The sequence below is a fragment of the Cupressus sempervirens genome, chromosome 11 (assembly GCF_028749045.1).
Source record: "Cupressus sempervirens isolate cs-2001-9-10 chromosome 11, ASM2874904v1, whole genome shotgun sequence".
Lineage (NCBI taxonomy): Eukaryota > Viridiplantae > Streptophyta > Pinopsida > Cupressales > Cupressaceae > Cupressus > Cupressus sempervirens.
This window is the reverse complement of record NC_143128.1, coordinates 623964765-624036853: the sequence shown is the minus strand read 5'-3', so window position 1 is coordinate 624036853 and position 72089 is coordinate 623964765. Positions and strand designations below refer to the sequence as shown.

At 33.5% G+C, this 72089-nt stretch overlaps 1 protein-coding gene across 2 annotated transcripts; it reads left to right on the top strand.

Moving 5' to 3' along the window:
- The first annotated feature begins 46892 nt into the window (after positions 1-46892).
- Positions 46893-55704, top strand: LOC149531246 (transcription factor bHLH118-like). 2 transcript variants are annotated; one of them, XM_089811038.1, is made up of 4 exons: positions 46893-47540; positions 47630-47980; positions 48066-48127; positions 55612-55704. In XM_089811038.1, the coding sequence occupies exons 1-4, from the start codon at positions 47244-47246 to the stop codon at positions 55619-55621; spliced, it is 720 nt and encodes a 239-aa protein (XP_089667164.1). In that variant the 5' UTR covers positions 46893-47243; the 3' UTR covers positions 55622-55704. The 2 variants fall into 2 exon arrangements, with proteins under 2 accessions (XP_089667164.1, XP_089667165.1); XM_089811039.1 differs by lacking the exon at positions 55612-55704 and adding an exon at positions 55054-55410.
- Positions 55705-72089: the final 16385 nt, after the last annotated feature.

Here is a 72089-nt window from a genome sequence, read left to right as displayed (position 1 = left end):
GTAATGCTAGAGGGAAGGAGAAGTAGGATAGCTTGGCAAAGGATAAACTAAGTAGAGAAGGTGAATCAAAACCTATTGATCAGAAGAGGAGGACAAGTGGAGATGAGTTCAAAGGTAATTATTTCAGATGTGGTGAAGAAGAGAATAGATCTTTTGAATGTTCTAATGGTAAGAAAGCTTCTATTGTGAAATAGGTTTTAGTCAAAGATAGTCAACCTGAGCAAGGAGAGAGTTTGTTGGCTTGATAAGTATTGATTGGTCAGAGGACACTAGACTATTAATAGAGGACTAGTTTGTTTAGGACTTATTCTAAGTTTGGTGGTTAAGTATGCAATGTGATTGTGGATGGTGGTAGTACTGATAACCTTGTTATTGATTAGATGGTTCATAAAATTTGTTTGAAGAGAGTGAGACATCCTTATACTTCTAGGGTTTGATAGTTTCAAGATGTGCATGCTTCAGAAGTGAGGGAGTAGTGCCTTGTTGATTTCCAAATTGGGTAGTATAAGGATCAAATGTTGTGTGATATTATGGACATGAACAGTTGTCACTTGTTTCCTAGAAGACCTTAGTAGTATGATTGCAGGGATGTGCATGATTATGTCAAGAATGTGTTTATTGTTGAGAAAGGTGGCGAGAATCATTCCATGATTCCTTTGCAATATAAAGAGCTTGGTAGGAAGAATCTATGTATTGGTAGTCAAGTTGAGTTGAGGGATTTTGAGAAGGTTGGAGATCAGCATGGAAAGAAGACTTGTAGCACACTCAAGATGGATGTGAAGAAGAAGAAGAAGATCTAGGGAAAAAGTGTCCAAGTTCAGGATTTGGAGGACATGTATAGAAAGAAGTAGTTTGGGATTTATGTGTTGAATCCTAGAAGATGTTCTTCTAGCTATTGAGAACATCTTTTTGAACCTAAAGTTGCAGACTTTGTCACCAAATAGTGGTGCTCGATTACTAAAGGGTGTATTTGTGGTTGAGGAGCTCAATCATTGAAGGGACATGGTCATTATTAGACCTCAATAGATACAGATTTTTAGCATTCACTATAGTGCTTAGCATGTATTGGTTTCTCAACACTCTCTATGTTCTTAGCGTACACTGCGATCTTAGATATGCCTGTCATTTGGTTGATGCTCAGCTTGTTTTTGTAGAAGTTGATGAAATCCAACTTAATAGTGCACCAAGATCACCTACATGCAAATAGCTTGTTGAAGAGAAACTGAAGGAGCAAGAGCTTGAAGCAAATCAACAAAGAAAAAGAAAATATTTCACAATAAGAAAATAAAATTGCTATGTGAATGATGTAAATTTACAATGAGAGAGACTGAATATAAAGGCCTCAAAGAAGCTTATAGAACAAGCTAGAAAGTGTGATATTGCTATCAGGATTTAACTATGTGATTTTGAGTCAAACTCATTAACCCATGTTTCATGAGTAGTGATTCAACATGGGGTCAATGAGTTTGACTCATAATCACACATTAAATCCTGATAGCAATATCATAATTTGACTTGCTATGGAAATTATCTCCTACTTATCAAGCTAGAAAGTGCTAGAAGATAAGGTTGACAACTAAGCATATGTCCACAAAAGGTGGAATATCCTCAATCAAGGTGAGGAGATAAGTATGACTTAGATACGAACAAACTCCCATGTTTTCAATAGCTCATCAACTAAAACTTATAAATAAATGCAGACCAAGTTCACTCAATTACCAAAGAAAAGTTAGTTTAGAATTAGTATTAACCAAGTTAGGTCAATTAACAAAGAGCTTCTTTGAGTTAATTGAGTACTCAATTCTATATTAGTAGACTGACAACATATTGAGTCTGATAGATTTATTGGCTAATGCTAGCCAAGTTAAGTGATGAAAATTGTTTGATTAAAAGTATATTCAAGCTGAAATTACAAGATTATTTACATAAGTCCAAGTTGAGAATTGAATAAAGGAAACATGGAATTGAAGAAGATGAATTAAGGAAGGGAATTGGAAGGACATCGACAAGAGGAAAAAGTATCTAAGTTGACTGAGCTACAAAGAATATTCTAATCAAAGAGGATCAAGTAATAAAGCAAGAATAGAGATCTAAAATTAGGTCAAGTCATTGTTACTCTCTAATAATTATAGTAGTGAATCAAATCTACTAATAGAGTATGCATAACATTTATTTTTCAAATCCTCTAATAAAGATGGCATTTCTAGATTGAAGTGTTTGAAGACCTCTAACAAGGACCCTCCTAATAGGGTGAATTAAATTTTGTAATAGGGTCACACCTAATAGTTTGTTTTGTAACCTTTAACACGGTTGGCTCCTAATAGGGCTCACTTTAGAAGAGTAAAAAATAGTAACTAGTTGCAAGTGGTGATTTTTCCAAATTAGGCTTCTAGGTTTAAATCTTGGTGTCTCTTGTGTTCATGTTATTTGCTTTAAGTTTCTACAACTATATTAATTAACTTTAATCACATTTAAATATATTAATATCTACATATTCAATGTTAACCGAGTGACAATAATATATTCATTGTTAACTAAGTTACATTAGAATATTTGGTGTTAACCGAGTTATAGCAAGTTATTGGTTTTATATTGTGTTGACATCTTAAAGAAACTTTGGATTTGTTTTAGTGGTAACTAATTTACCCCTCCCATCTTAGTCAATTGTTTCCATTTCCAATAGCTGACCCATAATCAATTTGATATTCTTAATTAGTTGCTTAGTGAAAATTATGAGATTTGAAGTAAAGAGTTTGATATTAAAAATCTAAAATGTAAGAATGAAAAATTGGTGAATGAGTTTAAAGATGAATAGGAATTTTTTGAGAGGTTGAATAAACCTAAACAAGCTATGAGACTTGTTAATGAATATTTGAATGCACCAAGGAGACCTAATGAGACCTATGGACTAGGCTATGTCAAGTTCCTATTAGGTGCCAAGTAAGGAGAACCATCAAAGCAATGTGAACAAAGGAATGTCATAGAAAACCAAAGAAAAAGAGGCCTACATGCTATCACTATGGAAAACTAGACTATATGGAAAATGTTTTTAGGAGAAAGGTTAGTAAGGAAAACCCTAAAACCAAATTTAATTCTTATTATTTCACTTGCAACATGCAAGTTCATGAAGCACATGTATGAGTGTAGATCAAAAGGCAATAAGACACCAATGACTTCTAGATTTAAAGGTTACTCTTATACATGTCAAAAGTATGGTCACAAGGTACAAGATTGTAGATCTAAAGATAAGAGCAATTGGACATTGAAGAGTGAAGGAAAATTACCCAAGAAATGATATACCATACATTGGGATTATAGTACTTAGGTTAATTATCAATATTGTAGAAAGTATGAAGATATTGTAGAAAATTATGTTAGGATACATCTCAAAGGAAGATCTAAAAAATGAAGAAGTTTTGGACCAGAATGTTTCAATTGTCAAAAGGTTGATCATCTAAGAAAGGAATATATGAAGCAAGCACGAGCACCAAGTGTTGAGGAAAAAAATAGAAAGTAAAAGGTCAATACTAAAGAAGTGAGGAAAAAAATGAATCAAACATGGAGAAAGAAATCACATGGAGGCAGTAGTGCAAATGGAGAAATTGTGATCACTGAATCTAATGGATTAGGTGATTCCTCCACCACAAACTAAACAATAATGTATTTATGGAACTATATTTCAAATTAATATATCATACAGTAGTTCCTATTACCCTATGCATGTAAGTCAAAATCAATATAAAGAATATGCTTAAGGATATAAGCTAATGTCTGAGCTACGATGATTTTAGGTACTAATTTGAAATTTTGATACAAACTGATTGTTATTTTTGAATGTCACTATGAACCAAGCCATGATACTAATTGAGTAAAGTTGAAGGAGGTGTGTGAGTTGAGACAACTCTTATACACTTAGTGCACACCTAATAATCATACAGACCATTTAATGGAGACTCAATTCAATTATCTAAACCTATATAGTCGATTTTGAAACTCATTTTAACTCACCAAGTTTTTGAATTTATAGAGAAAATAATTTAGGCAATTTGTGCAAAGTTGCAAAGAGATTCAAGTGTGTGTTGCCATCTTAACATGTATTTTGTGCAAGATTTTGTTTGAGTGGAGTTGTTAAGTTATTTTATTTTTGAACCATAGAATGTGAAAATGGCATCATTCACCTCTTCTAGTGAGGAGGCATTGAGGGATAGCAATGCATATATTGCTCAAATTAATGGATTCCCTCCACAAAAATTTAAAGTATATATAGATATTACATTAATGAGAGATTATTCAAGGGCATTGTCTATAATTCCACCCATAGTGATTATCATACATGATGGTTGATCATGTTCTATCTGGAGGCTGATTAGAGAGATAGGAAATGTTGAGATGAGAAATGCTTATGATAAGTTGTACGACAATGGAATATTGAAAGATGAAAACAAGGTCATGGCTAAGAAAGGACTAACTCTTGCCCTAGAATTTCCAAAATTATTCAAAGTTGAATGGATAAAGATTGTACTGAGCCAAATGCATCAAATGAAATTATGGTTGGAGAATGGACTAGTCATAATCATAAAGTCTATTATTTCATCGCATGACTAGATATCTTGTTTTGGATAGAGTGAAGACCACTCAATTTCAAGGCAGGGTTGTAATTGAAAACCTCATGAAGGTAAAATGGAATGATAGAACCTTGTTAATTAACACTACAAAAGACTCTATTATTGAGTTCACAGTTTGGGTTATTGCTCACAAGTTTTATCAATTGAGATGACTAAATAATGTACAATGGGCAGTTGTTGATATGGCGTATTGTTGTGGTATCACAATGCACACCCCATTTCTCAAAATAAATGGGGACCCCTAGTAAATATTTTTTTACCCAAGCCCCTAGTCCATGGTTTGTGTCTTTTTTAGGGTTCTACCTAGAGTCTAGGTCTTGCTTGACCCTCTACCTAAAAAACCCAAATCCTAGAAGATGAGAATTTTAGTGAGAAAGAGTGATTATGTATACCAAGGAGTACACTAGTGCACCTAGCACACATGTGCACACTTCAAAGTGTGCTAGTGTGCTAAATATGCTAGTGTAGAGGCACTTCTCTTTGGAAGTGCACACCTACATAAAGGGTGTGCTTCATCCCAAGCCTATAAAATCTTGGGACACCTCCCTCGTATACATTCATTTTCACTCGCCATCTATCATTAAGTGCACCTTTCCACCCTAAAAGGTGTGGTTCATCTTCATGTATCTACATACATAAGAAATAAAACACTAAGGTTAGAAGGTGCACACTTGCACACTTGTCCAAGGTGCGCAAGTTCACACCTTTTACTCACAAATTTAATAACCTAAAAACTTCATTTAAGTGTAAGATGTGCATATGCACACCTTACAAAACATCAATGAAGAACAATAAAGGTGCACAAATGTACACCTCACAAGGTGTGTAGGTGTGCACTCTTAGTTTCTTAGTAGTATCCTTTAGTGCATAAGTGTACCTAGCACACCCTAAAGGTATGCAAGGTGTGCTAAACTATATATAAGGGCATAAAATAGGGTTTTAAAGTGTTTTTACTAGTTTTTAGTGTTCTTGGTCTAGCTTTTTAGTAAATAGGGTTTGCTTAGGGTTTAAATTTCAGCCTTCCATACTAATGTGTTTATGTTTTGAGCAGATCAAATGGCTTCCTTCTCATCCTCACTCATAGCCAAGATTGTTCCAAAACTAGTTTTTTAAAGTTTCAAGGTGTATAGACAAAATCACACTTCCAAGATGCACATTTAGAGATTCAAGATACTGAATTAGGTCATAGTGATTGGAATGCATTCATGGTACTCTCCAACAAGCCGAATGAGAGGTCCCTATTGATCTTAACACTTATCAAATTAGGGTTAGTTAATATTGCCTCACTTCCTACATCAATACAATCTTCAAAGCTTGTCATGGCCTTAGCAAAGAATTATGTGTCAAAAGAGAGAATTGTGAAGAGCATAATAGGGGAGATAGTCTTAGACTTAAGACTAAGGAACATTGTAAAATTTTTCCATCTTGCAAGGGTAGACCAATATGTAAGGTTAACCTGTCATCAAGCAGAAAGATGGTATTGGGATAATGAGCAAAAGGCTATAGAGATCATTCAATCATCATATATGATTGATAGTACACCTGTGGGATGAAGAGCTAGAAAAAATGACATGGCTAGAGGATACATGAAAGATGATATTGGATACTCAAGTGTGCTTTTGAGTAGGATTATGGGTCTACTGGTAGTAGGGAACTTGAACATATGGATGTTACATTTCATCGAGACTAGGGTATGTGTAGGATCATGGTGTGCCAAAAAGTGGCAATCTAAAAAATATATAAATCTAAAATGCCTCAAAGCATTTCAAAATCTATTCTAACTTTTTTCTCACCCATCTTGACACTAAAAAAAAGCAATTAATATCTTTATAAGGCCTACTATATCTTTTGATACTAACCCTATATAGTCAACTTTTAAAATGTCTTGAAAATGTGTTTTTTACTTCAAACATGTAACTGATGACTTTTTTTCACTAAAATTTGATCAAATGAAAAGGGTTTCTTAAGAATGTTATTAGATTTCCATAAATGTAAGGTTTGTCAAATTATGAGTTTAGAAAGTCGAGTTGTGTATAAAGTGTTGATTGACACACTCCTTGAAAAACAACTATAACTTTCAAATGGTACAAAAATTTTGAAATCCGAAAGATGCATCACATTCTATGCTTCTTATACTATAAGGGAAAATATATATTCCAAAAATACCAAAGTAGAAAATTAATAATTATTTATTTATTTAGAATAAAAATACCCAAAAATATATGTCGCATCCAAGCATGGGTCTACTTCTTCTATCTAGAATATTATTTAAAAATATTATGATTTGATTTTGATTAAGGTGGTCAAAAATATGTATACCTCTTATTTTTGTCTTGAAATTTTTGTACTATTCCATTAAAATTCAAAATCTTGACCAATCAATTTTTTATTTTTAGATAAGGCCTAGTATTTTAGAAACTAAATTAAATTTCCTAGAGATTCTTTTTCCTCAAATTTTTGATATAAATTTCATAACAAGTATGAAATTGCACATCATGTTGACATAACCTTGATTCAATGATTCTTTATTGCCACTTAAGAGCATAGCTTGGTTGAGCATGATCCTGCACATACCCACCATCAAAAAAGCTAAAATGCCAATTGATTGGGCCACAATTCTCAGTGAGAATTTATATGAATAGCTAGTGGTAGTCAAAGTCTATCTAAGGTTTTATATGACATCTTATTTGGTGTATCTATTAGTATCAAGGACCATGGATTATCTAGGATTCTTTAAGAGGTAAAGCATGCAAGATGCTAATGCATGGCCTTATGTGGTATATCCCCAGCTAGTAAAGAAGGCATTCTTGGATCAAAGCAAAGAATATAGAATAGTGACTAATGCTTTAATTTTTGTAGTCATATGATTCATTGAGGGGATTATGCAAAAAGGATGTTAGTAGAAGCAATAGAAAAGATTGTCTAAATAGGCATCTACTACATCCAATCCAAGACATTCACCTACTTAAGGGTAGTAGGCACAACTATGAATCCAAAGAAACTCTCGAGATATCCATTGGATATGCTCATTTTACTAGAGATTGTGAGACAACTCTCATCTTCATATGACAGAGTGAGGAAATAGCATAAGAAGACTTGAGTATGGTCCATAAACATAGGTCTATTTGGAGTTAAGAAGAAGTAGGATATCATGACTTTTGATTTAGAATGGGATCAATATCCCTTGGAGGACTATAACTCCCCTCGTCCATGTTTTAACAATATTGGAAAAGTTAAACATTTTGTATGAAAATAATTAGAACATGAAGATTCCATAGAGGATGATTAGATGAATGCAGTACATGACTATGATACCTAGATAAGGGATTATTGTAGGATGACTCTTTATTTGGTACACAATTTTTTGAAAATAAAGGTATCATTGAAGGTAGTTCAACAAGATACTTCAAATGTCTTGTATCCCCTATATAATTGGGATAAGATATATGATCAACTAATGATGAACACATAAATTGATAGATTAGAAAATGTAGATATCAATTACAAGGCGATGAATATTATCTAGTTCACAAAGGAATGGATTAAGAAGCCATTCAAGTTGGGCCCAACTCCTCAAGTAGTAGACTTCTAAGCTATAGCTCACCCCATAAAGGGAAGAGTGCTAAAAGTTACATTACCAACATTCACAACCCAATCTCCAATTAGGTCAAAAATAGTGTATCGGTGTGATAGGTAAGTTGGATACTTTAAGGTGAAAAAGGGAAAGAATAAAAGAGAAAGAGATTATCCTTAGCAAGCTAAGCCCAAAGTTGGAGGGACTCAAACCTAGGAGGCAACTCAAGAACCTAAGAACCAAAAGCCCAAAAATGTAGAAGTCACTCAAACTAAAGATAATCCACAAGTACCACCATCGAAATAGGGACAAGGTATTGAAGAGGAAGAACAAGAGCTATTCCCACATGTTCAAGATGAAGAAGCCTATCTATTAGCTCCTAAGATAGCTAAAACTAAAACCCCAATCAAAAGGACTAGAAGAAAAAAGTGCAAAGAAAAGTTATTCGTATTCCTATAGTCCTAGAAAAAATTCCTAAAGAGGATGAAGAAGATTAAGAAGATAAACTTCCCTTGAGCTAGAGGAATCATCTAGCTATGGCAACTAAGGTAGAATAGAAAAGGAATTCCACTATAATGATACAATGTATTCACACACAATCAATCTATTTAGGTTACAACTTGAGAGGATGAGTAGTAATAGTGGGTTGATGAACAAGAGGGTCAAGGGACTAATGTCTTTAGCATGTCAAAGTTTGACTTCATGTCTATAGGTACTAAACTCGTAAGTGAAAAGATAAAGGATACACCAATGAATCAACCATTGGAAGAAGATTGGAGTCAATTTCCACCTTTTCCACAAGGGTCACTGGGTGCCCCACCATCACCAAGTCAAGATTTATCTTTCTTAAATAAAGGAGTTGCTCCTATCCCTCTTGCTAATGAATAGAAAGTACAAGATGTGGAAGAAGAAGAGCCACAAAAAAGGACCCACTGATGAAGGATCAGAAGAGGGAAAAATATATGAACAACCTTAGTGAACTTCTCAAGATATAGAGGTGAGGAATATGGACTCAATAAACATAGGGATGCCTAATGTATATCTCTCATAGAAAGAGAAGACTTTAGAGTGGAACGATAATGGAAAAGGTCTAGTGGTAAAAACCCCCTCTTCAACTAAGTATATCTCTCTAATGGGAACTGCTCCAAGCTAGTTGAAGAGGGAGGTGATGGTTAGGCAAAAAAGGCAACTCTATTGTAGTGTGGATGAGGGAACAAAAGAATTAGTTGAAGCCCTCAAGAAACTTGACCCACCTACAAGTGATGCAAAAATATTGGCCTTTACTATGAAGAACCAAAATTAGGACTTATTGGTTCATGTTGTCATCCCTCCTCTACATGCAAATATTGAAGATCTAACCCTAAAAGATTATCAAATTAGAGAGGTTTTTCTAGGAAAGCCCATTGTGGACACTGCTAAAGTGTTGATCACCATAGGAGTTAAGGAAGTTTTTAAAAAATTGGAACAAGATGAGTCTAAATTTGTGAGGCTCCATAAATAGAATGATCTTCTAAGAGGCTATGTGCATGGAGTGGTTGGTCCTTTGGACCTTGATCATCCTAATGTAACTTTAGGTGTGGCACTTGATAGGAAGGAGAAGGCAAGTGAATAAGTGGATCTATTTTTGATGGCATGTCAATAATGGTGGTAAATTTTTTAGGAAAATAGTGTGAAGATAATATAGGGAAACCTTAAACTATTGTATTATATGGAAATTAATCTAGAAAAGCTGGTTGCTATGCTAAAAAAGGATTTTGAATTGATGTAGGAGGTACATACCTCGGATAGAGACCTTCAAGCATTATAGTCAATAAAGGGTCAGAGGTATCGTATGCTTATGGATGTATATATAGGGGAAGAATTGGATAAGATAGATGATTGGATCAAGAATATTTCTACTGGAAATAAAGTAATGGAGACATAACACACAGATATTCATAAGCTCAAGGATCAAAGCCAAGAGCAGATTTTGGAAGCTGAGAAATATTACAATGATGCTTGCCTTGAAATTTTTGAAGATGAGTCAAGGAATAAATTCATTTCTATGTAGGTACTTGTAAAATAGTTATAGAAGATCTTTCAAGAAGCTTCAACTAATGAAGACATTAGACAAGTATTTAAGATAGAGGAGGCATTGCTAGAATTGGGTATAAAATTAGAAAACTTTTCAGAGACTTGCATAGAAGTTAGCAAATACTAGAAAATAGTAAAGAATAACTATGATGCTTTGGATTTTCCAAATTTGGCCCAAGTGATGGAGATCATAGAGAAATTCAAGAGAAAACATCTAGACATACCTCTAGTAAAAAGGGGAAGAAAACGTAGGAGCCAAAATTTCAGTTTTGACCCTTGGGAAAATTTAGGATTTTTATACCCATCAGTAAGGTGCACTTTTGCAAAGGTGCACATGGTGTGCAAGGTGCACAAGGTGTGATTCTCCAAAGGTGTTCGAAATTCTTTTGAATAAATTAGAGGTGTGTCAATAATTAACTGTCAATTCCAAATTTAGAGCTTTCCATACACCGAAAATGCATTTTGATAGTAGTTTAACTCCTAGAAATGCCTAGAGAAGGTCTAGCTTCCATTTTTAGAGCTTCTAGTGACTCTCAAATCCTCTTATAGCTTCCTTATTCTTATCTACTTCTTTTTTATTTATTTTAAGTCATGTAAAGGCTCACCGATCCATTAAATAATATAAACAAGGGTGCAATCCTACTTAGTAACATTTAGAGAGTCTAGATTTATTTTATTAGTTTAAAGTATATATTTGCATGAAGGAATATCTCACTCTCAAAAAAAATTGAGGAGATGATTTCCTATAAATTTAGGAATTAAATATGTATTCTAGGCTATTATTTTGATGCAATAATATCTAATATTGGTGCTGTCATTCTAAGCATAGTTATTCTTGTTGGAATGTGCTATATTTTTTGGATGTATGTTCATAGAGTGTAATGGAGCCAATACATTTTTTTTGTGTTATTTTGATTGAGTGATCTTTTAATTATGTTGTTTGCCATGTGTTTACAAATTCTAATAATGTACTTAGTTGGAGAAGAGATCACTTATTGTTCATACATAGCTTTTTGTCTCACATGAGGGCACTTTTCATGGCCTTGCGATCTGATGAGAAGTGAAACATCTTATGGTTACTCAATTCCCATTGACAATTGCATTAGTAGAATTAAGGAAGTGTTGCTCCTATTTTTATTGCTTATCTACTGATCTTTTAAAAGGCTTAACTTGCAAACATGTTTCCATGTCTTATGTCTGTTAGGAATTTATTTTTCAGGTCATTTGCTTTAAACCTCTCATTACTTTATCTTTGTTATTTTCTTTTACAAAATCTTGGTTAATTTAGGAATTGATATATTAGCATTATGAAATTTTATTCATCATAAACCAAAATATTCAAAAATATATTTCTTTTTGTGATTTCTTTTTTTGAAATAGCAAGATGATAAAACATCTTATCCAAAATCAATTATAACCAACAATGGCCTCCTTGTGAACACTCATATCTATCTTGTACTAAGTGGATTTGAGTGGGTCATAAGATCACCTAAAACCTTGGAGTTGATCCTAGATTAGATTTTCAAGAGAGGAGTTCAAAAGGATTCTTGATATTAAAGCATTGTGAAAAACAACAACTCAATAGAAGTTGGTGCTAGAAGGAGAGGCTCTAACCATTTCAAATAGAAAAAACAACTTGAAATTTCAAATTTTTTTATTTTTCATAAGTTCAATTTTTTTCTAGACTATTACTATTTGAAGGGGCACAAGGTGTGTAAGGTGTACTTTTGAAGAGGTGCATTTTTTCAGAATTTGACTCAAACTAGAAAACCCTGAGCCATCATCTTCATTTTAGCAAGTTTTAAGATCTTCACCTAGTATACATGAGTCCCTTAGAATTAATCACTTTCACAAGCCTTGTAATGACAAACGATTACCCAGAATTCTACCACTTCCATTCAGCATTTTATCATTTTCCTCAGTTCTGCCTCTACGTCAACCACCCATTGTTCCACCAAATCCTACACCAATGGCCTTTTTCACAAATGTTGTAGAATCACTAATAAATTTAACAAGTCTACTCAACAACCTTACTAGAAATCTCAAGATGTTTTTCCCAAGGTTTATCTATGGAGAAATAAGAATAGTTGAAGATCACATCAAGGTAATTAGGGAAATTCACAATCGAAAATATATTACTAATGAGAATATGGTTCCCATACTCATTTGGAGAAGCTTCTTATAATTGGTATGCCAATTTACCACTAGGATGCATCAAAGACTGGGACACTTTCAAAAAATTATTCTTGGAACAATTCAAAACTTTCATTAATCCATCTATGATACATCATCAATTCATATCAATCAATAGGGATCCAACTTAGATGATCTCATGCTTCAACCATCATTTTCATATGGAATACTACAAGTTGGAAACACCGTACACTATACTAGTCAAAACCATAATTTAGATTTATTTGAATTCTATGGACCATCTTACTACTATTTTGTTGAGAAGACTTTCCACTATAGATATCAACACATTGAAAAAGGTCTTCTCAGAAGTAGTTACCTTCACAAAATAAGCCAATTCTAATGGAGGAGGATTGATCCCTCTAGTTCAAGCTATTACAATGATGCCATCATATCCTATTGCAACACTCATGATGCCTAGCCAATTCATACCAATGAATCTAGTTCCATTATAATAGGCACCCACTCCACAAACCCTAGCTATAATATACCAAGGATATGAACCTCCAAAAGTTGCTTTCTTTAAGAAAATGTAGCAACTTCCTCTAAGAAGACAATAGTTTTTCCTTCAAATTTGTACAAATGAAGAAGAACATGTCTCAAATGAATAATGAGATAACCCACTTGAGGTTGTCACAAGGGAAAGATAACAACTTTTAGAGAAACAATGTTGGCTTGAGTACAACAAATACAACTACAGTTAGAAATACAATAGGAATTTTAGTGGAAATAATAATGTAGAAAATAATAATGGAGGGAAAATTTTCAATCATCCCAATTGCAACAATGGTTTCCAAAGACATAATCAACAATGGAACATTGGTCCAAATAATGGAAGCATTCCTATAGATAACAATAACAACAATGCTCAATATGTGGACATCAATCAGTATGACAATAATCACAATGAACCTAACAATGATGGCTCATACTACAATGGAAATCAAGAAGCAAATCAGAATTTATAGAGAAATAATAATGATCCTCCCATGCAATTCAATGCTATCCTACTAGAATCCTACAATACTACATAGAAAATGGAAATGGAACAACAAGTCAGTGAAGAATTTTCTTTCCCATTCAGTCAAGAACTTGATATGCAACTAGAAGAGATGTTTTCTTTCTAAAATGACAATTAGAATACTTTCAATCTATGAAGTTAGAAAGAACCTATGACAGATGGGATTCCTCCAATGCTACAACCAACTCCTCTAAATCTAAGAGAAAGAAATAATCTAGTACCAATTAGACCCCTATATGGAGGATAGCAAAATCAGAACCAAGGGAATGTGCCTACAATCTTGAAGAACCCTACATGGTCAATTGAAAAGCATAGTGCAGTAGAATATTTGAAATTTATGAAGGCTAACATGTCCATGTTTGACATGCTACAAAATTATCCTAATCAATAGGAAGTACTAATGAAACCCTGGATCATACAAAGGCAAACCCCTAATGTGAATATTTTTCTTCAAAAAATAGTCTTGCAATAGGTTAATGCTTTAGAGGCCATGCCAACTATGTTTAAAGAGAAGGTTGAGGTGCCTCCTATTTTGTTTGTATTAGGATATAAAGGAAGAATCTTCATAATTTCCTAATTGATTCAGGAACTTCTTGTAATGCCATGCCACTTTTGATAGCCCAAAGGTTGGGAGTCACTCCTTAGCTGTCTAATCAAATAATTATACAATTGAACAAAATAGAAGTAAAAGTCATTGGTGTGTTGAAAGATGTTTAGATACAATTAACTATTGATCCCTAAATTTAAGACATCATGGACATACATGTGGTGGAAATTCTAGAGACATGCAGATTTCTACTAAGTAGAGAATGGACAAAATACCTAAGAGGATGGTTTTCTACTAATTTTAATCAATTTTGGTTACCATGGAAAGTGTTGAATATCATATCAAGATAGATGAGGAGCCAAGGTTAAAAAAACTGATTATAGAATATAATGCACCAAATGAGGTGGCATTCTCATAATTAGAGTTGGGTTCTTATAAAGTAATGGCTTTTGACACAACTTCAACTAAACCATCAGTTGATCATGATGGAAGATCCACAATTCACATCCCAAGTAAAGAAATCATGACATAATTCATAGCTAGCATGGTGGAAAACTTACAATTCCTGGGTGAAGAAGTAGATCCAAATGTTTTTCTTCTTCCAAGATTTTGGAAATTGCATAAAGTTAGTCATCTAGAGTTTAAATGTTCACATTGCTAGGAAATGGTCACTAAGGTATCAATGTAGAAAATGGAAATAAAGAATGACCAAGTTCCACAAGAAGTACCCACGGAAAATTAAATTTCTACAAATATATCTAAATATGTGGGAAAATTTGGAGAGGAAATTGAAGATCTCAATGCATCATATAGTGATACTTCTACAGATGGTGGAGGTTTACCTTATCCTCCACTAGGGATGATCAAGGTCCAAAGAAGGAGACATTACATAAAAGGTCAAGGTTAGACTTTAGTAGTCATTCATCCCAAGACTAAAATGGAAAAAATTACAAAATTGATTAGGGAAATTCAAGATAAACAAGAGAAATGTGCACCCCCTGTATCAAGGAATAACAAAGAAAAATCATCAAGTCCACTCTATGAGAGATTACAATGAGTCCCAAAGAAATAATATATTAAATTCCAAGTAAAATAAAAGCTATGGATGAATAACCATAAGTCTAGGAAGCCCAAAAAGGAATCCATCTAGATACTCAGGTTCAATGGGTCCAAATGTAAATAGGAGCTAGTGTAGGTATTGAGTTAATCAACCCAAAAGGTAGGTCTTTGATGCATCTTATTGATTACAGTTTTGATGTACTAATATTGTTACAAAATATGAAGCTTTGATTAGAGGACTTCTCTTTGCATTAGAGAAGGGAATCATATCTATCATAATTGGAGGAGACTCTGAGTCGGTGATAAGACAAGTGAAATCAATATACTCTTGCAATGATAGGAGATTGTTTTCTTACCTAAAAAGAGTGTGCAATGTAATAGATGACTTTGAAGCTTTGAACATCAAGTCCATTTCAAGAAGGAAAAACATGGTAGTAGATGCCCTCCCAATTTTAGCTAGCCCATTACAACCTATCAAGAGAACAAAATTGAAAAGATTTTCATTAGAATTGGTTGCTACCCTGTCTATCCTAGACAATATTACAAACTTCCAAGTCTTTTAGGATGATCAACATATACTCAAATTTTTCATTTTCAATGGCCACTTTAAAGGGAAAGAGATTGATGATAGTCCAAATGAAAAACCTGAGGATGATGAACTTGAAAATAAAGATAGGATCCTAAATTTGAAAACCAACACTATCCCTAAGGGGATGGTTGAGTTGGAGCACATCTTTTATCATGATGAGTCAATGCTTAATAAATGAATAGTAGAAGAAAAAATGGGATTGAGGAATGTGAATCATATAATCTAGGTATGAATGAAGATCCTAAAATGGTAAGGGTTGGAAAGACATGTAACACCCAAGAAAGGGAAGATATGCTCAAATTGCTTAGATAATACAAGGGTGTCATTGCTTGGAGTTAGGAAGAGCTCAAAATGTAAAATCCTAGAATCATCATGCATGATATTCCTTTGAAACTAGATGCAAAACCTTTTTGTCAAAGGAAAAAACATATTAATCCTATTATTGAACCATTGATAATGAAGGAAGTCAAGAAATTACTTGATGCTAAGATTGTTTTCCCTATTTGCCACTCTATGTGGGTTGCTAACATAGTTCCTATAAGGAAAAAGATTGGAGAGATTTGTATTTGTGTGGATTTTTTCAATTTAAACCTTGCATCTCAAAAGGATAAGTACCCTTTTCCTTCACTAGATGATGTCTTTCTTAGATAGATATTTTGGATATAACTAGGTAATGGTTAATGAAGAAGATAGGATAAAGACTATTTTCATGACAAATTGTGGGACTTTTTCTTATAGAAGGATGCCCTTTGGGATGGTTAATGTAGGGGCTCCATTTCATTGAGCCATGGATGAAGAGTTTAAGGAACTAATAAACAAATGTATATTCATTGACATGGATGAATTAACTTTATTTTTGAAGGATCAAAGCACTCATGTTGTTGATTTAAGATAGGTATTCAACAAATGTTAGAACTTTGTTGTATCACTTAATCCCAAGAAGTGTTTGTTTGGGGTTACTAAACCAAAGCTTCTAGGTCACATCATCATTGAAATGGGAATCTATATTGATCCTAAGAGAATTGAAGCCATTCTAAAGTTTTCACCTCAACACAACCGTAAAGAACTCAAGTCTTCCTTCGGGAAGATAAATTTTGTAAGAAAATTTATAAGTGGAATTGCGAAGATAGTTTGCCCCCTTAATAATTTTCTCAAAAGGGAGAAAAGATAGAATGGGTTCTAGAAATTAATAAATCATTTGAGGATATCAAAGTGATTATTTCCAAAACCCTAGTGCTTATGAGTCCAAATTATAGACTGCCTTTCAAAATATACTCTCTTGCTTTAGAACATTCATGTGCTAGGATTCTTATGCAAAAGAAAGATAAAGAGGATGAAAGGCCCATTGCTTTTATGAGTTGCCCTCTAAAAAATGCCAAGTTAAAATATTCTAATCTTGATAAATAGTCTTTTTCTTTGATAAAAGTTGTAAATAAAATTTTCATTATATACTCAAGAGCAAGGTATATGTAATTGTGTCTGATCTTTTAGTTAGGTCATTGTTGTGTAAAATTAACTAGGTGAAAGTCAATGAAAATGGATGGAAATCCTACAAGAGTTTGATTTAGAGATTCAAACCATGAAGTTGGTAAGAGGACAAGGATTATAAAAAATGATAGCTAATAACTAGATCGAGGATGAGAAGACATTCTAATTTGATGATGAAACTAATGTGGAAGATCAAAAGAAAGTTGTAGTATCTCATGATGATATTTATCAAGGTATAATAACATATGTTTGGTACAAGGATTTTTTTTCTAACTTTTACAAAATCAGTACCCCAATTGGATGAATAGTTCACAATGTAGGGGACTCAAAATGAAGTGTGAATCCTACATACCGCAAGATAGAAAATTGTACAAAAGGAACTATGAAGGAATTTATCTAAAGTGTTTAGGATGATAAAAACTAAAAGAAGTTGTGGAATAATTTCATGGTAGGTATGTTACAAGACATGGTTCAATAGAAGCTATGATGCACATGATTTTAAGATAAGGTTATTTTTGGCCCATGATCTTCAAGGATACTTTTAAACATGTTTATACTTGCCACATTTGTCAAAAAAGTGCTAATAGAGAAAGACATCCTACAATGCCACTACAGCCAATGTTCAAAGTATGCCCCTTTGCAAAGTGAGAGCTAGACGTTATTGGTCTAGTAAACCCACCATCATCAATTGGACACACTTTTATTCTTATAGCTATTGATTATTGGATGCACTGGACAAAATCAAAAACTTTTAGAAATTGTACTACTAAAATAATCACTGATTTCTTGGAAGAACATATTGTTACTAGATTTTGGATGTCATTCTTCCTTGTTTACAATAACGGGTTAGCCTTTGCATCAATATTCCTTAGCTACTGGGTATTGGAAAATCTAGTTACAATTTGGAGTGCCTGCCCTAGTTTGCATTTTGCTATTGTTGCTAAACTCTTTCTTGGTGAATTTTCTATTAATTAAGCCTAATTAAAAAGATTCAATTAATGGTTTAATTTAATGGAAAATTAATATGATATTTTAATATTTATTTTATTTAATTAATTGGGAAATTAATTAAATAAAAGAATTAAATTTGTAGATAAAAGTTATAAGTTTAAATTTGGAATGTGATAATATTTATTTAATTTAATAATAATATATTTAGAGTTCATTTTTAAATAAATGCTAAATAATATTATTATTTAAGTTAATAAATATTTTATTAATTAAGTTTTGAAACTAAATTTAAAAGTAGAAAAGAAATTAATTTATTAAAATTTCATGACCACATGATAAGTGCATGAGATTTAGAATTAATAAATTATATTAAAAAGGGTAAAGTGACTATTAAATAAACTAAGGTGCATTATTTTAAATTTTCATTCAAATAGGAGTTTGCAAATTCTCAAGAGTTGTCATGTAGACAACATAGGAGTTTGCACTCTAAGTATGCATGTGTTGTCTACACTTAGGAGTTAGCATATTATTGGAGCACATGTTGTCTACAACATTCTAGACACCTCATCATGTTTATCTTCTTATCATGGAAGTTATGTGCTTAGTTGTCATGTTTATATCCTAGTTCTTTCTAGACACATTCTAGATGCATCTTAGAGGCCTTTATATACAGGCTCTCCTAGTGTATATGGACATCCTCATATGCTTTGACAAGCTCATATGCTTCTACAAGCCCATAGGCTTCTACAGGCACTTCTAGTCACTTAGAGGAGCTATGATTGTTGGAGAAAGAAGAAATTTTTAGAAAGGAGAAGGATTTTGTGAGGAGGAGCTTCTCTATAGTTTTCTAAGGCGTAGCTAATTAGCATCAGTGTCCATTTGGGCACTCATGATTATTTTTCATATTCTGTCATGCCTTCTCTCTTCTTGTCTTCATCGTGGATGATAATGCTTGTCTGAATAATTATCTATGAACAAATCTCAAACTTGATTTTGGTTATGCATGTTGTTTCATTAAGATTGTTGAGAAATAAATTGAGTTTTGATTTGAGTTAAAATATAATTAAGAATTTAATTTGGCTAGGGTTGAGAAATCTTTCCAGAGACCCTCCTAATTAAAGAATGGGGTCCAATTTAGTCCAAATTCAAGAAGTGTGTAAATCCAAATCTTCAAGAAAAATTAGATTTTAAACATAAATCCATAACTATAATTCAACCATTGTATCATCTTGTGTATTCATACTGATTATTAGCATTTGTATTCATACAGAAGTCTTTTTGATGAGATCTCATTAATGCAAAACATTCAATAAAATACAAATTACATCATTTCAAAGGATCATTCATTTCTTTTTAAATGCTAAACCTCTTTCATAATGTAACCCATGCATTCTACACATTGATTTGTCGGTGTGTGAATTCCTATGGATCCAATCTGCTTGAGCCCAGGAATTTAACCAGAAACCCTCTGGCAACCCAAATATAGGCATCTTGCACCTCTTTTTTAGACTGATGGCATTTGATGGATGTGCCTCTACACTAAGAAATTCCTTCTCCCCTAGTTTTCCAGAGATTATATGTGCATAATAAGTATTAACTACTTTTTTCATAATTCACACCATTCACACTTTGTGTCCTGGTGTCCCCACCAAATTAGCTAATAGCAATAGGCAATGAAATGTTTATGAGTGATTGTGATGGCATTAGAGGTGTTGTTTTTTTGCACATATAATATTGCAGCAAATAGACTTTCCCTTTCTTGCATCCTTGAATGGTATACTCATATGTACAACATCTTCCAATAGTTGGTTTTGCAGTTCAAGCAATGGATATTGTGATTTATGTTGAGATTCCTTATGGTTTCTTGTTGAGAACCAATGGATGTTGTGATTTATCATTGATATGGATATCGAGATTTATTTTGGAATACTATATGGTTGCTTGATGAGGACCAATGGATATTGTGATTATCATTGATACCTTTAGTTGCTAATAGAGAACTGTTGTAGTCATGATTATCAATGGATGCTTTTCAGTTGATCATGGAGATTTGATGTTCTTATTATGAATTATCTTTTGATGCTTTCCAGTCACTTTTTTAGGATTGGGGTGATTTTATGTGATTATCAATTTGTGCTTTTATTGAGCCTAGGGTAGGTTATCTACTTTTAGTGTCAGGAAGTGGCTTGCGATGGGGGCCGGGGCCCTAAGTGGTTGCCAGGGTAACTCATTGTAGGTTGTTTTAATAAGTGAAAACATTTACACTAAATGAGGATTAAAATGAACCTAATAAAATAATTTTATGTTCTCGCCCATGCCTTGAGTGCTAGTATAGACTAGGATGGGAGTAGAGAGAATGCTTGGTTGCGACCTTGCATTTCGTAGTATGCCTCATTAGTACAAGAGGATACTAGTGGCCACATAGAGATCACTAGGGGGCCAGAGTCTATTGAGAGACTACCAAGGTAAATCTAGCATGATCCATGTGATGACACTTTCCCACTTACATAGTAAGTTTCTTACATGTCTTGTGTGCCTTTGGGTATAGGTGTTGACCCTTTATGTTGGAACCTTTGAGTTAGTGTACTTTTCAGATTCTTGGACTTAGAGAATACTTGTGTTATGTGATTTGATATCCTATTTCAGACTATCTCCTCCAGCACTATCTTTGTTGGCATTTATCTTCATTATGTTCTTGGATCATTATGATGGATGTTATATCTTGTGATGGATGTAATTACTAGCATGTTTCTTTATATTGATGATTAACATGTAATAGATGATGTTATTTACTTCGTAGGATCATCTTATGCTTTATTCTTGCATGTTAGATTTCTTTATGTATATGTTGTAGCATGTTAGATTTCCTTATGCATATGTTATAGTATGTTTTAGGAGTGACATCCCTACTATGATAATATCGATGATCTCTTCGTTGACTTGGGATGTTATGCATGGGGGATGGCTAGGGCCCATGATGGTCTAATGATGTTATTGATGGTTGGGAGGAACCACACACTTAGATTTAGTTGTGTATTATTGATGGATGGATATCTTTTATGATGCTTGTTATATCATTATTAGCAGATAGATGTATCATGTATGTTAATAGTTTCATTTATTTTATCGTACTTGTATCATGGATTCAATGAGGATGATGTATCTTTATTTTTACATATGTTTAATGTTAGGAACCTGTGTGTTCCTTCTGTTTATTTTGTTAGAGTAGTGTTGTTGGACGCATATGCTTTGTAAGTCGTCCCGTGAGTATATTTTATCATCCCACATGCATAGGTAGTATTACTTTTCTAGATCGTACTCAGTATATAAGAATAGGTTGAGGCCCTTGATGGGCATGGACGAATTTATTGTATTGAGCTTGCTCAAAGGAGGTTACCCCCTCGAAGTGGCTTGCGATCAGTAGATTCATTCTGAGTTCTGCTATCACTTTGTATTCTGTTATTTCGAGCATTCTCACGATATTGCTATAAGGAGGTTCTTCACATCTGGTATCAGAGCACTCTCTTGGGCTCGCTAGGTGGAAATTACATCAAATTTTTTTTTTCTGTCGTGGCCTTCAGGTTCCTCTCACTTCTAATATCTCTTGTTATTGCAATAACTCTTTTCAGTTGTTCTGTCTGTGAGTGAATTTTTCTAAGTCGACTGTTCAAAAAAAAAAAAACAAAAAAAAAAAAAAAAAAAAAAAAAAAAAACCTTGCTTTATGGTTGTTACGCGTACAGGAGCAAAAATCATGGAAGAGGAAATTGCATCCCTCAAAACCAAACTTCAAGATCTGGATGACAAAATTCTGGGTCTTAACTTTCAGCAGTCAGCCATGAGCCGAAACCATTCAGGAGATACTGGGTCCTCTTCTGGCAATTTCCGTGGACCAAAGCTTGATTTTCCACGCTTCGATGGTTCTGATCCGACTGGATGGATCTATAGGGCAGAGCAGTATTTCAGCTTGCATAATACTTTGGATAACCACAAAGTCCCCCTTGCATCTTTTCATTTGGAACATGAAGCTCTTCAATGGTTCCGTTGGTACATCAAGGCTAATGTAGGCCCAACGTGGAGAGAATTGTGCACCCTCATTTTGGAGCGCTTTGGCCCTAGTTCCTTTGATGATTTCACAGGAGCACTCACTAAACTGCGTCAAACAGGCACTGTAAGAGAATACCAGACAGAGTTTGAAAAATTAGCTAATTACACAGAGGGCTTGTCTGATGAATTCTTCCGTAGTTGTTTTGTCAGTGGTCTGAAGGATGCACTTCGCTCATAAGTCAAAATGTTTCGACCTACTACAATGATGGAAGCCCTTGGGTTGGCTAAGTTAGCGGAAGACAAGATTAGTGCTCTACAATGCTCCAGATCTAATTTTGTTCCATTCAGAAATACAGGTTCTCACAACCCTCCAGTCATACCAGCTCCCAGAACTACTCCGATCAAGTACTTGTCTGAAACAGAGATGCGAGTCAGGCGAGACAAAGGGCTTTGTTATAATTGTGATGAGAAATGGTCTCGGGGCCATAGATGTGTTCAGCAAAAGCTCTATCTCTTGGATGTGGATTCTCCACCAGAACTGGAAGAATATGTAGATGCTCAGGAAACAGTGGATGATGAGGTTGAGCCTCACCAGCCTGAACCTCCTTCACCAGAAGCTCCACCAGAGATATCTGTCCATGCTTTGGCAGGAGTCACTACTCCACAAACCATGCGGGTCCAGGGTTTCTTCAAGAAGATCCCTCTTACTATACTCATTGATTCTGGTAGCACTCATAACTTCATTGATCCACGAATAGCCAAACAGGCTGATTGCTTTATCCATCCCTGCTCTAGCTTTGAATTCATGATTGCCAATGGGGGCACTTTACCTTGTAAAGGGAAATGTCGCAATGTGCGTCTCTCTATTGGAGATTATAACATGCACTCTGACATGTTTGCCTTACCCTTAGGTGGCTGTGATGTGGTTTTGGGTGCCCAATGGTTACGCACTCTTGGCCCCATTCTCTGGGATTTTGCTGAACTTTGGATGCAGTTTTCAGCCGAGGGGTACCAACACACTTTGAAAGGCTTACAACCAGGGTCTCTCAGCATCATCAGTTCACACCGTATGGAAAAACTTCTTAAGAAGAATTCACATGGTGTCATCGCTCAGCTCCATTCCATTCAGATGCAGCCATCAGCAGTCTCTAGCACTCCTGCCGATCTCCAACACATTTTGGACAAGTATTCTGGTGTATTTGCTAAACCTGTGGGATTACCTCCTTCTCGTCCAGAGGACCACCGTATTCAGCTCCTTCCTGGCAGTGTTCCGCCCAACATCAGGCCCTACCGCTACCCATTTCATCAGAAGACCGAAATCGAGATACTTGTCCGTGACTTACTGAAGCAAGGTATTATTCGCCCTAGTACCAGTTCCTTTTCTTCTCCAGTTCTGCTTGTTCGCAAAAAAGATGGGTCATGGCGACTCTGCATTGATTTCCGAGCACTTAATCATCTCACTATAAAGGACAAGTTTCCCATTCCAGTTGTTGATGAACTTCTTGATGAACTTCATGGGGCTCATTTTTTCTCCAAGTTAGATCTTCGTTCTGGGTATCATCAAATTCGGGTTAATGAGGAGGATATACCTAAAACTGCCTTCCGCACACATGATGGTCACTATGAATTTTTAGTCATGCCCTTTGGCCTCACGAATGCTCCTTCAACATTTCAGGCAGTGATGAATAACATATTTCGACCATACCTCCGAAAATTCATTCTGGTCTTCTTTGATGATATCCTCATATATAGCAAAACTTGGGCTGAGCATCTCCATCATCTGGAGCTTGTCTTGCAACTTCTCTCTGATCATCAACTCTGTGCAAAACTATGTAAATGTGTGTTTGGCCAGGAGGAAGTGGAGTATCTCGAGCATATTGTTGCACACCATGGAGTGCGGGTGGATCCTACAAAAATAGATGCCATGAAAACTTGGCCGCATCCTAAAACTCTCAAGAGCCTTCGGGGTTTTTTGGGGTTGACTGGCTACTACCGCAAGTTTGTCAAAGATTACGGGAAAATTGCAGCACCATTGACAGCTCTGTTAAAAAAGGATGCCTTCTCCTGGACCCCTGTTGCTGAGACTGCATTTGAACAACTGAAACAGGCTATGTGCAGTACACCTGTTCTCGCGATGCCAGATTTTTCCAAACCCTTCACTATTGAGAGTGATGCTTGCGGCAATGGATTGGGTGCTGTTCTCCTGCAAGATGACCATCCTATTGCGTTCACTAGCAAAGCCCTCTCTGGTAAGAATCTAGCCCTCTCTACTTATGAAAAAGAAATGATGGCTATTTTGCATGCTATACAGAAGTGGCGGCCATACCTCTTAGGGAGTCATTTTTGCATCAGAACCGATCACCAAAGTCTGAAATACTTCCTGGAACAACGGGTATCCTCTCCTACACAACAGAAATGGGTCAGCAAACTCATGGGGTATGATTATGAGATCATCTACAAGAAGGGTAAGGAGAATATTGTGGCAGATGCTCTTTCTCGCACATTTGATAATCAAGCTTCCCTTTCCGCTATTTCTATGCCCATTCCCAATTGGTTAGCGTCTGTTCAGCAGGGCTATGACAGTGACTCTTCTTTATCTCAAATCATTCACCAGCTAGCCAATAATCCTTCTGCTATACCACATTACTCTTGGGATGGTGCTTCTCTTCGATACAAGGGTCGGCTAGTGCTTCCTCAGAACCCAGCTCTACATCAGGCTATTTTTTATGAACTCCATGCTTCTCCTTCAGCAGGGCACTCAGGCTTCCTCAAAACTTATGAGCGAGCAAGGAGAAACTTCTTTTGGAAAGGGATGAAACAGACGATTCAACAGATGGTGGCTGAATGTGATACTTGCCAACGCCACAAGGGTGAAACGACCCTCCTTCCTGGCTTGCTCGAACCATTGCCCATCCCTACACGGATTTGGACTGATATTTCTATGGATTTCATTGAAGGGCTTCCTAAATCTGGTGGCAAGACAGTGATCTTGGTTGTGGTTGATCGTCTCTCGAAATATAGTCATTTTTGTGCCCTCAGCCACCCCTATACTGCCTCCTCTGTTGCACAAATCTTCATGGACCAGATATTTCGTCTTCATGGACTCCCTTCTTCCATTGTCTCTGATCGTGATGCAACTTTTACCAGTCATTTTTGGACTGAACTGTTTCAGAAAACTGGCACCAAACTAAAGATGAGTTCGGGCTATCACCCACAAACTGATGGTCAAACTAAAATTGTCAATAAATGCTTGGAAACTTATCTTCGTTGCTTCACTTCCGAACAGCAACATCAGTGGGCCAAGTGGCTCCCTTTAGCTGAATGGTGGTACAATACCTCTTACCACACTGCCTCTAAAATGACTCCATATGAAGCAGTCTATGGTCAGGCACCTCCAGTGCTCCTTCCCTACACTCCCAACAGCTCACCAGTCCAGGCAGTTGACATAGTTCTCTGCAGCAGGGATCAGATTCTTCGTACCTTACAGGATAATCTTCACATGGCCCGTAATCGGATGAAACAGCAAGCAGATCAACACCGTTCTGAGCGCTCATTTCAAGTTGGGGATATGGTTTTTCTTCGTCTACAGCCATACAAACAATCCTCCCTAAAGCTGAAAGGGCGTCATAAGCTGGCCCCAAAATTTTATGGGCCTTATAAGGTTCTGCAGAAGATTGGTTCAGTTGCTTATAAACTGGAACTTCCTCCTTCTTCCCGCATTCATCCAGTCTTTCATGTTTCTTGTCTAAAGAAAGTTCTGGGTACCACTGTCAGAGCACAAACTACTCTCCCTGAAATGGATACGGAAGGATCCATTATCCTGGAGCCGGTGGCAATCATTGACCAGCGCACTCGCCAGCTTCGCTCTCGCTCCATCTCTAAGGTCTTGATTCAGTGGCATGGCATGCAACCAGAGGATGCTACCTGGGAACCCCTTCTTCAGATTCAACAACAATTTCCACACCTTAAGCTTTGAGGACAAAGCTTTTTTCTAAGGGAGAGGGGATGTTAGGAACCGTGTGTTCCTTCTGTTTATTTTGTTAGAGTAGTGTTGTTGGACGCATATGCTTTGTAAGTCGTCCCGTGAGTATATTTTATTATCCCACATGCATAGGTAGTATTACTTTTCTAGATCGTACTCAGTATATAAGAATAGGTTGAGGCCCTTGATGGGCACGGACGAATTTATTGTATTGAGCTTGCTCAAAGGAGGTTACCCCCTCGAAGTGGCTTGCGATCAGTAGATTCATTCTGAGTTCTGCTATCACTTTGTATTCTGTTATTTCGAGCATTCTCACGATATTGCTATAAGGAGGTTCTTCACATTTAATCTTTTAAGCTTTTCATACCCTATGACATGTACAATGGATGATTGAGTATTCTAAATTTAATTGCTGAGAGGCATTAAAAATAAAAAGTATATTATGGACATTGGACATTTTAATTATTCTTTTATGTGGATGTGGTAGTTGTTAGACTTGGTATTAATTAGATTAAATGTGACTCAACATCTTGGGATTCTTAAGAAATGTAACCCATTATGTATGCTTATGTATGCTTTAGTTGTATGTATGTTATTGTTTGCTACTATGTGTTTGATATTAATGGTTTATCTTTCATGATTTAAAAAAAATTGGTTGGCAAAATTAGTAAAAATTTAGGTTAATTCTTTTGGATCCCTTGGCAGGGCGTTACACAATCAAGTTCTCTTCGAACTACTATCCCCAAGGGAATGGTGTACCTAAGTCCACAAATAAAAACTTGATCATAGTAATAAGATGTTTGTTGAAGGAAAATCATAGAGATTGGCATACCCAACTCAAATATGCCTTATTGATAGACTGAGTTAGGGTAAAAAATTCTTCCCATATCTTCTTGTCTACAAAAAAAGAGCTAATGTTTCCACTAAACCTCAAGATTCTTGTTTTGAAATTCATGAGTGGGTATGCACAAGATGTTGATAGGTTTAAAATAAGACTAATGAACCTCTTAGAAATTGATGAAAATGGACAACTGCTTTAGAACATATGGAAAAACACCAAGCTGTCATTAAAAAGTGGTCTAACAAGACGGCCACAATAAAATATTTCAGAATATCTGATCTTGTTATTTTATTAGACAAAGCAAAAAAAAAAGAAGTAAGGCAGCCATATAAAGTTTTGATGCTTGTTGATTAGTCCTTATCAGATCATATAAATTCTGGGAGAAAATACTTTTAAGTTGAGTTCCTTACAAGGGGTATTGGTTCCATTCCCAGTCAATGACCAATTCTTGAAACATTATTTTGAGGCCTGAAACAGGAAAATATCTCAAAACAAAAAAAATCTTTTTGCATCTATGTTTCTCTCTAAAAGTGTGTTAGCTTTTAGTTGTGTGTTTGTTTTCGAAGTTATGTCAGTCTGGGGGTTAGGTACAATCAAGATTCTATCTTGACATATTTCATAAAACATTTTCTTTTTGTTTCAATTTTTAGGAACAAGTATCTCTTTGCCAAAGCATTTAGATGATATGTATCTTCTACGAACTAGACGAGGATGTTACTTACAATCGTAAAGGAATTATAGTCTTGAAATTGAGGTTGCAAATTAATAATTCTCATCACTTTGAAAATTTAAAAGAATTGACTATCTTGGTGCTTTTGAATCAGGGTTGATAGTAGCGAATGACAATTTGAGACTTACCACTTCAAACAAAAGGGTCTTTTCAAGTAATTTCTAAGGACATTATTTGGCGTGAGAGTCTTCACAAAGTTCATTAAAGAGGATTGGAAGTGGTTATCAAATTAAAGAAGAATTTGAGAAAAGACACCAATGCCTTGGCCAAATAGTCTAAGCATGGTCAGGGTACAGAAAGAAAAAAGAAGAAGAAAAATGGTGTTAAGAATGAAAGATTTCAAAAAAGTCTAGTGAAAATAATCTAACAAGTAGAGATAGGCATCCCAAAATATCTATCTAATACCTATTCAATCTCTTCATCAAAGATTCAAATGGAAACATGTGAGCTTTGTGGAGTAGAACTTAAAGGATTGTTCAAAACTTGAAATGGATAAAGTGATAACCCATTAAGAACCCTCATGAAGAAATTCTCTCATCTAGTCAAATAGTGATTGATACTGATCTACAAAGATTCTAGATGGATGGATTGGTGGAGTGGAATATTGTTTCCAAGTTTCTAAAAGTTGATGACAAGTTTGCACCTTGAAACATCAAAGGCAATGAATACACTGAGCACACATTAAGCTTGAAGATTTGAGATTATAAAGTTTTGACTACTAAGGGACTTGAAAGCTATTCAAACTATACAAACTTAGTTATTAGTTGGTACATTTTGGAAGGATGTTTGTTACTGAAGAAATGCCTTTTTCATTTCTTCCCTTTTGTTGGGGCTATTTGTTGTGGTATCATAATGCATGCCCCATTTCTCCTAAGAAATGGGGACCCCCAAATAAATTTTTATTTTCCCAAGCCCCTAGTCAATGGTCTAAGTCTTTTTTAGGGTTTTAACTAGAGTCTAGTTCTTTATTTTCCCTTTGCTCAAAAGACCTAGATCTTGGAAGTTGAGAATTTTAGTGAGAAAGAGTGTTTTTTTATGTTAAGGAGCACACATACACAACCTCCAAGGTGTGCTAGTGCACTAAATATGCTAGTGCAAGGGTGCTTCTCTTTGGAAGTATGCACCCAATTTATCCATCTAATCCAAGTGACCAAGGAATGTATTAAGGAGCCATTCAAGTTGGAATAGTTCTGCAAGCAATAGTCTTCTAGGCTGCAACTTTCCTCATAAAGGGAAGAGGGGTGAAAGTTACAGTACCAACATTCATAGCCCAATCTCTAATTAGGCCAGAAATAGTCTATTATCATGATAAAGAAGTTGGATACTTTAAAGTAGAAAAGGGAAAGAATAAATGAAAGAGAGATTCTCCTTAGCAAGCTAAACCCAAAGTTGAAGGGACTCAAGCCCAGAAGGAAACTCAATCACCTGAGAACCAAGAGCTCGAAAGTCTAGAAGCCACTCAAACTCAAGCTAATTGGTAAGTGCCATCACTATAATGAGGACAAGGACCTATAGAGGAAGAACAAGAGGTTTCCCCACATGTTCAAGAGGAAGAAGCCTCTCCATCAGCTCCTAAGAGAGCTAAGACTAAAACTCCAATCAAAAGGACTAGAAGATAGAAAGTGCAAAGAAAGTTTATTCCTATTCCTTTAGTCCTAGAAACCATTCCTAAAGAGAATGAAGAAGATGAAGACAATAACCTTCCCTTGAGTATAAGGACTCATCTATCTAGGGCTACTAAAGTAGAATAGAAAAGGAGTTCCATTGTAATACCACCATCTATTCCCACAAAACCTATTTAGATTACAACTTTGAAGGATGAGCAACAATAATAGGTTAATGAAAAAGAGTATCAAGGGATAGATGTCTTTAACATGTCAGATTTTGACTTCATGCTTATGGGTACTAAACTCATAGGCAACAAGATAAGGGATACACCAACAAATCAGCTTGGAAGAAGATTGGAGTCAATTGCTACCTTTTCCACAAGGACCTTTAGGTGCCCCACCATCACCAAGTAAATATTTGTCTTTCTTTGATAAAGGTTCAGCCACTCCTCTCCCTCTTGTTAATGAAGATAAAGTACAAGTTGTGCAGGAAGAAGAGCCACAACAAAGAACCACCAATAAAGTAGCAAAAGAGGGGACAATATATGGAGAACCTCAGAAAAGTTCTCAAGATATAGAAGTGAGTACTATGGACTCAATAGACATAGGGATGCATAATGTAGATCTCTCACAAAAAGAGAAGACTCCAAAGAGGAGTAATAAGGGAAAAGGTCTAGTAGCATAAATCCCCTCTTCAACTAAGTATATCTCTCTGATGGTAATTGTACCAATCTAGTTGAAGATGCAGGTGATGGTTAAGTAGAAAAGGGAACTATATTGTAGTGTGGATGAGGGAATGAAAGAATCAGTCGAAGCCCTCAAGAAACCTAAGCCACCTTTGGGTGATGCATGAACATTAGCCTTCATTATGAAGAACCAAATGTATGACCTTTTGGCTCATGTTTTCATGCCTCCTCTACATATAGATATTGAAGATCTGACTGTGAAATATCATTAGATTAGAGAGCTCTTGCTGGGAAAGCCCAATGTGAACACTACTAATGAGTTGATCACCACAGGAGTCAAAGATGTGTTTAGACACTTGGAAGATGATGAGTCTAAACTAGTGAGGCTCCAAAAATAAAATGAGCTTCTAAGAGGCTATTTTCATGGAGTAGTTATTCTTGTGTACCCTGATCATCTTGAGGCAACTCTAAGTTTGGCACCTAATAGAAAGGAGAAGATAGGTGTATAATTGGATCCATTTTTGAAGGTGTTTCAGTAATCGTGGGAAATTTTTGAGGAAAAAGGTCTGGAGATAATATAGGGAAACCTTAAACTATTTTACCATATCCAAATTAATCCAAAAAACCTAGTTGCTATACTAAACCAGGATTTTGGATCAATGGACAAGGTACATATCTGGGATAAAGACCTCCAAGCATTACAGTCAATAAAGGGTCAAAGGTATCATATGCTTATGGATGTATACAAGGGAAGAATTGGATAAGATAGATGATTGGATTGAGAATATTTTTATGAGTAATAAAGTAATATAGATTTTATGTGTGGATATTCATAAGCTCAAAGATCAAACCCAAGAGCAGATTTTGGAAGCTAAGAATTATTACAATGATACTTGTCTTGACATTTTTGAAGATGAGTCAAGGCATAAAACCATGTCTATGCAAGCAGTTATCAAATAGTTTTGAAATTCCTTTGAAGAATCTTTGACTAAAGAAGACATTGGACAAGTATTTAAGATAGAGGAGGCATTGCTAGAATTTCATGTAAAATTGGAAGACTTTTGAGAGAATCGCATAGAAATAAGCAACTATTGAAAAATAGTAAAGAATAAGAATAATGCTTTGGATTTTTGAGATGTATTCCAAGTGATGGAGATCATAGATAAATTCAAGAGCAAACATCTAGACATACCTCTTGTATAAATGGAAAGAAAACCCAAAAGCTAGAATTTTAGTTTTTGAAACTTGGGAAAATTTTAGATTTTTGGACCTATCACTAAGGTGTGCTTCTCCAAAGGTGCACAAGGTGCACTTCTTCAAAGGTGGACTTCTCCAAAGGTACACCAAATTTTTTTGAAGAAGTCATGGGTGCACTAATAGTTAATTGTCAATTCCAAATTTAGAGTTTTTCATGCATTAAAAACACATTTTGACAGTAGTTTAACTCCTAAAAACAACTAAAGAAGGTCTAGCTTCTATTTTTAGAGCTTCCGATGACTCTTAGATCCTCTTATATCTTCCTTGTTCTTATCTACTTCTTATTTCTTCATTTCTTAAGTCATGTAAAGGCCCATGCACCCATTAATTAATATAAACAAGGGTAGACTCCTACTTAGCACCATTTAGAGAGTTAGTTTTTACATAATTAGATTTATTCTATTATTTTTTAAGCATATATTTGCATGGGGGAATCTATCACTCTCATCACAAATTGGGGAATTAAATATTTATTGTAGGAATGCAATAATATATGCTATTGGTGCTCTCATTCTTAGTGTAGTTATTCTTTCCAGAGTGTGTTATATTTTTTGAATGTATGTTCATGGAGTGTAATGGAGCCAACAATTTTTTTGTGTTATTTTTATCGAGTGATCTTTTAATTCTAGAGTTTTCCACGTATTGACAAATTTCACTGACGTACTTAGTTGGGGAAGAGATCACCTATTGTTTATCCATAGCATTTTGTCTCGCATGAGTGTAATTTCCATTGCCTTGCAATCTGATGAGAAGTGAAACATCTTATGGTCACGAAATTCCCATCAATGATTTCATTAGTGTAATTAAGGAAGTGTTGCTCCTATTTGTATTGGTTACCTATTGATTTTTTCAAAGCCTTAACTCATAGACATGTTGTTTTTGTGGCTTATGTCCATTACGGATTTTTTTTCAAGTTATCTACTTTAAACCTCATGTTACCTTATCTTTGTTATTTTCTCTTACAAACACCTGGTTAATTTAGGAATTCATGTATAGTTACATTATTAAATTGCATTCATCATAAACCAAAAAATACAAAAATATGTTTCTTTTTGCAATTACATTTTTTGAGATAGAGAGTAGATTCAACATCTTATCCGAAATCGGTTAGAACTAGAAAAGGCCTCCTTGTGAAAACTCACATTTATCTCCTACTGAAGGGATTCTAGTAGGCTGCATGATCACCTAGAACCTTGGAGTTGATCCCAAATTAACTTTTCAAAAAAGGAGTTCGAAAGGATTCTTGTCATTAAAGAATCCTCCAAAATGAAAGCTCAATAGGTATAAAATTTTGAACAAGAATCATAGTTATGATTTGCCTAAGTTACAACTCATACAACTGGAAGAGAACCTAGCAGAGATAGGGAAGACTAAGAATACATCATGAAAGCTTAGTTCTCTTATTGTATGCATATTATTCTATATATAAAAAAAAATTTCCTACCATTGGAAATGTTGTTTGGGACAAAAATGGACCAGAAACTAAGAAAATAAATGAGCTCATCAATCAGTTAGGTGAAAATTTTGAAAACATAATAGATGGTTATTTTTAAGAATTCAAATAGAATATGAAGAAAAGATTTAGAATTTACCTAAGTCAGTCATTGACCAATACTTTGATCACATATGTTTTCTTTTTTATATTAATTAAACATAAGTTTAGGACATAATTCCTATACTAGCATGGATAAGACCTCTACATTATGAGGTAAATATTGATAAGTGTTAGCTTCCATCACAAAATTTTAAATTGAAGATATTGATAAGAATAGAAAACCCTTCATCACATAAGAGATAGATAAGATCAACATGATGATGCAAAAAGGTCCCCAAGATGGATAGAAAAAGGATGAATATGATCCAAGATTTAGAAGGTAAATTTGGAGAAGCACCACTATAGATAATTCAATGTAAAGGAGAAGATATCAGTAGTGAAGAAGGTGATAATGAAGAATAACATGGAGGAAACATAAAAGATTTAGTTTTTGTCAAGCCCAAGACAACCAAGGGAAAATAAATTGTTGTGGTTGAGCCTAAAGTGAAGAAAAGCTTGAAGAAAGTGGCATTCAAGCCAACAACCACACCACAAAGCATCACTAGGTAGAGATATAAGGTAGAATCCTACAACATTCAAGCCAATGAGAAAAGGAATTGTAAAGATCAGAAGGCTAGCTAGAGGAAAAACTCCTAAGAAGAGGACATTAGATACAACAAGGGTCAAGAAAGGTAAATAGAATAAGAAACTAAGAATAAAATTGGTTTTTAAGCCTAGTGATGATAAGGAAGATGAGGATGAAAGGAACAAGCTTGATGGCTTGGGTCAATTCCAAATCATACCAAGGAGAGAACCCTAGGATATTGATAAGGTATGTGAGAACTTGAGAAGTTCAATAGGTTTAGTAGGGTTTAGTTATATTAAATATGAAATCTTAGAAAAGGTGGACAAAAAGAAATTAGAACATGTTGTTATTAAGATGATGGTAGATTTTATGTATACACCAATTGAGCTAGGCCAAGGATTACCAGAAGAATTGTATGATAAGCTTGATGCAAGGTTCAGATTGGGTCTAACTATTTGGGAAAACTACATATTTCAATAGTCATGAAGGATTATGCTAAGAAGTTTATGCCAAAGAGAAGGCCATATAAAATTTTGAAAAATAAAATTGAAGAGTTTGTATAGGAAACTAAAATAGTATGGATGGAATTTTATTGATTTATGCCTATAGATGAGGAGAAAGAAGACAAGGAAGAGAATGATGCAAGAGAAGTTGAGTTAGATAATAAGGCATATGCGATGATATTGAGATATTAGTTGAGACAATTCATAAGATAATACAAGAGAGTGAGAAGAAGATAGGAGTAGTCACCATTGAAGATAAAACTTCAAATAATAAAGTACCAGATGTGACTACTACTGAGCAATAGTTAGTTAGGACTATGTCTACTGAGAAAGAAAAAAAGGAGTAAGCTCCTAAATCAATCAAAGATGCATTGATAGAAACTAATCTAGTAATTGTGTAGACCAAGGAATATCTAAAGATTGGTAATCAGTAACAATCTCAACATGTAATAGGTAGTCTAATAGATACATCTACAATTATTGTTGATAATATGATGCAAATGCTAGGAGAGGAAAAAGGTGATGTTTTTGTTTCCGAACAAAAAAGTGGGCCATAAATTAAAGGGGGAGATAGGATAGATGTTTCTAGGAAGGTAATCTGAAAGGAGATTAAGGAGAAAGAGATTCCAAGTGCACAAGTAGAGAAATCTACTAGTAGTAGTGAAAGGCCAAATGTCTCAGGACCCTTGAATGAGGGAGAAAAGGAGACATTTGAGTCCAGTTCACTTTTTGAACTCACATCAAGGGAAGAATAGAGAAAAAGATAAGCGCCTAAATGTATCAAGGGAACAGAAGCAATAATACATAAACTATGTCTAGAGCTCTAGACTCAAAGTTTGTAATTATCATTTCTAGTCTTTGGTACTCCATATTTTGAACAAATCAAATTAAGAAGATAGATAAGTCACTTGGGAATATAGTGACACTATATGAAGTTCTTTTGATTCCTAATTGGGACACTCTTAATTTGACATATGAGAAGAAGAAGAAATTGCAAGATTTACTAGTGAGGAAGATAAAACAAGAAGAGTTGAAAAGGGAACAACAATAGATACACATACAGGATGAGATTAAGGATATTTTTTCTAGAAGCTTTTGAGATGGAAGATCTTAATGTGTGAGCACCTATCATAGATAAATTAGTTTAGATTGTGGAAAAGGGAAAAGATTCAGATTTTGACACAAATGAGAAGTTCATGTAATGGTTAGAAGAATAAATTTGAAAAGAAAATGATGTAAAAGATAGAATCAAAAACTTTTTGTAAGACAAGTTTTCAAAACTTGTGACCAATTCAAAAAATGTTTTAAATAATATAAATATAATTTTAAGAAAATTGTGAGACATCTCAACTTACACAAAATATATTAGAGAGAGGATGGATAAGCTAGAAGATAACTTTTATTACAGTGTAGATGCACTAACCACAAATGTCAATTCTAGTGTTGCACACTTATCAAACGTAAATTTTCAATAGGCAAGACTTAAAGATTCGATTTTTGTGTAGAGGCAAATAAGGGTGAAATTAGTATCTATACAAGACATGATGACACCTCACCTTGAGGTTACGCAAGTGCATTTAAAAAATGCAAAGGAACTAGTCAATGTTGATCCAAATTTATCATTTATCGATATTCTAGTGGATCTTGTAGTAAAACTAGAGCTAGAGATTCAAGCTTTTCAATCTATAAGGACTAAATGGGATAACACTTTGAACAGTATTTTGAAAATTCAAAAACTATTTTTGGATAAGTTTATTTTGACATCCCCATTCTAGTAGACATAACTAACAATAAATAAGTGAGAAATGAGAAGAGAACAAGGGATATATGAATGTAATAAAGTAGGATAGATTGTGAGTTTGTGAGTTTTGAAATTTTTAAGTTTTGCATGTATATTACTGAGTGCAGAATTAGAACATCTATAGTGTATACTAAGTTAAAGTATGGACTATATTTTAATAAGGAGTACTTGTCTTTCATTTTTTTAATGAATAGTTTTTAATCATGATGAAGTATTTTTGTTACTAATGTCTAAGTGTAAGATTGTTAATTCTAAATTCATGTTTTCTATTAGTGTCAAACATTTAGTCATTCACAAGAAAGGATTATTTGGTCATCACTATGATCGAGTCATCCTATATAAGAAGAAATAACTATTGTAGGCTTGTAAATATTCTATGTCATGGGCCAAGTAGTAGTCACTATTGAGAAAGCTAATGGTCAATAAGTACTCCAGTGATTATTAAGTTTGTGAGGGATAGTAGTTGATGTCAGGTGATGTAGAGGCTAAGTTATTTAGTTCATGCAAAGTATAGTCAAGGAAAAGGGATAGAATGAAGACATACTTTATGGTGAAAACAAATTTTGATGTAAGTGTTGAGTAACTTAGTTTAACATATTTGTTTTGAAGATCGACAAGGTAAGCAAGGAGGTGATTATGTATTCAAAAAAAGTTCATTAATACCTAGGTAAGAAAATCTCCTAATCATAAAAATACAAGGACTATTCAAAAAAAGGATTGATTTTAGATCATTGATTTGGATCTAGAAGGTACACGCAAATATCCTTTTAAGGAGGGTCTATGACCTAGTTTGAAGGAGAGATTATGTATCAGGATGTTTGAGTATATGATTTTTTTAAGGTGAATCAGAGAGTCAAGATCAAGTAGCGTAGTGAATAGTTTCAAGAATAGATAGAGAATATCTATCATAGTAAGGTGACATTTTATTGCATAGAGGAGAGTTATTACCAAGCATTAAAGTTCTATCTAGAGGTTTGGGTACTAAACCTTTTGACAAGTATTTTGAGGTATAAATATCTTAATAGGATAACTTTAATAGCCTTATGCAAATATCCTAGAATATAGTACTCACTTAATTGTGATGAAAAATCTTTTAACAAGGTAGAACCTAGTAGTTCTTTTATCCTTTAACAAGGAAGACCCCTCACAAGGTAGATCAATAGAAGTGATTAAATCATTATTTCCTTAACAGACACAGCTATATTGCTCCAGTAGCGAATATTTTGTGGTTTTCATCTCTACCATAGTTTTAGATTCACCTTGGAGGGTTTTTGCATTACCAAATATGTATGTTAATGTGTTATGAGTTTACTTTCGTTTAGTTAGAAGATAGATCTGATATTATGTTGATGTGAATGGTTGCATTTATATGAGATGAATGTTTAATTGAGAGCTTATCTAGTGATATCAAATATATTTCATGAATGAATTGAAGAAGATTTATAGATCCTAATTCACCCAACACCCTGCCCTGCTCTTAGTGTCTCACTTTCCCTATTAGATTTCTAACAACATGTACCACCTAAAGTTAGATCAACTAATGAATTAAAGGTAAAACAAGTAAGTGAATAGAATAAAGGGAAGAGCAGGAAATAGGAAATAGGTGAAGAAGAAATAGAGAAAGAAAAATTAGATAAGGATAAAAAAGAGTCGAAGGAAAGTGGTAAGATAAAATTCCCCACTCTAGATCTCATTTTAAAAGAGTTAATATAAAATTCTAAAGTAAATGACATATTAGGATGTTAAGAAGAAACTAGAAATGGTAGTTATGTGGTGTATGCACAAGGTGTATAGTACACTAGGTGAACTATATTATACATTGCCTAGAGATCTTTACTAGTTAATTAATGCAATGTGGAGAGAAGAAATTAAATTAGATAGAGAGATTACTTATGAATGTAATTTCTAAATCTGATCTTGAAGATGTCAAGATAATGGTTGAAGCCGATAGATAACATTCTAGAATCAAGATTAGACAATCATATTTGGTGATACGCAAAGTGTATAGAGTGAAACTATGAAAACATGGACAAAGATAAAGGTAAAGCAAGAGGGATTTGAATAGAAGGTAAAGGAGAAATAAAATACTTATGGGAAAAGTGGAATAGATATAGTAGTTCTTGCTGAAAATTTTACTCCATAAGAGATTATTGGTCAAGCTATATATGACACTCCCAAACATGTTCATGACTACAAGAAGTACATCAAATTAGCAGAGGTAGAGTAATAATTAAAGAAATTTCCTATGAAGAGGTTTATCACACAACAAACATAGAAACTACTCAAGCTATGGTAGAGAAGAAAGGGCAAGATGATAGGGAAGTTAAAGAATTCATCCCAGTGAAAATGAAGCTAAGATAAAGTGTTACAAGTGAGAAGAGGTTTTCACACATTGATTTTGATTTTTTTGTTCCAAAAAAAACCCAAAAAGGGTATCTAAATATGAAGCCTATTTTTCAATTTAAAAACCAAAACTAGCAAAATAAACAGTTTGTGTTTGTTATTTTAGGGGGTTTCCTTGGTTGAACCCCAATTTAGGAATTAATGTTGATTGAAATAGAAATAAAATACTAGCAAGTAGTAGTGATAGATCCAACAAGAAGCAATGTAAATCCATGAATATAATTTTTAAATTAGAATATAATCAATTGTCTAGATGCAATAGCCTTGACTAAACTTCAAAAACCCTAAGAAGGAAATCAAAGTGAAACCAAAACCTTCATGAATGAATGTGTTTGAAATCCACCTTAGGAATGAATAAATATAGATCTAGGATAGATGGATGTAGAAGATGAAACAAAGGATCTTGAATCTATGAAGGAGGATGTTGAATGTTGAAATTTCTATGAAAGATCTAGCATAAAATCCTTTAATGGCTTGAATATGTGATTCCTTAATCTTCAATGGAGAAATTATTGTAATTCCTTAAATGCTTGAAGATTAATTGATAACATCATAAATTGAATGTGTTCTTGATCATATAAGGCTTGAAAGATTGATGGATGATGGATGGAGAAAATGTATTCAGTCATAAAGGGTTCAAAATTGACTAACTCCTATAGAACAACCTACCTAGAAGTTAATATCATAGAGTTATCTAGACATGTGACTCAAGTAATGGACCCAAAATAGGGCCCAAGTAAGGGTACAATACATACCTAAGTATCCCTATAAGGGATCAGTACATCTCTAATTGGTATGGACACACTGTGTCTATGCCAACCAAGGCCTAGAATCTTTGAGATTCCCTTAGGGCCCCAAAATAGACCCTAGATCCCAAAAATCAAGTGCAAAACTCAAGATATGGTCATTTTCATATAGAAAAGTGATTATGAGTGATTGGATGAAGGAAAGGAAGGACCTAGGCTCTTCTATCCTTTGGGTCAATCTTTGTGCCATTAAAATAGGATAATTAAAGAAAATCTATTAGGTCTTATCCTAATTCCACCTAGGAGAAAGGGAAAGAAAGGAGAGGAATGCAAATGTATGATGAAATCACATTAAATGGGTTCTAAAAAATCATTAAATAAAGGTACTTCCCAATTTTGGTAAATCTAGATTCCTATACTTATTTATTGGAATTATATCTCTCTATGTATGATATGGTTTGCATTAGTTTTATTTAGATATCTATTTTCCTTTTTTCGTATAGATTTCATTTCACATATTTGTATTTTACAAACACAAACATGAAAAATTGGATCTAGTTTCTTTAATAGTAACTACATTTCCTGTCAATGAGGCTGTTATCTTTTTTTTTAAGTTTCGTTCAGGATATTCAAGATGTTTCATCTAAACCATATGATTAGCACTTAATTTTTTCCTTGCATTATTTCTCATTCTCTTTCAAAGGGTAATATTTTCAAAGATGATGTTGATCAACTTTCTAAACTAATTCATAATTTTCCTAAACTTGGTAGTTCTACTATTTGGGATGAGCTCTTTGATAGGAATTTTTACTATTCTCTTCCTCGCAAAAATTAATTGAGTCATGATTGTTCCTCCTGTAATGTGTGATTTCTTCCTTCCTTGGATGATCTTACTATTAGGGATGAATCCTTAGATAAAGATATGGATTACTCTCTCCCTTATGATATAACTTTTACACACTCTAATGATACCATTATAGCTACTAATGATTGGCCTTTTTCTATGTATTTAATTTATATTCCTTCCATAGATAAGGCCTTGATAAGTTTTTTTTTTCCCTTCTCCTAAGAGTTCCCTAGTGATAGAGGACTACACACTTGATCCTTCTTATTTATTTTTTCAATCTATATTTCAAAATAATTTAGGTCTTGTTAAATATCGTAATCATGTTATGATTGTATTTTCACCAATTTAAACTTAGGTCCTAAGATTGCTATTCATAATGACCCTACAAGTGGCTCCTAAAATATTCATGATTGGGAAACCTTAGATATCACACCATCATCCTACATTCTTGACTTTGTGAATCAAACAACTTTATTGAATATGTATATTGAATGTTTCTCTTTATATTTTGTCAAATTACATCTTAGAGATCTTCCTTTTCTACGATTTTTCAATTCAGTCCTTATGTTATGTATCATAGTAATATCAATGATGAATGGTATATTTTTTAATACCATTTTACTTGATACATATAGATCCCTATTATGTTTGTCCTAAGTTTGTGGCATAATTAGCCTATCTTTTTTGGGTCTCATTGTCTTGTGTTGTGAGTAACGTAATAGTCATTCATCTTGTATCCTTACCTTGGGGTGGGGGGTGGCTAATTTATATTTCTATCTATATCATAGATTAGATTATCCCCCTTTGTTGACTTGTTTTCATTTTATATGGTGTCATTATTTTTGCATTTATTTATTATGATTACATGCAGAATAACATCCCAAGTTCAATACTATGTTTTCTTTGAATTTTACATGTCTATTATAGATTTAAACTACTTAGGAAGACATAGTGTGTTTTTATTCCATTCTTAAATGCATCTAATATCCTATTTATTCTTTTAGGTGAGATTGTGTGTGAATTTATCAGCATCAACATTTTAGATCATACTCAATGATCTATCATTTTTTTTTCTTAGCTCTCTCAATCTAAAATGTTGATATTGATAAATTCACACACAATCTCACCCAGAAGCATAAATAGAATATCATGGATTGTGGAAATCTATTATACTGCATCTTATATCCCTCATAAATTTCCATTCTCTTTTAATTTGATGTTTTCTTTTGTATGTATTTATTGTGTTACATAGGAATTTGCATCCCAAGTGAAATTTTATGTATTTTTGTACATCTTAATTATAAATAATCTATCATTTAAGGATCATATGTTAGATGTTATTCTCTACTCTTTCTAAGAAACATTATCTCTTTTTTGTTTTTTTTTGATAACTAAGTACGCCTTATGTGTTATCCTATCATCTATCTATTTAATTTCTCTTTATATTTTTATTATTATATGGAATATTCATATCTATGGGTATGTATTTCCTTTTTACATGCATGACCATTTGATTTTTCCTAGAAAAAATATTTTCATGCCTTTGATCTTAATGATTCCCATATAATGATAAACTATAGCTTACTTCATATATGCTATATTTTGTAATATCTTATATTGTTTAAATTATCTTATGATGTTTCTTTCTTTCATTTTCTCTATGATGTAGATTTATTCTATAATCCCTCTTTTTGGATATGGGTGTTTGTGTTATGTTAATGGCTATCAGTTTTTTCTTATGACTCATCCTTATATCTTTCAAGATTTTGTTATATAATCCACCATCGATTTTCTTTTCTCGTCCCATGGTTAAGTGGGAAAAAAGGTTTGTATATTCTTTTTCTCTTTCTTTTAAGGATCTACTTTCCTTGAGATTAAGTGTAACTTCATTATTATGTGACATCATTCTTTCCTTAGTTGGATGTCTTTTTATTAATATTTCTCCCTTTTGAGGATCCTTTTCCCATAATTGATATATCATCTTCATGATTTTTTATGTTCTTAGATTGTAAGAATTAAGATTTTTCATTATATATATGGTCTAGATTATTTCTTTAAGGAATTCTCCTTATTATGTGAATTAATAATACTCTTTCTCTTCCTTCTCATATCTAGTACATTGACATGATAAGGAGAGGGGAATGTATATGCCCTCTTTGCACATAATCTATGCTCATAATCATGGTCTAGAAAATATGAATTTTGAGCATGGCTTATAGTACCTTACTCATAGATGGTTGGTATGATTTCTAATTTATTCTCTAATCTATATATTGTTAATTCATCTCTCTTTTGCATGTCCGGCACATATACTAAATCTCATAATGGGTAACATATATAAACTTGTTAAATCTTATTTATGGGTAATGCATCCAAACATATACTAAGTATTGTTTGTGGGTAATGCATAATAGCTTAATAAATATCATACACAATTAATGCATTCTAGACATATATTCTAAATCTTATATATGGCTAATACAAACAAACTTTCTCAATCTCATATATATGTATGAAATTCAAGGACAACATGCTAAATCCCATACATAAGTAACACATTTAATTTTATAGGAAAATGCCCATAATTCATAGTCAAGTGGGCATGCTACTAGGTGAGCTAATCACTTCTCTCTCTCTTTTCTCTCTTTTTCTTTCATGCTAGTAGAGATTTATCATGGAGATATGTTTTTAGTAATTTTTCTCTTGCATTACTTATGCCATTATTACCCTGGACACTAGATTCAACAGAGTTAGAACACACCACTTTGTTCTAGTAAACCATTTTAGACATGGAATAAAAATTTATTTTCCTTTCTATATGTTTACCTCTTTGAGTAAAAGCATTGAGGGTTATAAGAAGAAACCTAGCACAAACCTGACTCTTCATGAGGATTTTCTCCTTCTAGTCTAAAAATATCTCAAGACCCAGACTAGGGGCAAACCCTTAGGCCACTTCAGGGATGCTTCAGAGGATATTGGGAGCCCAGACTTTTCCAACTCTAAGGAAATCTAGAATCATAGGTCAAAGGAAGAGAATAATACCCCCTCAATGGGTAAGAAGCCGGAGGGGGAGAATTTCTCCCTCTACTAGTAATATTCCATGTATGAAGAGCCCTAGAGGATTGACATCAAATCCTATGGAATAGAGGGAGGAGGAGTATAATGGCAACAAGGAGGAAATGGAGTCGGAGGATGAGAAGAAGGAGGAGGACATCACTATTCTACCTAGAAATCCCAAGAAGAGGAAGGCTGAGGAGGATATGCCTATGGAAAGGAGAAGCAATGAGACCTTTGAGATTCCTAGCCCCTCTGCTTCACTCTCTTCACCTCAGAAGAAGATAAAAGAGATCTTAGTGGAAGATAGTGGAGAGGAGGTAACAAAAGAAAGGAGGAGGGGGTGGAGAAACTTCAATACCAAAATGGTGAAGATGGGGATCGTCAGAGAGATAATGAATCCTCAAGTTCTCGAAGACAAGGAGGGAAAACTTCATTTTGAGGAACTCATAGACCCAGCTTTGGTAGCAATTTTGGGCAATGCAAGGGAGATAGGGCTCAACCTACTCAATAATGCCAAAAATAGTATGATAGAAAACTTCTACCCAATTAAGTGGCTATTCCATGAAATTGAAGAGCTCAAGGAGAAAAAGTGCCAGGAGGAAGGCCAAAGGAAGAGTAGTGACCAAGGTTCTTTAGCCAACCAAGAGGATTGTATTTCTAAGGTCGAGAAAAGGGTTCGAAGGATGGAGATATCAAACCAAAATATTTCTAATTAGGTGATTTCCACTCTGAACATTCTAAATGAGAACATCAATAGCTTGGGTGAATCGTTGAAAAATGTAGGCATTGGTAGGGAAAAGGATGAAAGGGTCAGTGAGGATTCCAAGCAGACTGAGGGGGAAATGAATGTGACCAAGGGTCGGTGGAACATTCTACTGATCTGAACAAGGAGTGCACAATTGTGGAGATCTAGAGTGCTAACAAAGCAATTGAAACCATGCAAGATCTTGATAGGAAGATTGAATAGTAAGGGTTTTATTTCCTATCCTATACTTTTGTCAGTTGGATCTATTGGCTTTTCCTTTCTGGCCATTGGCCTGTCTTTTGTTTTGGTCTTATGTAGGTGGTAGAAGTATTGGGTTTGGACTTTATTTAATATCATGCTACTAGCTTTTTTGTAAAAACTTTTGGGTTTTAGGATGCTTGTAAAACCTATTTTTCTTAATAAAAAACAAGTGAGACATTTCTTTGGCTGAGGTCTCTTTCAGTGGTTGATTTGAATTTTTTTTATTACTAAACCTTAGTTGTGTCATTTTTGGATTTTTTTATTGTTCTTTTTTTCGGCACACATATGAATGGATGTGTAGTTAGGAGCCTTGGTATTGGGGGATTGTCACCTTTTTACTTAGTGATGTTCTAGCTCATTGAGATTTTCCAAATTCTTTTCTTCTTATTCTCTCTACTTTACCTTTTGTGTGGGTTCATCCACACTCTCACTAAAGTGGGAGCTAAATGTACCATCTTAAATTTGAAGCACCTCAATTTAATGATGGTTTAGCATCCATTTAATGTGATTTTATCATTAATTTCTATTTCTCTCCTTTATTCCCCTTTCTCCTAGGTGGAATTAGGGTGATACCTAATAGATTATCTTTAAAGCTCATGTTGTCATGGTGTAAAGATCAAGGAAGGATCTAACCTCCTAGGTCCTCCCTTTCCTCCATCTAATAACTTGGGATCTCTTTTCTTTATCAAAATGGGTATATCTTAAGTTCTTTACCTAATTTTTGGGATATTGGACACTATGGAAATCTTTAATATTTTGGGCCCTAGATGGTAGGAATGCAATGTGCCCCTATCAATGAGGAATTTAGTACTCCCTTGTTGGGTTAATCAAGGATGCAATGTGCCCATGTTGGGCCACTAAAAGACATCATGCATCCCTACTTGGGCTTTATTTTGGGTTCATTTCTTGAAGTTGGTGTCTAGATTTCTCTTGCATATTAACTTCTAGGTGGTTTAGACCATGGGATTCAGTTAATTCTGAGCCCTTTATAAATGCATTTATTCTCTCCATCTATCATCCATCAATCCATCAAGCATGTGCTCAAGCTCTAAAGTTGTCAAGCACTCTAAAAGAATTCAAGGAATTTAGGAAATCTCTCCATTGAAGATTACAGATTCATGTATTTAAGTTAGTAAAAGAGTATATGCTAGATCTTTCATATCACTTTCAATATTCAAGACATCCCTTTGTACATTCAATATCTTTTGTTGCATCCTTTACATCCACCTCTCCTAGAGCTACATTCAATCATTTCTATGGTGTATTTCAAGAACATTCACTCATGAAGTTTTTAGTTTCACTTTCATTACCTTTCCTAGGGTTTTTGATGTTGATTCAAGGCTATTGCATTTACATACTTGAATAGATTCTAAATTTAAGACTATATTCATATATTTATGTTGCTTCATGTTAGATTTATAGCTACTACTTGCTAGAGTTCTATTTGTATTTCAATTAAAGGTTTCAGTCTCTCAATTCCTTACAATTGGAACTTTAGGAAATAAAGACAAAACACATTTAGATAGAGGAAATCTTGCAAATTAGTCTCAAAGGTGATGTGACCAACAATATTTATTTTGGTCACCTTCCTAAATGGGCCCCTTTCATGGACAAGATCATTTAGCTTGATAGTGACTAGAAAGGGGTTCCTAGACCCCCTATGTAATGTATGGTTTGTTGGTTAGGTTAGCTACATTTTATTTGTAATAGCTAAGATTATGTAAGTTGTTCATTTTAGATAGTTTATAGTATAAATTCACTTCTTGTGAATTTTGTCAATGTCATTTGTTCATACTTGATGTTACTTTAATTAATGGATTTGTGCCCAATCCCTCTTAAATCAATTTTAACAATGACAACAAAATAGGAGGTTAGTTCATTTATGAAAAGAAAAAGAAAAACTCAACAATAAACAAAGGAGACAACATGGATGAAGAAGATGTTGAACATAAGGAAGATGAATAAGAATCTATGTGGAAGTATAAAGAAGTGAAGAGAAAGAGGCTAAGGAGGAGGTTGACTTATAGGTCGATGAATAGGAAGAGGCAAAGGATGAAGAGAAGATGAAGAGGAGCAAGAAGTTGACCAAGAGGGTGTAGGTATTCTTTTAATGGAGGAAGTCAAGGTTGGCTCTTCTTCTACATCTGACATTAGTTAAGAGATATGCCTGCTTGTTTGGTTCCCTACCACTTTTTAGCAAACAATGTGATTTGATTAAGTTGTTTTTTGGGATACCTTATAGGTGGGCCAAAACAATCTTTATATATTTGTTTTCCTAAGTGGTTGATAAGAGCAATATGACTACATTTTGGTTTCCATTAAGATTCCATTGTTTAGATAGGAACTTTCAATATGGACTAGTGAAATTTTAACTTATTTTATATTATAGTGAATACAAACTCCCTCGCTTAATCGTTAAAAAAAAGTTAAGAATATGTTTGCATTCAAAAGATTTAATGTTTTCATATGTGTCCCTTAGTCTCTGTTAAAATATTTTACACATTCTGATTATATAAACTTCTTACTATATATTCTCATTAACATTTCTTTATGTATTAAAAATAAAATTCATAAATACTATAAACAAAGAAAACTTCTCCCAATCTATAACTTAAGTTCTAACCAACATTTTTTCCACACAAAATTTAATATAAACTAACTTTGTTTACTATTATTAACAACAACCATATTATATGAAATGTCAGATTGACTTGTTAAAAACAATTCTTCCAGTTTCCCTCTTTTTCAAACAATCTCAAATTGGTATCTTTCCATTCAGAAATTGTCATCCATTTATTATAAATTATTCTTGCCATTGCCTCTCAGAGTAGCAATTTGTTAAATAGGTTGAGCATTATATGACCTATTTTTTAGTGAAGACATTTCAGATCACGATTCCCGCAAATGCGCTGGCATAATATAGAAAATCAACATTTTTCCAACGGAAAAACAAGCATCTAAAACGCTGTCATTGAGACCATAGACTTAAACGTTCTTGTCGGCAATGCTGTCATAGTCAACTTTATAAGAATTTAATATAGGTAATGCTAAAAGATAAGATTTCATGTTGGAAATCCGGTGCAATCATAAGAGACTTTTAAAATAAAGATAAATGACTTATCAATTCATTTACAGCCCTCATTCATGCAGTGCATTGACCATACAAGAAACATTTCTTATTTCAGGGCGCACTATTATTCTTTGAAGAAATTAGGTAACAGACATGGATCTCTGACATACTGAATTATTGAACTCTTCTGCCCTAATTTATATCAGTCCATAAAGATCTAATTTGATTCAGATCTCGTTTTCTAATTAGTTTTTAAGATCTGGACCCACTAAATAGATGCATCTACCGGTTGGCTAAGATTTCACAATCCCCATTTTGATTAAGCTACGATTATATCTCTGATGTAAATCAACGAACCTTAATCTTTTATCCTTATTGCAGCGAATCTTTTCCAGCCTGGTTTTAAAACCCCAGCAACCCTAATGAACAATTTTCAATATACCATGGCCTTCCACACAAGCAAGGATGTCAACTTGTGGAATTTCAGCTCCTTCCCATCTCAACAAGAGAAACCATACCACCAAAACGCTCTGGATTTCTACTTTACAAAATCTTTAGAAAATGGTTTTGGTAACCCTAGTTCAAGCAATCGTAGGAAGAAGGCAGGCAAAACACCCACAAAACAGATAAGTCACAAAATGATAGAAAGGCAGCGAAGGAAGGACATGAATTTCCTCTACTCAGAGCTGAGTTCTCTACTTCCCGAAGAGAGTACGGAGGTACGATTTTATTTCATTTCAGCACTGAAATAGTTTTATTTGGTGAGTTTTGTTTTTCTCTGAATTGAATCTGAAATTATATTTTGCAGAGAAAGCGTTCTGTAACAGAACAACTGGCAGAAGCCTTTAATTACGTTCATTATCTGCAGCAACAGATCAAAGATCTAACAAAGGAAAGAGAGAAGAACAAGGTTGATGTAGTTTTGTCTAATGGCGTTGAAATATCGAAGGCTGTGCATTTCCAAGAGTCAGATGAGGGTTTCCCATCAGTTAGAATAAAATCTTTTGGCTCAGCTGCTTTTCAGGTATATATAAACTCGATCCAGAATCAGATTGCTTTGTCTTATGTTCTCCTGTTGCTGGAAGATTGTAGAGTTGAAGTTGTCAGTGCTGTTTCGTCTGTGACAAATGACAAAGTCTTCTATACCATACACGCCAAGGTATTTTACCAATAAATAAAAGCATTTGAGTATGTATTCTCAACCTTTTTCAAAAGTCTGAAAGCATTACATTTTAATTCCACAGGTAGCAGACCATAGCAATTCTAATTTGGAGACATTATATGCTAAACTTCATCGTTTGATCTGGTAAGCAATAGGCAGAATGTTAGCCTGTTCAATCAGAATTCTAATATCAAAGGATTTACCTTCTGTATTGTTAATAGTTATTACTACTTGACATCGGTAGATATAAAAAATGATTGTGGGACGATTTAGAGATTTTAGTTTAAAAGTTTAGTGAGATGAAGACTCTGTATTTCAACATTAAGGCTGAATTGCATACATGAGCTTTTCTTCTCTAATAAATAAGGTTGTGACGATTTACAGTGTATAGAAATAAAATAGAGACGAGGCTGCATCCGTATAGATAGAATATAAAAGGAATTAATACATTGGCGAAGATGTTCTTATGTCCTTTCTTTCTCTCTTCCCCACTTTTCTAGTTCATAATTTTTAGTCACATATTTATTAACTTTGTATGCATAAGGATAACAAATAGATGATTGATATGTGAAAATGCAACTTTTATTCTCCACTGTTATACTACTTGTAAATTATTTCATAATATAGGTTATGATACCATTACAAATCTGGTGTTATACTATATACTTTATGTAACCATTTGGAGAAGATATTGGTTCATATGACGTGTTTTTTCTTCCTCAAGAAAAAGGTAATTTGAATAATAAACAATGTCTTAAAGGACATAATACACTCTAGTAGACCATTAAAAGTTGGATAAATTATTCTAGGGATATTATTAATTCTTTTGAAAACGTCATATATAATATACAAATGGGAAAAAAAGTTACTGCTTGATATTTTGGCTAAACAAGGCACATTTAGAGGAACAAAAAGGTAGATTGGTAGGAAGAAGCTAAGTTGGACGATTATATTAGAGTCTTGCTAAGCTATGGTAGAACCTATAGAAAAGAAGTTAATATGCTTATTAATTAATTATTTCTTCTAAAATCTACTAAGTCTAATATCATTATTTCTGTAAAACTCTTCTAGTTTGCCATCTTAATACAGATTTCAGAATTAGGTTCTCCCACACTTTGAGGGTGATATTTTTAGATTCTTTGATTTTTTTCACTCTTCAAAGTTTACCAATGTCCTATTGTTTTGCTAATTTGGAAATGGGTCTCAACTCCTATTTAAAGAAATTACCCACATGGGGCCTAGAAGAGACCAAAATATCTACTAGAAACTAGAACTGAAATATTGTGTTGTTTAGTAGGAAGTTGGTTGTGGGCAAGAAGCTTATTGAAGAAATCAATGGGCTATCCATAGGTATAATCAAATTTTATAAGGATGGGATGCTCATTGATGTTTTACTTATGAAATTTTTTATGCCTAAGGTGGAGAGGAAAGAATTAGTGAGGGTCTCTAAGAATGTTGCTATGGGGTAGATTAATTTAGATAGATGATTTACTATACTCTTCTACTACTATTTTCCCCTCTTGAATCATTTTTAATACTAAGTTACAGACTTTACTTTTTCCTCTTTTGGGTATCTAATATCATAGAAATTTCCTTTCTAAAAGTTGTATTTTGCATGAGGCTCTGTTAATTTTGATTTATTAACAATTCAAAGATACATGTCTGCTCCTTCATCTCTCATTAGTGTGTTAGATAGAGAAAATTCTAAGACTAGTTTTAGTGATGATGTCGATGATTGAGAAACAAGATTGAAACATAGTAAGCTATCCTTACAATGGAAAGAAAATAATGAAACCTCATGTCCCTTTCTAAAATTGAAAGGGAACCTTAATGCTTTGTTGAAACCCCCTTAACCCTAAGACTAAATTAGAAGTCTAAGGGAAAGAATATATTATAGAGACAAAACCTATTGATAAATATAAAGCTCAGTATTGGAATCTTGGAAGCTCTCCTAAGTCTTCATCCACACAAGTCACTTCCACCTCCCCTATTTCTAATAACTCTTATAGTTCATACCCCCCTATGGACAAGGAATGAAAACTGAGATTTTACTTATATTTAAGGGTAAAATCTCAATATTTCACGCTAAACCAAGACTAACCGCATATTATATTGATAAAGCTTATAAGTGGACTTCCCATGAGATTAATTATTCAAAGTTGAAACAAATAAATTTAAGGTTATGAAAACTAGTGATGTTAAACAAGTAATGCAAAGGAGATTTTCATTGAGGAGAAAAGAACCATGTGTTTTATTTCTTGGGGAATATTATAGAGTCTACTTAAAAGATCAAGAAGGACAATGAGGATAAGACCATTTAGAAATTTTTTAAGGATATTAGGAACATTGTCTAAGAGGTTATCAAGTCAATTGATGATACCATGAGCATTATAATGCAAAGCTAAATAATGCCTAATAGTAAATAGAAATTGTACATCTATGAGTGGACAAGGATAACAACAAGGAAGAATCTACTAGACAAACCAAGTGGGTGTCAATTAACTAAAAAGGAAGGATTAGAATCCTACCAAGATATCCAAGAGCTTAAAAAGGTTTTCAAGAATGACAACTTACATGTCCTTGCTCAAGAATAACAACTGTCATGCCCTTGCTAGGGTTTCTCTTGTTTTTGTGTCTCTTCTATTGATGAGACTACTTTTCTAGCCAAAGATTTGTTGATTCATTTTTCTGCTACTAGTCCATGACTCCTTTCATTTGTTGTAAGGGGTTTTCCTTCGACAACATCTCCTAGTGTTTTGTCTTGGTCATTGTGTGATTCTTTGAAGGCACACACTTCTTATATTGTGAAACTAGTCCTGTTTGTTTGTGTTGTTTCTAGGTATTCTTATTAGGAGAGATCTTCTCTTGTGGCTAATTCTATGGTGATGGAAGATGACTTAGTATCTCTATCATGTATGTTGATCTCTTCCTTTGTAGTTGCTGCTAGGGGTTCTCTGTATATTGCTAGGGTATTACTTAGTTTTGATCATACTTCCTTTTTAGAAGAATCATAGGTTATTCTAGATGTTGTTGATTCATCAATCTTCATAGCTTCTTCAGTTGTTTTACTGATTTTATGAATTCTTTTATTTGTTGTAGTAAATAAGGTTGTTAATTTTTCATTCCTTCATCTAAAATTAAAGAAAGATTATACAGCTATAAATATCTCACCACTATACACACTTCAATTAAAAAATATATGTTTTCAAAGTCAAATTCTTTCATATCATTTGAAATCTGTTTAAAATAGAAATTATAAATTTTAATCAAATCACATGAAATTTATATTAATTTAACTAATATAATATTATTACCTATATTTAATATTATTATTAAATATTAATCAAACAATTCTTAATTGAAAATAAAGTTAATTTTTTTAATATTCTAGAAAGTATCACATTTGATAAACCCTGACTTATATATTAGGAATGGATTATTTAATTGTATATCTTGTGAATCAATTATTCTTATTTCAATAATATTTCTGTACCCGTAAACATACATATAATATCAAGTTGCAATTGGCTCTGCGCCCATTTCATAAAGAATTATAAAATAAAACAAGAGAAGACTTCAATAAGGACTGATAAATAGAAGTTTCATTTACCCGGCGAGCCATACCATGATACTGTTTATAGCATTGGTTTCATGTCAGTATGGTGTAAAAAATTTGGAACACTTTGTGCTCTTAAAAGGGCTGTAGGAAAAATACATTTAGGGTTCACCATGAAATTGAATTTGCTCCTAGATGTTCCTGAAAGTTTCATATATAATATCCGAGCTGTAAACTGATTTGAACATTTATCAAAGTATATTTGGTGATTGTAACATTAGATTAATAGACAGCTTTAATCTAAAGGCAAAAGGATTAAGCAAACTTATTTTTCCTGTTTAGTTTCTTTCTTTTTAATCTTTTTCTTTTATTTTTTCTTCTTTCTTATACTTTTTGGTGGGTGTACCTTTTTTCTATTTTTTGGTATTGCATGGTTTAACGAGCTTCCCCCTTCTCTTCTTATAATTCTTGAGAAAGGTCCAGTCTGCATATCTTACTACCCTGCACTTTCTTATCCTGATGATGGATCATGTAGTGTGATCCGAAACGTTTTTTTTTTTTGATGAAATAAGCAAACACAATCAAATCCAGAAAACTTAGTACTTTACAAATGGATTGTGGAAATCTGTTACTGTTAAAGGATTAAGCAAGTCATCTCTAGAAAGTTTACGGTTGTGTAACAATTGTGGATTGAAATATGGTTACAAGTAAAAAGATTTCTTTGTGTTAGTCTTTTGGTTTGTTTTTTAATCATAAAATTGTTGCAATTATGATTATGGTTTAAATCAGATCATTTTTATGTGTTTATACCACTTATATAATTTTAGAATCTGAAAAATAAATGCATTCTATGATAATGAAGAGTATTATTGCATTATTTCGTATAAATAATTAAGAATATTATTGTACTGTTTTTAAAATGATAATAGAGAGTATCATTACAATTTTATTTATTTTCCAAAACTATATAAATAATCTATTATACACTATAATTTATAATAAAAAAAATCTATTTTATAAATTTTTATTATTTATTACTTTATATTTCCGATACATTATTTCTACAACTCTATGAAACTTTTTTCTTGCATACAAATAATTAATATTTAACTAATCAATTCATCTCTATTTTTCGTTCTTCCATATTACAACGTGAAATTTCTAAATGACTGTTCATTGACACAGACAATCTTACAATTTGAATGGGTAATTTACCATCAAAGAACATTTAAACTAGAAAATTTAAATACTAAAAAGTGTGTTCAACTTGCTAAAAACCGCTGCTGGGAAACAAATAAATACAGCGACCTTGATAAGTCATAAGCAACCCCTATTGGTATTATTTTGTATATTAGGGCAACGTGATATTATCATTAATCATCCAATTATGCCTTTCATGTGTCACAGACTCACGAGGATCCACTTAGTCTTTTTATTAGATAAAGCACGATAAGGCCGAAACCCGTAAACAAAAACAGATACATCAACTCACGCTTGCTTTTGTCAATATTAACTAATAATTTCTTTTTCTCGATTTTTATATGGAGGATTATGCTTTATTTATTATATTATTAGTCGTTACATTTTTTTTTGAACTAATCTTTCTTTTTTTCATTTATATACTTAATTAGAAGTCGGTTAAAGTTTATGACTTTCTATGTATTGACAACTCTACACCTGATATCAGCACCTGAACTGTCCTGTAAGTCGTTCAGTTGTTAGTCATTCGCATTTGCATGTTCAGTATTAGTCAAAATCAGAATTAACCTATGTAGCATTTTGAGTTACCTATCTTTCATGAATCAAGTTTGCCTGAGAGTTTTAATGCTATAAGAATAATCCAAGTAATGTATACTTTGTTTTCCTTTAAATGGCACGATCCATTGTAGAGGCTGCAATTTTCATAAAGTATTGTCTTTCCTATCATTTGAAATATGTTGAATTTCAATAAGGGATATTTGTCAGTGCTTAGACAATGATGTATTTTCTTCGGGTGTTAAGTGTTTTTCAAAAAGAGGCAGGGAGAGGGTCTTAAATTGGAAGATTATAAATAGAAAAAGACACAATTTAGGGTCATTACAGTCGAGCAGCTAGTGAGAAAGACCAGAATCAACATAAGAGTCACTCTTCAAAATAATCAAGAACACCCATGATCTACTACTACTACTGATACCAATCACAAGAGCCACAATTAAACTGATTGAAGATTGCATCAAACTAAAAACCAAAAGAACAGCTTGCAAAAATCTATCCAAAATATAAGAATCGAATAACCATCTGCCAATAACATTGTCTGCCAATAGCATAACTGTAACAACTTAAATCTTAATACTTCACAAATTCTTAGCAACCAAAAACTTAGAGGTCTTAAAATAGCATAAATTACAAAAAAACATAAAGCATTTTAAACTTAATACTAATATAAGTCTTTAAGGATGAACTGAAAACTAAAACAAAAGAAAGGAAAAAAATTGAAGATTTCCCCAAGATAATGAGGGAGAGTGGATTGTTAAGAGATCAGTGACATTACAAAATTTATAGTATTATGAATTTATTGGCATTTAGAGAAAGGTGGTAACAGGTTACAGTGAAGCCTATTTGATTCCAGAAAATGATTGGAGACATGTTTTAAGAATTGCTGGGAATAGTCAGAATCGGCAAAAGAAGAGTTAGTCAAAGAAAGGTGGAGATTTTCAGTGAACAGAAAAGTTAGATAGTAGCTGAGCAAAACTTCAGTCAAAGAGAAGACCTTGGTGATTTAAGTAAACCACCATAGATTATTTGTTATCTAAAAATGTGTTCATTGTTTTTAAAAGGGGTGTGTAGAAACAAAAGGTGAGTATGTCGGATAAGATCGAGTATGTCGGAGAAGATTTAGAGGGAAAACATTCTTGAGAGGTTTATGGAAGTCCCAAGATTACAAATTAAGAAAGTGGCTCATAATTTCTCTTGTGAAAAGAGAAAATTAAAATATTAATTTAAGAAATTTTAAAAAATTAGAATAATCTAGAAATTTGAGCTGGATAGGATTAGAAAGCTCTAAAATTGTATATGTTGGTCTAAATTTAGAATGGTCTATGAAGTTTCTAGATGTAGCTTATTTTTGTCCTAGTTTTGATGAATACAACTATGAAGTAGCATTTGAGCTTATATTTTGTGTTATTAAAATAGGCTAAACTTTAGTATCGACTCAAGGAGAAAGGTCAAAATTCGTCTATAAGAAAAGGTTCCAGCTGTGAAAAGACCGGTTAAGAGAAAAGTTCAAGAGTGGATATAAAAGAAAAAGTATTTGTTTGGTCATTTTTTCCTGTAGATATTTTTATCTGCAAACAGAAGATAGTAGATTGCTAAATGAGGAGGATTGTGGATTGTAGGTACTCATTAATATGAATCCCTGCAGACAGGAGATAATCAATCTTTACTTAAGAAAGATTATTTAACAACTACTATAAATCGTTGCTGATTCATTATTTTATGTAGCACCTACTGATTATATCTGATTGGTGACAAGGAGACTTCAAGCCTTTGTTAGGTTGGAAAAGAGATAGAAAATTTTGACAGAAGAATTTGCTGACAGTCACCGTCCCAACAGAAACTGCCTGCCACAATGGTTGAAAAAGGATGAATAAAAGATTGCTGTTGTTATTTTGATTGTGCAAACCGCAAAGGGAGTTTTCCCATTGCGTTAGGGCGTTAAAGCTTTCAACATGATGTATTGAAGGAAAAACAATTAGGGAAATTTACAGAAAGTGAAAGCACACTGTTTATTACCATGTTGTTCAGATTTACAATACGGCGAATATAGATCATGAATATGATATTATGAAATTTTCATTAAAATTTTTATTGTGTTTTCTATATGTTTCCAATCTATATTTTGTACAAAAGATTGCCACGTCCTTTCTTAGTAAGGTGATGTCACGTTAAATTGCTGAAGTTTTCAAAGACTGCCACTAGAGGATTTAATAACGTTAAATTGCTGAAGTTTTAGATTGGGTTATTAGAATATTGTGAGTAACAAAAAACTAGGGGTTATCTGATCTATGTGGACTGTGTTTGCTGAAAATCACAGTAATTGCTAGTAAAGTCAGAGTCACCAAGACAAGAAAGCATCCGATTTGTAATTGTTGGCAAGGAGATCAATGCTCTATTCAGAGATTCCGCAAGAGTTTGGGAATTCTGAAAAGATACAACAGCAGTTGTTAAAAGATCAACTAAATCGTTCACTTACTGTGAGAAACAAATATTTGAAATCGAATAGGTATGTCATGTTTCTTGTTGTTCAAACCATTTGAATTCATCACAATTTGATAAGTATAATTTTTAAAAAGTTGTTTGTAACAAATAATGTGATAATAATGGAAAAGATTCTAGTTGATGGACATAAAAGAATTCACTTACTGTGAGAAACAAATATTTGAAATCGAATAGGTATGTCATGTTTCTTGTTGTTCAAACCATTTGAATTCATCACCATTTGATAAGTATAATTTTTAAAAAGTTGTTTGTAACAAATAATGTGATAATAATGGAAAAGATTCTAGTTGATGGACATAAAAGAAATGTTGGTTTTAATATCATGCATAGAATATGATACAAAGGATGTAAAAGATTGGACAAGGATGAGAAAGGAATGAGAAACTCTATTTAACAAACAAAGAGACAAAGGTATGAAGGTCATGGGCATATGACTAGTAGAAAGAATGATATAGGTACAAGAAAAGTAGTTCAAGGAATACAAATTGTGCAATGTTTGAATTAAAATAAGGAAATACAAAGGATAGACATTGAGATTTATATCACTGCATTATGTGTGGATTGAAGAGCCATTGCGAAAAGAAATGTTAGAAAAAAGAGATAAAGAATGAATGCATGAAAGTTAGTATAAGGTTATAGGTATGATCAAAAGTTTGTTGAAGTACAAATCAAGTGCAAGTAATATTAGAAATCTACAAAATTTTGAATTTTCTAGGATGATCATAAATGTTATGAGTAAATCAAAATCATTTCCTAGAAAGACATCCACAAGAAGTGATTAATGGCTATCTTGATTCTTGTGTTGTTTTTTAAGATGTCATTCCCCTCCGAGAACTATTCGCCAAGTGGTCAAGAGCGAGTATAGCCCACTAATTGGTTGTAATGCTTTCTTGGATGAGGCTTGTATCCCTTGATCTCACTAATGGCTAAGCTGAAAATTTGTTTCTTTTATTCAATAGTGTTTCCTCATTCAAGGGTCAAATGTAAATTTATTTATCATCATAATGAGACTATTTATTCAATAATTTAATACCTTTCAATTAACTACATAATCTCAAGGAAGAAAAGTTATAAACAAATAAGAACTTCTTTGCTCACCATAAAAATGTTAAGTTTAAAGACAAATAGTTTAAATCTCTTTATAGTTATAACATTCACAATATGACCAAGAATAATTTTCTAATTTTCTCATCATAGAACCTATTTTATCAAGCATATTAGTTATGCATTTGAATTTATTTTACACATATGCTGATTTCTTGAACCACACATGTGATTTATGAGGATCAAGGTTAGGACTAAAACTCATGATTTCTATCATGGAAACTCAGTTGTGTGTACTAATCTAGACCATCTATACCTACCACTGACAAGGAACTAGCCTCCCCTACCTTAAGCACACTCTTTCATTTAGTCCTATAACCATCACAAACCACATCACAATACTTAATGTCCAATTATCATAATAAATGAAATTATATTCATACATTAAATTTCTAATTACAACATCATATCTTATCATTCTTAAATGTAATCACATTACATTGTATTTCATTATCAACTACAACATCATTTCATATCAAATCATCATGATATAATGACATCATCACATATAGTATCTCTATACATCAAAGTATGACATCAATATCATAGACCATATCAACATTTAAAAAGGAGGCATCATGTATGTTATCATAATATGTAAAGATCGTAAACATCATCAAACATTATGTATTGAATCAATCATGATGAGTGTAATAAAAGGATCTAAGGTCATGTAGTCAAATTTATACAAAAAAATTCAACTAAAAATATCTACATCTAATTAAGATAATGAAAACTATAATACATAGTAATATAGTCAAAGAACATATCAACTAACAAAACATCAACCAAGGGTCTAATTCAAACAACCTATCAACTTAATGTCTTGCTCATATAGACTAACAACAACAAAATCTCCATTCAAATTCTTCAAAGCAAGTTGACTAAGTCAGAAAGTGTCGATGACATCCTTCAAAATAGGAGTTACACAAGGTGGGTCACAACATCCTTCCCACTAGGAAAAGACAACATCTTGATGTCGCAAGAACATCCACAAGAAAAAGATCACATCACACAAAAATATATATTTACATAGTAGTGAAGGAAAAAATTCTCTTGAAAAAAAATAGAGAAAAAAAATATCTTATGCACATCCTTTGTAATATTCTTAGTTTATTTATAATGTTAATAGATCAATGGTCCATGTTATGTTTTTCCATATCAAGAGATAATATTATCACTTAAGGTTAAAAATTCTTAACTCAGCTTCTCTTTATATTATAATTTGATCATAACTTAAATAAATTATTCATGCTTACCATCTATCATGCAATGCCAACTAAAATAAGTTAGTCATTTAGACATGGTCACCAATAAACTATAAATATTTGTAGTTTCACATTCCTCATTTATGTGACCTAAGCCCTTGAACCCATCTCATCATCATAATATTCCAAAAGAGATTTAAGTCAAACAAATTTAACATCTTATCATAATAAGAATTCATAGTTTCATCTATGTAAGTATCCTTAATCCACACAGAAGCACAAGATATGATGTATGGTCTTCTCTCCATTACTCATAAAAAATAAAAGACATAAACATGGTTGAGGTGATTTTCTACCTGACCGTGAAGCCTTACACTTCCTTGGGATCCTAGCTATCACATAGAATTATCAACCCTACGAAAGAAATAAGTCATAATATAATACAAAAGACTAGCAATATTATGTGAAATTTCAAAACATACTACTTTCAACATATGTCTAAGTAGATCTAATTACAGATGTGGTGGGGAGATAGAACATGGGAAAGAATATCAAAGAAACATGTGTGATATCTTTGGACAAAGAATTTTAGTACCAAATTTATATTGACAGGTAGAGTAAAAAGGAAATCATCACTTCTACTATTCTCAGTTTGTCCACATTTAGTACCCATCACTAGAAGGTAAACTTCACAAATCTCATACACAAAAAGAAAATGATTAAAATTTCAATGCAAGAGGAAGAATGAAATGTTCTTCACAATCTAATACCTTGTACATCCTATCAATATTCCATGTTGAAAATGATAGAGAATATTAATTCAAATCACAAGACTAGATACATAAAAACACACCCTAGCCACCTTAAGATCAAAAGAAAATCTCAAAACCAAGGCTCACAATTTCCAATTCAAGTCCAAAAAGTAGAGATAGATAAATAGATAGATAAGATAAGATAAAGTGCTCAGCATAGAAAGCCATGCGTGGACAGAGCCCACCTATGTGATTCCTTTAGGTCATGATAACATACTGTCGATAGATGTCAAGTCTAGCATACTCATTCAAATCTCACTGAGGTGCAAGAAGATAAGTTGGAGTGTCCAGAAAAAATTGGAAGGGGGGAAGATGATCCAAATTAATACCAATTGAGCCCAAGAGAGTAGAGGCCTGGGTGTACCAACAATGAGACCTGTGACCAAAGTTTGAACACGCCACCTCCATAAATGAACAATAAGCCAATTAGGAATATTTGTGATGATCATCAAAGGAATCAACAAAGCTCGAAAGTTGGTGAAGTAGCCATACTAAATCAAAGATGGCCCCCAATCTAAAAGGGTGAGCACCAAACTTAGCCAGAATGATGTTGTGTGGTGTGAACTGTTGACATCTAATAATATGCCAAAGGAAAAGAGTTTGGACTATCTCAACATTATCCCAGTCAGACTCTAAAAGAGAGGGGCCCCAGATATTAGAACCATAGAGGATAGTTGGCTTGACTAGGGAGTCAAGAAGAGACATCTTAGTCATGGTGTCCTAGAAGTGGTGTTGAAAGCACTCTCACTCAAGAATAGCAAGGGATTTGAGTCCGTTGTTGACTTTGGGCTGCATGGCTGGTCTTAGGATGAATTGAGGTCCATAAAACTTAACCCCCAAGTAAGTATATGAAGATTCAATCTCGATCTCAGTACTTTGGAAGTAAAAATGGAGATGGGATGTCGTTAAACAATTAAAGACCATAACTCGAGTCTTGCCTAGATTTACAACTAGCTCATGTAAGTTGCAGAAAGAGGCCAAGCCATCAAGGAGCCATTGAAGAGCATCAAGAGAAGATGCTAGGAGAATCCAATCATTAGTGAATAGGAGAATAGAGATCAATACTTGAAGTAAATAACAACCATCACTAGGAAGTGAAGAATCATGAAGAAAAGCCTCAAGCTTGTCCATGTACATGCCAAAGAGAGTGGGGGAGAGAAGACAACCCTGTTTCACCCTGATAGTGCCCTAGATAGGATCAAAGAAGCCCTCTAGAGTCCCGAATCTACCTATAATGTGCTCGTATAACCTCATAATAGCTATAAGAAGAATATCTAAGATCTTGATGTCCCTAAGATGCTGAAAGAGAGCCATCTAAGGAATAAAGTTGAAAGCTTTGTAGAAGTCAAAAAAACAACAATAAAGTTTCACTAAGTGGTGGCAAGTCTCCTTAGTGATGGCCTACAAAGTCAAAATGTGATTAGTGGTCTAAAAATCTGAATGAAACCCAGCTTGACCTCTAGCCAAAAAATGTCAATGATTGAGCTCACTGGATAGGATATCATTCAACACAGTCACATAGAGTTTGGTGAATGTATGTCCAACCATGATGGTCCTATAGTTTCTAAGGTTAGAAGCTAGCCTTGATTTATGGATTGGATATATAATATGTCATGACCAAGAGTCAGGGAAGCTAACACAAACCACTTGATTAAAGAGCACTGTAAGAAAGGGACCTAGGACACAGGTACCCAAATTGAAGAGTTTAGCTTGAAAACCTTCATCATCTAGAATTATGCTACTATTAATAACTATAACTACCTTAATAATGTGGGAGAAGGTGAAGAGGTGACAACAAGTGAGGGTTTGGATGAGATGGATTGGGAGCTAGCCAGGAATATCATATAGTGTGAAGGTGTTGGAGGCAAGGGAGTGAAAGTCTAGATTTTTTTTGTTGGGGGGGCGAGGTGCCGGTGGCAAGGAAACATGGTGTAGGAAAAGAGCTTTGGGGACTAGAAGAACATGGCACAAAGGGGCTTACACTGCATCAAAGTGAACTTCTATTTCTTATGGTGAAGAAAGCAGCGATAGTCAAGCCTCAACTGAGAGGAAGAGGAGGAAGAAGTAGTGGGTGGACAAAAGCAAAGCATTCGATGAAAGGATTTATAGTCCTCATCAAACCACTAATTCATGGGGCAAGACTTGCGAGTGGGACAAGGGGTGAGCATAGAGGTGTTGAACAATAGTCACACTAGATATATCACAAAACAATTTGGTGTCTAGGTATAAGGAACATATACATTTTTCAAGGTAGCCCTTCACCACTTCAAAGTTCATTTAAAATTAAAAAATAAAATAATCAAATGAAAACCACTTCACCTAAAATAAAATGAATCTCACTACATGTCATGCTAGGTTTCTCCAAGAATATCATGAATCTAGAATCAAATTTATTAGACCACATATGGAACATGTCTCTCTTACACAATATAAGATATTTCTATAGTTTCAACAAGCCAAGTCTAGATTTTTGTAGGCACTAACAACCTAGCACAAAATTCAACCATCAATATAACTACCATGATAGAGAATAGAAATTTGCATCCTTCTTGCATCACATATACAAAGAGACAAGTACTTAATTATAATCAAATAATATGAATATTACACAATCACATAATTTTAGTCAAAATACAATCATAAAGATTTGAGGTACTCAGTTTACCAATTATTTCCAAAATATTTCTTTCTTTAAAAGGAAGGAAGGTCTACCATGAGGCATGACATATATAAGGATCATCCTATCCTTTCATGTCAAAAGTAATCATAATGAGGAGATCCAACAATTAGTCCAATAATAAATGCATTTCTTCATAGACTAATCTTGTTTTACTTACTGTTGTGTGACCTAGGGTTTCAAAAAAATGTTGAAAAAATCAAGTCAACACAAAGTCAATAGTCAACAACACATAGTAAAATTATTAAGTAAATAAATTATTTCTAGAAATTATATAAATTTACTCAAGATTTTGAATTGCATGTTGAAAGAAAAGATATATTAATAATTACATTTCATACGTCAAGTGTCAACCAAATAATCAAGCATGTATCATCACTTATCTATGTCATTAATAAAATACAATCAATAATTTGACCTACATGTTGAACTTCATTCCATCAAAAGAATACAGCATACATAAATCTAAAGTGTCATACATTGATGAGCATCATTGAAAATGTTGACATGCACGTTGAACATGGGATAATAAGTACATCATACAAGTACCATATGATGGAAGGAGAAAAATATACAAGAATACAAATAATTCCATTGGATGGGTGTACTATATCAAAGCTATTGGAATTAAAAATGGGAAACATACATTTTTGGGGGGGGGTTGGGGTGAATCATAAGTTCAAACTTCAAAACTTAAAACTCTTATACCATTCATTAGATGCATGTAATAAACTAAAATCAAATGTAAAGTGAATGCATAAAAACATATAAGCATACACACACTTGACACCTAATATGATTACCTAGAAACCCTCCAAATAAGAAGGTAAAACTGGGGTGGGGATGACACCCACAATTCTTCACTACTACAGCAATAAAGTGTCACCTATTAAGGTTACAATAAGTTGACCATAAAACACAATCTACCCTATTAAAGGCTTACAAGAGACTATTAAATCCCACCCTATTAAAGGATTTTAACATGTTGTTAGAAGTGTGCCTGGTAAAAGGACTTTAGAACATTCACTTGGAATATCACCCTGTTAAAGGATTTTACAATAATTGTTAAGTGTACCTTAGTCTAAAGGAATTCACTTTGCTAATATAGTTGTTAGAAAGTAATAGTAGAATGTTTGATCTGATAACTTACAATTTTAATTTTCTGGTTTCAGATTACCATTCTCTTCTTCTTAATCCTTTTTGATCTGATTTTCCAATGTTGAGTCTTTGATCCTCTATTCTGTAAACTAATTCTGCAATTCTTTCACTCTACTAATTCATCTTGAATGTTTTCTGATCAATTCGCCCCTTCTCTTTCTTCTACTCTTTTCTCATGTACATACCTTCATACATACATACTAAATTATGGGGTTTCATCTTCCTTAAAAATACTTTGGTGGCTTAGGGTTAGGTATGAATCTATGGCTAATCTTCATTCATTTTTTTGCTTAATCCCTTCCAATTTTCTAATTGGTTGCATGTTGATTGCATAGGGAATCCAAATATATTTTTCCTTATCTTCAAAGCTTCAAGATTTATCCATAAGTTGGCATAGAAATAGTTTACATAGTTGTTTGTGCCAATACAAACAACTAGATCTAACCTATGTTACTTAGCACTTGATAGTACTAATGCTCGACACATATTGTAGTTCTATTTCTAGCTTGACATCAACTAATTACTCGGCACCTGAATGACTTGACATGGTCTATCTACTTGGCACTTGAGTGACTTGGCACATAGGTGACTCGGCACTCATTTCAACTTGGCATCTATACATATTATACTTGGCATGTATAACTAGCTCGACATGAACTTAGTAAATATCTTAAGTGTGTTGACGCTCAATTATCAAAAATAATCCGACATCAACAATCTCCCCCTTTGACATGAGTGTCAAAAACACTTAACTATATATAATAGATCTAACATCCTCAACTATAATACATTCATAGCTCGGCATATACACAAAACTTCAAAAATATTTCAAAATTCTATAATAGACTTATATACCTCAAAATTTTATAACTCCCCCTGAGTTAATGTGCCTATTCTCTATCCAAAACCTGTTATCAATAGATTTTACTTTTGCTGATACTTTTTGGCTTCAAAAATACTAATACTCTTTATCTAATATATACTCTATTTCTGCTCTTTTGCTATTTTCTCCCCATTATTGTTGTGTGCTCTCCCCCTTTAGGTTATCTCCCTCTTAGTCTTTATCTCTTATCTCTCCCTTTCATATGTATCTCCCTCTTTCTCTTTATCTCCCCCTTTTTGACACATATGTCAAAGGGTCTATACACTAATTGTGTATTTATCCAAAAAGTTCTTGTGGACTTCCATTATAATCTTCAGAGTAGCATCCCAGTTTTCTAATGCAACATCTAATGATTTTATTTGGATGGATATCTCTGCTAAAAGGTGAACTAGTCCATCTAATGTTGAAAGATTTGGATCTTTCTTCATCAATGTCTCTACATATCCTAGTTCCTTGTGGAGTATCTCCATATGAGGGGTAAGGGAGGCTTGAATGTTAGTCAACTTGGCTCTTATATTAGCCTCTGTTTTTGTTAACACAGCTAGTTGACTTTGTGCTTGAAGCAATGAATGGAAATGCTTCTCACTTTCAGCTGAATTCTTAGGTAATTGCATCCCTGATTATTTCAAATTGTTCTCCAGACTCATAATCTTATGACTTGTTTCCTATGTGAAGAGTGTGGGATCACACAATTTTGTGTATAATGAGAATATTTTCTCAAGTACCTTCTTCACTTCCTCAATTTTTGTGGCCAATTTAACTTGTGAGAGTTCTATATCACTTGATATTTTCTCATTGACTTTCCCTTGGAATTTCCTTTTAGACCATTCCATTAATTTTACATTGGCTTCCCGGTCTTCATTATTCACCTATTCCAAAATTTTTGATAATTGGTCTAATATTGGCTTAGATTCATCAAGTGATTGTAAACTAAAAGAATCTAAAAAATGTCTTTAATATCTTGCAATGCTTGCCTCTGTTTGTACTCTTTTTGTATTTCCTGTTGTTTCTTCTTTTCTAAGGCTTCTTGCATTATGCCTATTTTCTCTAGTGTCAGGGTTGCATAGTCATATTTTGGTATCACTATTTCTTCATCTAAAATTGCATCTCCATAGTGAAATACCTTGGCAACCTTGGAAGAGCTAGAGCTTGGTGCTGAAATCTAAAGTGGTATTGCATCAATAATTAGTCTCTACAGGACTTTTATTAGAGTGATAGATGTTGGTATATTTACCAATGTTTGTATGGCTTCTTGCTCCTTCTCCTTTGGTATGTCTTTTTCTTCAATTCTACCTTGATCAATATTAATATCTAACCTGCTCCTTGTCTTTTTTTTTTAGGTACAGATACCTCTGTCTATCATGTTTGTTCTTTTGAAGCCTTCTCTTCTTGAGCAGTCTGAGTTTGTTGTTCAACCATGTCAACATTTACAATAGTGTCAACATTTGCAGATGTATCATATGATTTTTGCACTAGAGGTTGAGCACTAGTAGTTAGAGGGATGGTAGAAGGTGGTTCTTGTGGATTCACCTTTCCCCTTGTTATAATAGCTACTACCTTTTGAAGCTCTTCAACATTGACCAATAGAGGATTCTCACACAATCTAGCTTGTAGTGTGGATTGGTCAAGGATTTTATTCAGATCCTTTGCAGTTAATGGGTTGATGTTTTGAGGTTAGTTATCAAGAACATCCTTTACTATTCTGGTTTCTGCAAGTGTTCTTGTATCATATGGAGGGCTCATGGCTAGCATTTGTGTGTCTTTCACATTCTGTTCTTCTTGCTACTTTTCATTTGTGGCCATTTCATCTTTCTTCTTTTATGTCTCCTCCACATTGGTATCTTATTTTTCTTTTTTTGGATCCTCTTCATTTTCTTCTTCTCCTTCTCCATTATTTCTTCCTTCAAAGGGATCCTCTTCTCCCACTTTGACAACTATTAACCCATATATCAATTTCCACATTTGAGTGGATTTCTTTACAACATCTTCAATGTTGTTATGGAGAATGTTGAATGCCCTATATTTGGGCACAAATCTGCTACCATACTTCTTATTTGCCTTGATAATTTTTCCCTTTGTTAGGTTAGGCGTCACTTGGGCTAGGGTTGATTCCATTTTTTTTTTCAAGGTTTAAGCAATCATGTTGAGTTTATAGCTCCTTGGGCATTGTGTTGTTTAATTCAAATGAAGTATTCTTGAACTTAGGCATCATGGCATACACTGACTCTTCTATCTTATTTTTCTCTTCTCTAGCAAGTTTACCAAAATCAATGTTCTTTAATCCTATCATATTTGTATTATCTTTGATATTATCACAAATACTCTCAAGATCAGATTTAGGTGCATGACTTGTTAATGTTTGATAGCTTTTGTTTGATAAACATATGTATAATTATATGAGAGTTATAAATATATGAGATAAGAAATTAATATAATATATATATATATAATGATTAAATATATTGTTATATTAATTATCTTATTAACAAATAGACATGTCCCTTCATCTATTCATTTACCTATTCTCAATATATATCTAAAGAGGATGTTGCATTTGGAAAATACATACCAAATACAATGGCAATGTTGTTACATTTGCAGTAGATCCTCATGAACTTTAACATGACTTACCACCCTAAACTAACTTGTATCTTCTAACTTGGTCTTTTCATTATCTATTTTAGGCTATGCAACATACTTTATCCTTTGTTTCTTCTACACTAGGCCCTTCTGAGTAGTGGCCCTTGTACTAGCTCTTATTGTTGGGGCAGTTGGTTTTGCTATGCTTGGCTTAGTAACCTTCTTTTCCTTTGGTTTGGCTATAGACTATGCCTTAGCCTTTCTCCTTTTAGGTTCTGGCTTTACTGGTGCTTCCTTTGGCTTCTTCTTCTTCTAGGTCTTCAACTATGCCTTGGGTTAAAGCTAAAGGTTCTTTACCTTGCACCTCTTCTTCCTCTTCATCTTCTTCATCATCACAAGCACCTTTTCCAAACTTGGCCTTCATTTTCCTTACCATTTTATCCTTCTTTTTCAAAGTAAAGGTTTTCTTTAGTTCCATCTCAACCTTTGACTTCACAACATCATAATTGCCAAATATTTTAGCACATTTGTCAATTTCTTCAGCAAGGAGTGCAGTGATGGTGGTTGAGGCTTCATCAACATTTATTTCATAGCCTAGAGGCCTTAACCATCTAACCCTAGGTACTATAGCTTGAATATATGTGTAATCAATATCAACAAGGAAACAAATGTCATTATAGTATTGCTCAACTAAGGAAACGAGAACCCTTAACCTTTTCTTTATAGACTTCTTAAAGTATTCAAAATAGCTTTTTAGAAATATGAGAACTTAAATATTTGACCTTGAACTTTCCTCATTATCTTGCATCTTTATTTATGTTGATCCATCTTTTTTAGTACTAATATTTCCCGGAACTGATGTATGATAAAACATTATAAATATCAGTCCCACATACCTCCATTTACTTAGTTTGATTAATTGTGACCACTTGACCCATTGGGTGAAGTGATCCCTCCTCCATTTGATGTACTTCTAGCATCTTTCTTCTTCCATGTCTTGTTCATTTCATTCTTGATGTGCTCAATATCTGTCTTGCCTTTACCTTTGTCAAATTCAAAACTTGGTGCCTTGGACCTAGTTGGACAATGCTTGCAGATGTGACCAATGTTGTGATAGCTAAAACATGTGATTTGACTCAACCATCTCTTGTAGTTATCACTAAAGTGTATTTTAATGCAAATCTCAGGGATATGTCCATATTCCTGACAATAGAAATAGTTGTATCTTGTATTCTAATCCTTATTGTAGGAGTTTTCATAGCTTATTACATTTGTTGGCTTGCTTGATGACCATGTGGACTTGGATTTGCAGTCAAAGGATTTATGTCCATACTTCTAACAATTGTAGTAGTGTCCTTCAAATTTTGGTGCATTCATAGTTCTAGTTTTTCATTCATGTGCCTAATGACCTTGTTTGTTGCACTTGTGACAATGTGTCATGTTCTTTGACTTAGCATTCTAATTTGCATTCTTGCTCTTGCAAACATTAGTTGTATGCCCTCTCTTACCACAATGATGACAAGTAGGTTTAGAGTTCTTAGCTTTATTATTCCTTTCCTCAGTATTTTTGGATGATTTTCCTTCATTAGTGCTTGTGTAGCCCAATCTTGATGTATCTCCACTAGATTTGGGGGATTTCAATAGTTTCTCAAAGACTTGATGGCTTCATTTGGCTTGTCAAAACTTTCAGCGAATTCCTTTTCTCTTTTCATGTCATTCTATAGTTGTTCATTCTATAGCTTCAAAGTGGTTATTTCAATGTCCTTGATATTAAACTCATGATGAGCATTCATCATTTGGCTTAAGGTGTCCAAATTCATCTTTGAGATCTCGGATAGCTCTTTTGACTTTTCCTCCAATCTGTTTGCCAAAATTTTTTTGTCTTCTTCAATTGTGGCCTTGTCTTCTATAGCTTTCTTCTTTTGTTCAGTCACCTCACACAACAATATAGCTTGTGATTCTTGTTCCAACTTGAGATTTTTTATCTCTTTAGCTTGTGCTCTGTTCTTTTCCATCAGATCTGCAATTATTGCATCAAATTCACTAGAGTTGCCATTTGAAAATAACTTTGTGGTGTCAATCTTCTTGTATCATGTGTTATTTTCTACTATAGCAATCTCTTTCCTTCTCTTCAAGGAACTCTTCAAAGCATCTCTAGCTTCATTCAGTTGATGTAGCATGAGATTTATCTCAATCTCTTGGTTTTCAATGGTCTTTCCCAACTTGTAGACTTCCATTCCAAGATCTTTTCTCCAAGCTATAAAGCTTCTCCTCTTGAGAACTTGGCTCTGATACCAATTGTTGGAATTACAAATGGGAAACATACACTTCTGGGGGGTGAATCAAAAGTTCAAACTTCAGCACTTGAAACTCTTATACCATTCATTAGATGCATGCAATAGACTGAAATGAAATGTAAGGTGAATGCATCAAAACATATAAGCATACACACACTTGACACTTGATATGATTATCTAGAGACCCTCCAAATGAGAAGGTAAAACTAGGGTGGGGATGACACCCACAATTCTTCACTACTGTAGTAATAAAGTGTCACATGTTAAGGTTCCAATAAGTTGACCATAAAACATGATTTGCCCTGTGAAAGGCCTTCCCTGTTAAAGGCTTACAAGAGACTATTAAATCCCACCCCGTTAAAGGATTTTAACACCTTGTTAGAAGTGTGCCTAGTTAAAGGACTTTAGAACATTCACTTGGAATGTTACCCTATTAAAGGATTTTACAATAACTATTAAGTTAACCTTAGTCTAAAGTATTTCACTCTGCTAATATAGTTGTTAGAAAGTAACAGTAGAATGTTTGATCTAATGACTTACAACTTTAACTTGCTAGTTTTAGATCATCATTTTGTCCTTCTTAATCCTTTCTGATCTGATTTGCCAATGTTGAGTCTTTGATCCTCTATTCTATAAACTAATTCTACAATTCTTTCACTCTACTAAGTCACCTTGAATGATTTTTGATCAATTCACCCCTTCTCTTCCTTCTACTCTTCGCTCATGTGCATACCTTCATACATACATACTAAATTATGGGGCTTCATCTTCCTTAAAAATATTTTGGTGGTTTAGGGTTAGGTATGAATCTATGTATGAGATTCATTCATTTTGTTACTTAATCCCTTCCAATTTTATGATTGGTTACATTTTTCTTTCATAGGGAATCCAAATAGATTTGTCCTTATCTTCAAAACTTTGAGATTTATTCATAAATTAGCATAAAAATGGTTTACATAGTTATTTGTGCCAACACAAATAACTAAATCTAATCTATGTTACTCGGCACTTGATAATATTGATGCTCAACACATATTGTAGTTTTGTTGTTGGCTTAGCATTTGAATTTCTTGGCATCAACTACTTACTTGGCACTTGAATCACTTGGCATAGTCTATCTACTCAACACTTGAGTGACTCGGCACATAAGTGACTCAACACTCAATTCAACTTGGCATCTATATGTATTATACTCAGCATGAACTTAGTAAATATCTTAAGTTTGTTAACACTCAATTGTCAAAACCAATCTGAGATCAACAAAAGCATGCATACATTTCTCCTCACCCATTAGACATCATCCATCTACTTCCCCTTAATGTGGTAGTGGAGAAACATCATTTGATGAACCCATTTATATTGTGTCAGTTATTTTTTATGACACAAACAATTAAATGCATAAATTACTTTAAATGGATGTATACATGTGTGTTGTCCAAAATGGGGAATATCTTATTTATAATTGTAGAAAGTTGTGTTCTAATTTCTAAGGTGAGCATCCATGACTTTACAAACTTCTAGAAAATTTTATTACTTAGACAATTAACTAAAACAATCTAAACATGCTCAATTTTGGGAATTTATTACAACAAATTATTAGCAATTTACATCTGATACCCCTACTCATCATTGAACACAAGATGATATCTCTTTGAGGTGATATGTCAAACTTTTCATGTATCTTATAGCCAATATATCATCTCAACTATTGTTTGATATTTTCTTTTATTGGTTCAAATATCCATCCCTAATAAGATTTTATGGGAGTTGATACCTACTTCTAAAAGATAAAGACATGTATGGTGAGTTTTAGAAGGAAAGCCATAAAAGAAAAAGGAATAAAAATGTAGCACCAAGAATGACTTTAGGAACACTCAATTTTGGACTATTTAGAAAAGCATAATGATTTACTAGTTATGTGATCACTATGGCCAATACAAATGGGTCAATTCAATTTAATAATTTTGTAAAACTGCATAATATTTTGAGACAATTAGCTATAATGAGCATTATGTTCAACAGGATATGTTTACACGTGTATCTACACCTTTGGATGTTGCATTAGCTAATGCTCATGTTGAGCCTTGGAATAGGTTTAAAATGCCAAAGATCACTAATAATTAGTGAAATGTATAGGAAATATAATAACCTAGGCCCATTAAGGATTTGAAAATAATTATGTGTTCGGTAAAAAATATTGTATGTAAGAAGCCCTTAGTAGTTTGAAGGTGAAATACTTATTATAATAGCATAAATAGTTGCTTGTTTTTTCTACATATAAGTCCCTTTTATCTATATTTATATTTATATTTATATAGATACATAGATAGATAGATAAATAGTGATCTTGCACTAATGGATCATTTCTTAGGGTTCAGATATGCACCAACATAACTATGAAGAAATAAAAGAGAGTGAAGACAAGGTAGTGATCTATGTTTTAGGATCGACCCTCCTATTTATGCCACAACCATTCTATTTTATTTCCTTTTCATGCAACCCAAGTGACATAATTTCTTTTCTCCCATTATAGCTACTTTCTAAATGAAAGTGTCACTTCTATAGGTTCAAGTGTCCACCCCCAATCCAATTTTAATTCTCTTTTGTTTTTTTTTTTTCTTAATTTATACCTTGATTCTTATGTCATCTTTTTAGATGTCATTCCCTGACCCTAAAGAACAATTCACCAATTGGTTAATAGATAGCTTCCCTCATTCTACCCTCTACATTTTAGTTTTCTTCCATTTGTACCCCACTAATTGAGTGTAAGTGTCTCTTGAATGCAGCTCATATCCCTTGATATCACTAATGGATAAGGTGAAGTTAATTTATTGTTTCTATTCAATATAATTTCTTTATTCAAGTTTCGAGTTTACTTTTATTTATGTTGATAATGAGATTACGTATTTAGTAATTGAACAACATCTTTCAATCATCCACAATCTCAAGGAAGAAAATTTATAAACAAAAGAATAACATCTTGACTCATCATAAAAATGTTAAATTTAAAGAAAATTACTTTAAATCTCTCTATTGTTATAATATTCAAAATATGATCAAGAATAATTCTATAATTTTTTCATCATAGCACCTATTTCATCATTCATATTACTCATGCATTTCAATTTATTTTCTAGTTGAGGATGTAAAATGATTTATTGGATGACACATGGAATTTATAAGGATCAAGGTTAGAAATAAAACTCACAAAATCTATCATGGAAACTTAGTGGTGTGTTCCAGTCCAGACCATGTGTAATGACCACTACTAAGGAGCTAGCCTTGTCTACCTTAACCACACTCTTGTCCTAAATTTGGCAACCACTTGAACACTCACAGACCACATCATGATAGTCAATATCCAACTATCATAATCAATGAAACTATATTCATGGATTAAATTTCTAATTACAATATTAGATCATATAATTCTTAAATGTAATCATAGTGCATTATATTTCTTTATCAACTATAACATCATCTCATATCAAACCATCATGATATCATCACATCATCACATATAGTGTCTCTATGCATCAAAGTAAACCATCAACATCATATACAATATCAACAT

Bases quoted from the DNA above. Each gene is read 5' to 3' on its own strand.
- LOC149531246 (XM_089811038.1), top strand. From the start codon at position 47,244: ATGAACAATTTTCAATATACCATGGCCTTCCACACAAGCAAGGATGTC. The intron at 47,541-47,629 runs GTACGATTTTAT...TATATTTTGCAG, and splicing joins TTCCCGAAGAGAGTACGGAG to AGAAAGCGTTCTGTAACAGA. The intron at 47,981-48,065 runs GTATTTTACCAA...TTAATTCCACAG, and splicing joins TCTATACCATACACGCCAAG to GTAGCAGACCATAGCAATTC.